Source organism: Rhinolophus sinicus, chromosome 2 (genome assembly GCF_057876585.1).
Source record: "Rhinolophus sinicus isolate RSI-liver-muscle chromosome 2, RSI-T2T, whole genome shotgun sequence".
NCBI lineage: Eukaryota > Metazoa > Chordata > Mammalia > Chiroptera > Rhinolophidae > Rhinolophus > Rhinolophus sinicus.
In genome coordinates this window covers 64,992,406-65,064,494 of record NC_142502.1, presented here as the reverse complement: position 1 = coordinate 65,064,494, position 72,089 = coordinate 64,992,406, and the positions used below count along the sequence as shown (strand labels likewise).

The following is a 72,089-nucleotide window of genomic DNA, read 5'->3' as shown; positions in this document are numbered from 1 at the left end:
GTACCTCAATAAATGTTTACTGAATTGAGTATCAACCTTCATTCATGCTGATTCTGCGTGGAACAATTTAATCTGTTCACTCTATTAAAAGCCATTAAAAGTTGAACCTAATAAATAACTCTCCAAATACTGTCTATCACATCCAATAGTAAAGAATTTGGATTTCTGATTCCACAAAACTTCTATATTTGATGTCACTATTTTCATAAGCATTGTTAATGACCGTGTTTGGGTGTATTTCTTTAAAAGATGTGTAACCATTTCCATACTGAGATGTCCAAATCATTGAGCAGAAGAAACTTAATTTCATTAACATTGATCTTATTTTTAAAAATAACTAAGGTGGTCCAATAAATTTTGAAGTCAAAGCTGAAGCAATCTTAGGTTGTATACTAATGTTAGCAAAGATGACAGGACATTCAGATACAAATCCATTTTGGAAGCAGCAGCCAAACATTTTTTAACTCATTGGTTTTCTACTTTGAAAACCCCGTCTCCATTTTGATGTTATATAGCAGGGAGCAGAGTGATAAGTAAAGTAGTAGACAGACTTGGTGAGATCTAATGAGTATGTCACCTTTCCTAGGGATTCTCAACTGGAGTCAGGGGCAGGGGTGGGAGGTGATGAGGGAGTGTCTTATCAGATTGATCTGTGGAGTTTGTTTGTTTTTCCCATGATATACCTGCTGGACCCCAGGAAAATAATACCATAGAACACATAAGGGAAATGCCTAATGGTGTGTGTATCTCCATCTCCATGTTTGAGAACTACCTGTGTTTAGAATCTAAGTTATCCTACGTAATATTTTAAGTACACTCCATATTTTAAAGACTCAAAGAAAAATTGATAGGCAAATGAATACCCCTTTATAATGAAGAGACAATGTTCTCAGATATAATAGTTTCATACTATATACAGTATACGTAGTATAATGGAAGCTTTTTCTCCTGATTCACTCTACCAAATAGTCTATAAAACTTGATAATCATTTTTTTGTGTCTAATGACATCCATACTTCTTTTATAGAAATCCCATTGGCCAGTGTATGCTCTGCTCACACGGTGCTAATTATGTACCAGGCACTGTTCTAACTGCTTTACATTTATGAGATGATTTAACCTCACAACATCTCTATGAAGTAAGTACTATTATTACCCTCTTTTTACAGATAAAGAAAGTGAGGCTCAGAGGAGTTACGGAACTTGCCCAAGGTTTCAGAGAAAGAAAGTATAAGAACCTGAACATGCACTTAACAAATTTAGCACAAAGTTTCTTTCATAAAAATGTGATACAAAAACCAAGTTATTTTTTTTCCTGTACCTATAGAACCAAAAGAACTATCTGAGAATGTCAGATGAAAAGGGTAATATTTCAAGTCATTTTCAAGACAAGAAAAGAAGTCAAAGCTCAGGATAATTTATGTGCTATGGTGGACAGTTTGAGTTTGCCCAGAAGCTGTCTATATGCTTGGCATGTGATTTTCTTGCTAACTTCTTGTTAGCATTTTTTATTGTTGTCCATAGTCCAAGAGCCATTAACATGATTGCAGATATATGTTAGGATTTTCAGAGATGAACCACTCTATTTCCATTCAATTGGATAATAGCTTCCACACACCAGATAAACCTCTGTCTCACAACAGTTTTATGTGAGCAGAAAGAGTCAGGGTAGAGCTGATTAAGAACAATTGCAGTATATTCAAACACCATCAAGATATGATATATATCTATATATGTATGTATATATACATATATATCTATATCTATACACATAGATATAGATATACATATTTAGATACATACATACATACATACATACATACATTTTTAACTAACTATAATCACTACTATTGCTATTGTTATATGGTCTTGCTTCCTTCTTTCCTCATCCAGTGTAAACATGAAATGCTTGACACCCATCAGGTTGACTGAAAAAGGAAGAATAGGATTGATCATACAAAATCACTCACCTTCATAAGTGTGGACCTATTGTATTGAAGAATCAATTTTGGAAGATAATAGTACAAAAATTAACATAATAGGTAACAAGTATAAACAGTGCCTGGTAAACAGCCTGTAATGCTGAATTTCTGTATCAGTCAAAACTTATAGTCAAGATGAAAAAGCTATAAAGAAAAAACATTTGTGGATCTCAGCCAATGTTGGATCACGAGGGAGGGAGGGAGGGCAAGTACTCTTTAGATGAGACAAAAGTAATGGAAAAGTATTTCTAACTCAACAATGTTTTGGGAGAGTTGAACTTAGGAAACAGATTTCTGATGGACTAGCATTTGGGTTAGCCAAACAATCAACAAGAGGTAATCTGGGGAGGCCATTTCGTCCTTCATTCTGTTGGAGGCAAAACCGTGTTGATGTATAAATGTGCCTCCTGGTTTCCAATTGTTGTTCTCACACTGCAATGAGGCGTGAAGCCTGGGAAACCACAGATATTTGGATCTAAGAAAGTATTTTATTTCCCCTCTCCAGCGCTGGAGAGTGGAAAATACACAAGGGCACTTTATCTTTGCCTTTTGAGTTCTCGTAGACCTATAACCCTCTTCCTCTGAGTTTCAAGCTCATTAACTTAATCTGTACATAATTCTATTATCAAAAATGGCTCTCTGGCACACATACCCCAGGCCAGAAGAAAGATGGGTGGATTTCTTCCCTCCTCACAGGCCACACACCTTACCTTCTAGTTTTCAGTTGCCAGAAACAGACTGTCTTAAAGCAGAGCAACAAAAATCTCTGCCTAGTTATTTAGCCTCTGTATGCTTTGTTCGAGGATGTTTCTCACTAAAAAAGTGAAAAATGGTCCTCACTTTGTCCCCCCACCACACACACACACACACACACACACACACACACACACACACACATTCTTTTTTTCCTGAAATCTCTATATCATCTTAATTCCCTCAGGACAAAGTCAATCCCAATCTCTTCTATAGGGGAATAAAAAGACAGAGCAATGAATTCAGGGCTTTCCAGCATGGTTTTTACTTTCCAGATTCCTTAGTGACCTCCCTCCACAACTTTTTTCCCAGCTGTACTTGGAAGCTGTAACAGATCCAGAGACCATTTTAGAACCTCATTTGTATTGTCCTGACACTTAAGAATCCAGTTTCTGTTACAGGGATGTCATCGAAGTTGGTGGGCTCAAAACATGACCTACTTTTTAAAACCCATCTGTTAGGAGCCTATAGATTTCCTTGGTTTGTTTGTTTCTGACTGTCCACAGAAATGGCAAAAGCACTGTTCTCACTTTCCAAGCCCACCCCCCAAATAGCAGTCAACTGAATGCTCAGTACGAAGGAGCTAAATGCCTTCCTAATATGCAGCAGGGCAAAAACAAAACAAAACAAAAAGCAGCGATTTTCCTTAATATGGAGGGAGGGCAGGAAGTAGATTCTGCTTAGTTTATGCACATTCAGGCTATTTCCCATCAAAAACTTACTCCAGACCAAAGAACAGCATTATAAAGTAGAATACAAGATCTACCAGTTAGCTTGCCAAGCTTTCACCACTGCGGGATTATGGTTCCCTCTAACAAGGAGGTTCCTAATGTCATGCAGCCAAAAAAGGGGAATTGGGGGACTGCAATTGAAGTTAATGAACACTATAACATAAGCCACTATTGCCCTGGAGAGTAGCCCTTCAATGTGTCCTCTCCACTGATTTTCCTCTAGTTCGATGGCTAAACGTGTGCATGCACACACACACATATGCACGCGTGCACACACACATGCATACCTACACACATGTACATGTGTGCACACATGTACACTCACATGCACACACATGCATACACACATGCATACCTACACACATGCACGTGTATGCACACACAGGTACACTCACATGCACACCCACACATATGCATGCACACACACACACACACACACACACACATGCACACACACATGGTGAAACCTCTAAGTTCCCCAAAATTGTCAACTTATTCCTGGATTGGAATAAAACTAGAAGTAAGGAGGGTAAAAGGAAGGAAGGAGGAAGGGTTGGGGAGAGAAGAGGGAGAAAGAGGGAAAGCAGGAAAGAAAAACAGGACATTCATATATACTGAATGTTCAGCTAAATTGTTAATCTCTACTAAAAGTCAGATTCCAGATTCCATTAACATTCAATTTCACATCAAGTGGACCACAACCCAGTTTTACTTACTGATTCAGTAGTTCACTGTAATATGGTTCAGGATCTTATTTTAGAGTTTTTTTATTAAAGCCCAGTGCCTCACATTCCTGCCTCCAATCCTCAATGATATAAAGAATCTTCCTTCCTTACCACTGAGCCCACAAGTCACTTTACTCTTACCACTCTCATGCTGAAACCTGTCAGTGGTTCCACCTGGCCCCCTAGAAAACGTCCAGAGTTCATGGTCTGATATACAAGGTCCTCTGTATCTGGCTCAAATCTTCAATTTTCAACGTATCTTCACTGTACCTTGATTTTGATGCTCACAAAATGATTCCTCCACCTCTAGGATTATTCTATATTTTAAGTGAGAAGAAGAAGAAAGTGGAATGGGATACAAAGTAAAGGGTGGTACCTGAACCAGTAAAGCAAAAGCTTTTCTAAAAATCCCTAAAGTGCACATCAATTTATATCTTATTGGCCTGAAGTGTTCACATTGTCACCAAACTGCAAGGGAATCTGGGAAGGCAAATAACTCCCCCAAAGAAAATTGAGGTTCTGACAGTGAGGAAGAAAGAAGGAATGGTTATTGGGTAGACAACTTGCAGTGTTCCCCAATATGACCAAAACCAATAGTGTAAACAAGTTACAGTATATTTTGATAACAGAAACTAGACAAATCTGTCAATGGTGCAGGGCTAAGCTCTGCCTAGTAGCCTATGAAGGATTCTGTTATAACAAGTCAACTCTACACCAGTGGGATATAAAATATCCCAAATTATTACATCCAGACGTAAATATCTTTTATAATCTTTTTGCTCTCCTTTCTGAGTCCTGAGGCCATATTATAAATTGCTAAGAAACAGAATGTGATATACCAAATGGGTTAAGTTACCAGAACATTGACAATTCAACTATTCTAATTAAAAGAAACTTAGTTTGGATAAAAATGAGTTATCAGAATTACCCAGCATTTTAGCAAGTGGCTTGAGTCTAATCACATTAAGGGGACTGATATTTTTGTGTTGAGTCAACAAAAATAACATAACAGCATCAGTCTGAAGGGACTAAAATAAACCAGTTTCTACATGAAAATTTGCATTAAAATGGAAAATAAATACAAGCATGGCATTTAAAAAAAAATTATCCACAATCATTTTCAAATAGGTCAACTCTAGGGGAGAGGCTGGGTGGGGGCAATTGTCTTTGTGACCCAGCCTGCAGCCTCTAGTGAGTCACATTCTCTAGGAACTCTGGCAAACAATGCTGAATTGTTGCCAGGAGAAAGAAATGGAGTTTTTGCATAATCACAATGAACTACGTGGAAGTGTTCCTTAAAAGAAGTAAGGAGAAGCCTCTCCTGGGCTTGGCACCAGCAGAGAAACTTCCAGTGCTTTTCCACTCTGTCACCAGGGCCTACTGATTTGGGCAGGTCTTGCTTCTTGGTATTCTTATTTTTAGCTTCTGTACTACCTTCTCTTTAAAATGTAAGCTCCCAGAGATCTGTGGGGTTTTGTTTGTTTGTTTGTTTGTTTGTTTTAATTTTAGCAGGCTTCTAATCCAACACCAAAGATAAGTGTTCTATGCCCAAATGTGACAAAACCTAGGCATAGTCCAGGGATTTAGCCTTCTAAGCTGCGGTTTGCAACTGACTTGCCACGTGGGCTTCAAGCAATTCATCTCTATCCTTCCATTATCTCTGAAGTGGGAATAATAGCAGCCATCCTCACTTACCGTACTGTTTCCTTTACCACTAAATATTTATTAAGCATCCACATGCATGACACAAAGTTGGAGCTGGGCAAGCTAAGCCAGACAGACACTGTTCCTGGCTTTAGAGTTTTCATGATGCAAAAGACAGGCATAATCTGGGTACATAAGTACAGGGTAATAAGAGTGTGCAGGTACGTGTGTGTGCGTGTGTGTGCGTGCGTGTGCGTGTGTGTGCATGTGTGTGCTGAAGAACAAAATCTGGAACCATATCCCATTTGACATATTTCTAACTACATGTGCTTGCCTTGATTTTAGGTTGTCTTTGACCATTAATAAGTGGAAATACATTTGAATTGCAAAAACATTGGATTTCACACTACTACAGCATAACTAGATTCTGCCATCTTTTCTATTTACACAAAGTGGCATTCACTAGCATGTGCCTAGAGGTATTCACATAGTGGATACCCCAAAGAAGAATAAGGAGCAATCAAACATTCACAGCACCACCGAGATTCTCATGTGTTGGTGTTAGCTAAGTGCATAATACCACTAGGGCATTATGCATTATGGTAGAAGTTAATGTGAGATTGAAGTATGATTTTTTTTTCTGCTAAGAAAACACTTTCTCTTGGCAGAAGAGGGCATAGAATGGAAGTTACTGCATTAATATGTCTCCAGCTATGAAGCTCCAGCCCTTCCCATTAACCTTGTGCCAACCTGTATTATTAAGAGACAGTCAATTATGTGAGATACATTATAAATTTTTTTAAGCAAGCAATAGTTGGAAGTTCTCATCTGGGCCCTAGCTGCGTTTTCCTTGTTTGCTTAATCTAGGCTTTCGGTCTTCCTGAAAGATGAAAGGCTACCATTTTAGCCTCAATGCCTCATAATATGTGTGTTAAACTCACCACTGCCTCATTATTTATTAATGTCAAGTTATTATACTTCAGCAGAGGATGGGGGCCGAAGCCGCAATGGTGACAGATGTTCCAACAGATCAGCTTATATAATGAGAAGTTGGGCCAAATCTGTCGAAAGGGCTGTTTTTAAAAAAAACACACTGACTTCAAAGAAATGAGTTGTGGCATCTGTAACATCTACGGAGCAGTGCCAGTGGAGGCGAGTGGGTCTGCAGCCTAGCGGCGCAAGTCATGCGATTATTGGAGCTTGCAGCTCATGACTGGAACAACATCTGGGCTGCAGCGAACCGGCCAGGACATTTTAAAAGAGCTCCTGCGGTGCCTCAAACTTTGATTTTACAGAGCTGTGGGGGAAAGAAACAGACTGCATTCAAGAGCTCATGTGTTTTGGCTCACACATTTGGTCCTCGGTCACTGCGGAGGGCCCCACTCAGCTGGGGAATCTGAGGGACACTCTTGGACAGTCGTTCTCTATCCACTCTGCTAGCTCAGTGGGTTTGTGTTGGGGTCTGGGCAGGTAATCCCTGAAAAGGGTATGGAATAAGAAATACCTCTTGCCAATCCATGAAAATTACACTTATTCTTTCTCAGCAAGAAATTCTCAAGGGGTGCATTTTTGCAAGAACTTGACACCTAGCAGTTGTTTTTGGACAGTGTGTGAGTTGGAAACTAAATAGTGTAGTGTGTGTGTGCATGTGTGTGTGTGTGTGTATGTGTGTGTAGTGAGGGAGTGAGGAGATTGTGTCCTACAACTGAAAATTAAGAATATCCATTCCAAGTGTTACAGTGTCCAGTACCTATTCCCAGTATCACAATGTTCAAACAACCTTTTTCCCCTACCCCCTTTCTAGAATATTCATTTATTCAACAAATACACAGGGTGCAAAAAAAAAAAAAAGTGTATACACATTTTAAGAAAGGAAAAAACTGTATTAAAATTACACTGATGGTAACCACTTTGAGCACCTCTTATAATTGCAATAGTCAAACATAACTTGTATTCATCTTTCGTTATCGGTATATATTGAATATTAAAATTTTAATAGTTTTTTTCCTTTCTTAAAATGTGTATACGTGTACATTTTTTGGCACCCTCTGTATTATTATGAAACTACCATGTGTGTGACATAGAGAGTCCTGAACAAAGAGAAGACGTGGGACTGACTTGCAGCCTTGCAGCCCCCCAGTTCCATGAGCTTCACTTGCTGCTAAGATGCTTTGGAAAGCACTGACAAGGTGCTTTAGAAACCCTGACGTTCACTAACACAGCGCAGTTGGCGGGACAACAGGGGTGATGAAGAGCCTGGTTTCTGGAGCCAGAACCCTTGGGTGCCAATCCTGACTTTGCCACTTACAGATTGTGTGACCTTGGGCACATTATTTAATCTCTCTTTGAGACTCAGTGTCCACATCTATAAGATGGGGATGATACTAATAGTATAGGTGATAACCTGTTACAGAGCTTTGTTGTTAGGAGCAAATGTGTTCATATATATGATGCATTCACAATTTTACTTGGCACATAGAAAGCATTTTATAAATATGTGTTCCTTTAAAACACAACCCTCCCCCCCACACACACACACACACACATAAATGTGAAAGGCATTATTTCAGAACTAAAGTTGTCAGGTGTGAAAACCAAACTTTCCCCCTCATTTCTGCATCCTTCTCTTTTTAGCCCTCACTTGGCCAAACTCTGTCCTGTACTTCCTGATTCCCTTGTTTTTCCAACTTTTGTGTGTATCTTTTAATCAATGTAAGCTTCCTTTCCCAACTTTTCATGCCTTTACAAAGTTTGGAAAGTTTCCACTCCCCAAACAGAAGCAGGAGCAGAACCCAAAGGGCACGTGTACGTGTAAATTAGAAAAGGAAAAGGAAGCCCGGAGCCCGGAGAGAAGCAGTAGACAGAGGAAGGCACTTGGGCTGAGGAAGCTGAAGTTTAAGACTCTCACTTACAGACGCCTCCAGACATTTCGCAACCTGATAAAGTGGGCTGTGGGTGGATCAGACCCGGTAGGAGTCCTGGCTCGAGCATTCGCTAGCTGTGCGACTTTGGTAAATCATTTAATCTTGCTTAGCGTCAGTTTCCTCATCTGTAAGATAAAGGTAATACTATTACCTCCCTCCTAGAGCAGTTACATAGATTGTATTATATCAAGTAGGTAACAGGCTTAATAGAGTATCTGAAAAATAATAAGTGCATAATAAAGAGCAGTTGTGATGATTACCACTCACTGTCCTGTTTCCTAACAGAACCCTCATCCCTGGAGTTCTCTCCCCCTCATACTCCCCAAAGCCCACATTGGCACAGGTGTGACAGCCCTTAGGCGATCACCTCACAACTTCAGATAAGTGTTAGGAAAGAGTTCTAGGAAAGGAATGGACTGCATGAAGAGGGAAGAGAAAGGGAAACCTTCCAGGCCTCTGCCTTTCTTCATTTTAAGCCACAGGTGCTTAACAGTGCCTGAAAAAGTAGACTCCTCGTTGCTTGATGGAAAGGAAGTGGGCTAAGGAAAGACCCCAGGCTGTTTACTCAGAGACTTACATTACCTATAATAGAATCAACATGAAGACCAAATTTCAAAGGACTGAAGAAAAAAAGGATTGTTTCCAAAAGGTCAATGACTACAGTTCTTTGTAACTGAAAACAAAACAAAAAACCAAAAAACAAGCCAGATATGCCAACACAGCAGGAGGAATTAAAGAATAACTTTAACAGGAGCATAATCTTCATGAGCTATCACATTTGTTCCAGTCTCTAAAAGTGACACTCACCCCAGTAGAGCAGTTCAGGTTCACATGCTTCAAGAATTTACAGAATAATCCCAATGTGGAAGCCCATAAATGAGTCACTCTGGGAACAGCACATTTTTCTTTTCTTCCTATAAATTCAGTAACAGCAGAAAGAAAGCATGGTTTCTAGAAGCCATAGTGATAATCCTCCTTATCCAACCTATTTTCACTTCAGAAGGAAAGATGGTGTCAGGGCCCAGAAGACTCTTCTTGAAGTTTATGATGGATCAGCTAAACAAACAAGAAGTTCAGCTTCCACTTTGATAGCTCCTTTTTCTCCCTTATCTCATGCCAACTCAACTTTACTTTTTATTGGGTTTCCATTCTCTCAACGTTCTTCGTAGAGACTCAGTTCCTGTAAGTGTTACAGCTGGTGGTAGTTTAGTACTTTGTACATCACCAATTAACTCGCTGTATCACACAGGCCAGGCACATTTCCATGAAAAGTTGCTATCTTGTCCTTACGCCTAGAAACCTTGGCTTGGTACTCTCTTGGAAAGCCTGGATTGTATCTAAAACCATGTGGCAGAAAGAGAAGCCAAAGATGGGCCATCCTGGGAAGACTCAGGCTAGAAACAATGTTCTAGTGTCCCAGCAATAGGGCACCAGCCACATGGAACAACCCTGCTGGCCAGCCCACAAGTTTCCACATTTGTCTGAGCACTTTCACTTGTTTCCACAACACTTGTCCCACCCTGTCCACTCCGCTTCTATTATAGTGACTAATAAATCCAAAATCCAATTTTAACTATGTCTTCTTTCCAAAATACATACAACTCTAGTGTGCCAGGTATACCTAATGCTTATTGTAAACCAATAAACATTTTCACGGAACATGAAAGCAATTCCGCTTTGGAATGGTATCCACTAGACACTGGTGGCTATTGAGCCTTTTAAATGTGGCTAATGTAACTATAGGACTAGATTCTTAATTTTACACAATCTTAATTCATTGAAGTTTAAATTTTAAAACAAGCAATGTAAAATATGTTTTCATTAAACACAACTTTATTGTTTTGGAAAGAGTACACTGAAATTTTGAAAATCTAGCATCCAAATTGAGATGTGCTATTAGTGTAAAATAAACACTAGAGTTCAGAGATTTAGTTCCCCCAAAACCATAAAATCTCCCACTAATTATTTTTATATTAATTACATGTTGAAATGATAATATTTAGGATATATTGGGTTTAAATAGAATATTTTATTAAAATTAATTTCACCTGTTTCTTTTTTGAATGTGGCCACTAGAGAATTAAAAGTACATATGTGGCTCATTTTATACTTCTATTGGGTAGCAATACTCTAGCATAGGAATTATAAAGAGAGCAGAAAGAGCAGTTTCTACACTGTAATGGAAGCGGGGAAAGATAGAGGGAGGCGAATTAGAAAATACCAAGTTATCCCATCTAACTATATGAAAGAAAACAATTTTATCTGAGACTAAGTCACTGGCTCATTGTAGGGTTGATTTTCCATTCCATGGTCCTAATCAAAACCTCACACTGGCCACTTCTGGGTGATGACATTGCTCTGTGTGACAGCTGACTACTCAATGCCTGGACATGACACACCCTTCTCCCTTTATCAAAGTGCTTTAAATGGTGTAATAAACACAGTAATGGCATTAAATGCTCCCCTACATGGTATCTGTGTGGAGCTTAAATCAGATGGAAGGATTATAGGCAAAGTTTGTGTCACAACTATTCTTTAAAGTGAAACGTAGATCAAAGTTCATCACTACCAAATACACAACTTGAGAACAAACTCAAGTGCTGCTATTAATCATGGTTTCTGGAGATTTGATGACACAGATTGAACTGCTGTAAAGGATACTGCTGTGCATCACATTCTTGCAACTGTCATCAACGCTGCTGCCAAGTGCTCACGGAGCAGAAAGAAAAGCTGTTCAGCTTTTACTGTAGGTGGCCCGTCTCACTGAGTGTAGTCAAAAATCTGGGCAAGAAGTTTATGTTCGTGACAACCCCTCAAAGGTACCGGCAAATCCTCTGCTTTCTTAGGAGGGGAGAAAAATCTTGGAGAGATTGAGAGGCAAAGTAGAGGCAGAGGCTAGGGGGACAAGTAAATTAAGATCAGATAACACATATCATTTCATTTCCATTTAACTTTCAACCAGATATGACTTTCCATAAACATTCTATAACATATTTTAAGTAATTGATAATCTATCATAGTTCAAAGATCTGAGGCTGTGTGACTTTTTTGCCACATTTTTAACATCTTCCAAACAGAAATGTATCTTACAGTGGATGACACCTTGCAGTCGCTGCAGGCCAGGCAGCCTCAATGGTGAGGTCATTGTTGCATGCATGCTGTGTGCTCATTCAGTCATGCCAGTTCTATTTTAATCACTTAGTGCTTTGCACTGTCGGTACAACAAGGTTGAGTTTAACCGCAAAATAAGATGCCTTTAGGAAGATTACATCAGGCTACAACACTGAAAGGCTATTGTGCACATAAAAAGGCTCAGAGAGAGAAAGGTGGAACATAAATCTGACATGAGTGAAGTCATCATTGGAAGAATGATATCCAGTCCACCTTTTCTTACAAAGGAACGACCAAGTGCTTTATGGGACCAAACAAGTAAAAGGAGCCGCCTTAGAGTTTGTTGGAGACACATGTGAAAGGATAGCCTATTGCGTGCCAAACAACGCAATGGGAGGCAGAAGAAACTGCTAAGGGAGAGCCTGGTGTGACTGACTCATGTCTTGCACAGGATTATGGATAAGGCCTTGTATCAAGTTTAATTAGCATCATGGTTTCTTCCTCAGTGGTTCAAGAAATCTTCGATTCCAAAAAATTCAATATGTAAGTGAATATAACAACAAAGAGTATTAAAGAGCTTGTGCCCTCAGTTTATTTTTGGGCCCCAGTGATACACTCCTAAGAGACTTCCTTGTCACTGATAAATAATAAATTGCCCCCTGCTCTCTCTTCTAATGTAGGGGCTGGTTGGATAAAATTTATGTACTTCCTTTTTTAAATTATTATTTTAAAATATGAATCACTTGGGTTTTTATAGGTGAGCAACACTGAATTACAAAAACAATGAAATTTCCTTGTGCTCTATTGCCTATAAATAAAGTAAAACAGTCTTCCCTTTTTGCTTACTTAAGGTCTAATAGAAATGACCATAGAGATTTACTAAATAATGTTGACAAGAGATTGCCAGGAGAATTGAGTGCTTGCTAATTAGATGACAGATGAGACTCAAATACATACATACCAGTTGCATTTGTGTATTAGGCTTATTTGTATATCATGCTTATGGGTTTTTGTTTTTGTTTTTGTTTTTTTGTTTTTTTAATTGGGGAATGTTGGGGAACAGTGTGTTTTTCCAGGGCCTATCAGCTCCAAATTAAGTCATTGTCCTTCAATCTAGTTGTGGAGGGCACCGCTCAGCTCCACGTCCAGTCGCTGTTTTCAATCTTTAGTTGTCAGCGGTGCAGCCCACCATCCCACACGGGAATTGAACCGGCAACCTTGTTGTTGAGAACTCGCACTCTAACCAACTGAGCCATCCGGCCATCCCCTCAAGCTGATGTTTTTAATGCCATTCTCTGGCCGTTGCACAAGAAACATCCCCAAGCCTTTCTTAGTAGAGCAGTATCACAGATACACTTGGCTTGCAGAAATGAGGAACTTGAGAAACCAGTGCAACTCATGTTAAGTGAGGGGCAGAAGTACAGTGTGTCCAGTACACAAGTGTAAGTGCTTACGTTTTAAACATAAAACTTAACCTTGAGACCAAGGAACACCCTTCCTTCAATCACATTCTTCCTAGTATACGCGCATGCTCTCATGGCACTACTGATGCCCTTCTCATGAAGAACACTTACACTGTGGTGATTTGACATTTGAGTTATTTGGTCAATGTCTGTTTCCTCTGCCAGATCATCCACTCTATGTGTACAAGGCAGTTCTATGTTTTATTCACAGTATTTCCAATGTCTTGAATGATGCCTGATTCATAAATGATCTTCAATAAATATTTGTTAAAGATTGAAAGAATAAATGGACAAATGATTATGAAATTTATTTTCTGAAAGCTATGAAGATTATTTTTAGTCTTTCTAGAATTAGTACAGTGCTATGAACATACTAGCATTATGCTTTTTACATTTTTCTTATTTTGGTAAAATGTACATAACAGAACATTTACCAGTTTAACCATTTTTAAAGAGTACAGTTTTATAGGACTAAATATATTCACGTTGTTGTACAACTAGCATCACCATACATCTCCAGAACAACTTCATCTTCCCAAACTGAAACTCTGTTCCCATTAAACACTAATTCCCCATTCCTTCATCCCCCAGCCCCTGGCAACCACCACTCTGTCTCTCTGAATTTGACTACCCTAGGTACCTCATATAAGTGGAATCATACAAGATTTGTCCTTTTATAACTGGCTTGTTTTATTTAGCACATTTTTTTTCAAGGCTCATCCATATTGCAGCATGTACCATAATTTTATTCCTGTTTAAGGTTGAATAATATCCCATTGTATGTATAGACCACATTTTCTTTATCTACTCATTCATAGATGGACACTGGGCTTACTTTTACCTTTTAGCTACTGTGAAAAATGCTTCTGTGAACATGGGTATACAAATATTTGCTCAAGTCCCTGCTTTCAATTCTTTTGGAGACATATATATATATATATATATATATATATATATATATATGCACACAAATATATATATATATCCAAAAGTATTGAAAGTAGGGACTTGAACAAATATTTATATACATATAAATATTTATATACATAAAATGGTATGGTGGTTCCTTAAAAAATTAAAAATAGATTACCACATGGTCCAGCAATATATATATATTTTTTCCACAGTGGCTGCACCATTGCCACCTGCAAGCACAAGGGTTGCAATCTTTCCACATCCTTTTCTGACTTGTTTTTAAATGATATCCACCCTACTGGGTCTGAAGTGGCATCTCATTCTGATGCTGATTTGCATTTCCCTAATGACTATTAATGTTGAGCATCTTTTCATGTAGTTATTGGTCATTTGTACATCTTCTTTGGAGAAATATCTCTTCATGACCTTTTCCCAGTTTTTAATTGAGTTGTTTTTTAATTTTTTTGTTGTTGCTGTTGAGGTGTGGGAGTTTTTTATATATTCTGGATAGTAATCCTTATCAGATATATGATTTGCAAATATTTTCTCCCATTCTATGTGTTTCCTTTTCACTCTGTTGATAGTGTCCTTTAATGCAGTTTTTAATTTTGATGAAGTCCAATTTATTTTTCCTTTTGTTGCCTAGCATTATGTTTTGTAACACAGCAATTACTGTAACAGCAATTCTGGGATCAGATGGACTTGAGTTCAAATCTTGATTTTGCTCTTGTCCAGTGGGGTGGTCCTGGGTAGGTCAGTCCTTTTGCTTCAATTTACTGATTTATAAAGTTGTACTAAATAATCCTTGTTTGTATTTTGGAAATTAAAACATGTAAGTGAACTTTGGGATCACACCTCATGTTAAAAGAATATTCAACAATGACATCAACAATCATGAGATTTAAATTTCAGGCTGGTAGGATTTTCCTTGAGCCAACACAGCTACTAGATCAGTGAACTTTGGCATGAGGTAAACTTTTCCTTTAAGAAAGAATGATATCATTCTTCTCCTCTTGATCTGCAATTTCTCAGCACAGTTGCTCCCCGTTTTAAGAGGCATAGGAAAAATAATTCTCTCAAAAGAAGACCTGACTATTAGAAATAATTTCCCATAGCATTTTGACATTTTGTACACATGTCTCCAGGTGGGATCATAAGAGGGAAAGCTGACAGTTTCATTTCTCCCCTTCTAATGCCTAATGGTAACTCTGTTAAATCAATTAAACAAGGAGACCATCAGACTGACATGGCGGTAATGCCGCAGTGGTTTACATAAGCAAACCAAAATCTACGCCTATAAATGTTTCAAGGTTATGAAATCAAAATGCTAAGGACAACCAATTATAAACAGCCAGCTAGGCTTTAAGCTATTAGCCGATTAATAATTTCCTTACTTTGCTTCTGCCTTTTCTCTAAAAAAGCCTGTCCCCAAGCTCCTGTTCTTAAAAGTGCTTCTAACCACTTCTGGTTTGGTGCTGCCTGATTAGAATCATTTTTGGCTCAAATGCACTGATATGCGGTATATAAACCATAAACAACAAAAGAACAAGACAAACAAATGAGAAACAGAAACTCATAGACACAGACAATAGTTTAGTGGTTACCAGAGGGTAAGGGGGGTGGGGGGTGGGAGATGAGGGTAAGGGGGATCAAATATATGGTGATGGAAGGAGAACTGACTCTGGGTGGTGAACACACAATGGGATTTATAGGTGATGTAATACAGAATTGTGCACCTGAAACCTATGTAATTTTACTAACAATTGTCACCCCAATAAATTAAAAAAATAAATAACAACAACAACAAAAATACTTAATATGCCTCAGTTTACCTTTTAACAACTCTTAATATAACCAAGACTTTGCCACTGGTTTTGCCAGAGCTCTGAATCCTTCAGCTACCCATTCATGGTAGGGAACTGTTCATGGGAAACAGGTGGCAAGAAGGGAAGTTGTGTTGAAGGATATGTTTTGGCGCTTGGTCCTGCCAACCAATTGCTTTCCCGGATAGGAGCTTTGTGTTTTAGTTATACAAAATCAGCAAGGAGCACCTTCTTTCTCCTTTCCTCTTCCTTCCCTTCTCTCACCCTCCTCTCCTAGTCAAGATTTTTTCCCAGTCATTACTATTGCCCCAATCTCTTTCCTTCCATGCTGTTGACACCATTTAGGCATCAGAAGGCCTAGGCTGAGCCCCAGCTTATCAAACGATGGCTGGGTGATTGTGGGCAAGTCCTTAACTTCTGTGAGCTCTGGTTTCCTCATTTATAAACTGAGTACCAAGGCATCTTGCAGGATTGTGGTAAAGACTAAATAAAATAATATATTTGAATATGTGGTATGTACTACAAAATGTTGCACAAACTCGTTTTTTTTTTGTTTTAATACCTCATATGAGGAAAATTCTGCATTAATTTTTCCCCATCTTTCCCTGGGAAGAATTATCTTCTTAATTCATTTAATGAGGGTAAGGCAAGAGAAAGGATCACATTCACCAATAAGTGATTATCTAAGCTTTAGTCTAGTTTGACAAGGAAATAGGATGAGGTGACACCAGACAATCATTTATCCTGTAGTTCAACAGCGGGTACTGCAGAGAGTGATGAGTAGGTTAAAGAGAAAGGGGTCAGGATGCCAGAGTCACCTCAGCCAGGAAGGTAGCCCTGATACTGTAAACAGTCTTCCCTGCTTCAGAATTAATAACTGGGCTTCCCAAAACAAACCTTGTCAAAGGGAATTGCAATGTGTAAGCTCCCTAAAAAGGACTCTTTTGGCCTCTGCTTGATAGAAGGGAAATCACCTGAGGCCTGGGTCATCACTGGATGATTGTGTGACAAGACCAACCTTCTGGAGGACAGAAAAATTGCATAGGTGTTCAATAAATGTATACATCGTAAGTGAGTTGCTTGGAAGAGTCACACAGCATTAGTCAGTGTTCAGTGACCACAGAGTCACCACCTACTAATAATAACCCTCCAGAAGCATCATCCACACCATGGGTGAACTGCACATTGAAGAAGCCATTGTCCCCATTACCTGTTATCCATAGTTCTCTAAGGACACACACTACTTTCTGCTTTGCAGAGCTTTCAGCTCTTTGCAGAGCTTCACTGTTCAACATGGTCGCCACATATGGCTTTTAAATTTAAACTTGAAATAATATTAACTAAAATTAAAAATTCAGTCCCGCAATCACACTAGCCTCATTTGAAATGCTCAATAGCCACATGTGGCTGCTATATTAGTGTAGACAGAGAATATTTACATTGTTACAGAAAAATCTATTGGACTATTGGAGAATTCTCTTCTAGAATCCTCATCCCTCACTTTCACCAGCCTTACCTGGCCTTTATCAAATAGTCTCAATTCAGGGCTTTCTTTGATCCTTTTCCTCTCCCCGTATAACTTTCATCACATCCTCCAATTTCCCACAGCTCATGGTATTATCTCTATTTTAACATTTTCTACATTGTGTCATGACTATGTGTTTGCACATGTGACCCTCTGATGAGACTCTGAGTGTCCCCAAAAGAAGAATTTTTTTCTTGCTCGTCACCACATCTCCAGCAACATGTGCCATGTGGGAAGTGCTTAACAAAGGCTAAATGCAAGGATGTATGAATGATTGCACTTCATGTAAATAAGCAAACACATGTGCTAGGAGCTTAGGGTGTCATTAACACCCTTCCCCCTGGGGTTCTGACAGATACACACACACACACACACACACACACACACACACACACACACACACAAACACATACAGAAAACAGAGAAAGAAAAAAGAAAAAAAAAACAGGAATAAAATACCATTTTATCAACCTGGGCAGATATCTGGTACCCCTAAAGCAGAGCTTTGGTAAAATAAATAAATAAATAAATAAATAAATAAATAAATAAAATGCTCTATGAACTCCGTGGGGCCTCCTGCTTTATACGTGCTCCTTTCCCCCCATCTATGCCTATTTCATCTCTAACCTCCTAGGTGGATCTTACCACTAGAATCTGAAGAATAACCAAGTGAAAGTACTTTCCTGTATTCCAGAGAAAAAGGAATGAACAGGTAGAGAGATGGAGCCTGTGTGCCCTAATATGCGGTACCTCACTCATCTAAGCTGCTCACCCCTAAGATGGCACCAGCTACTAGGTCAACAGCCATCCTTCTGTTTTTTCTCATAGCAAAGAAGGTTTTCTCCAAATTGTCATGGGTCTCCACCAAAAGGAAAAACATTTTTTTTTTCCTAACAGTGTACCCCTAATTCATGGGAGGTGGAGAGATCTCTAAGTCCTCTCCTGTCATTTTTTAAAAATATTATGAAATAATCACTTTTATAGGTAAAATATTAATTGCAATATCATCTTTCTTATACAGATGTACACCTAATAACCTAGAAGCAACCATGTTAGTACCTAATACAGCAATCTGTTTAGAGCCATAACTCCCGGGATATAGTATGCCCAATTCCTGAGAAGCCTGCAATTCTCTATCACCCTGCCTTACTGAAATCAACAAAATATCTGGGACTAGCAGGATGTCCAAGGATGTAGAAGGCCTCACTTTCCTCTTGTGATTTCTAGATTAGACTCTAGGGTGTGCCTGCAACAGAGTCAATTCCTGAAATTACAGCATGGCCTGCTGAAGCTCCCTAGATTGAATGATCTCCAAGTTGCACGTAATACATTCTTCCCTTAGGAGTACTTCCCCTTTGAATTCACATAACATCCTAATAACTTCAGAATATATTCAAAATAAAATACCTACAGTTTGGGGAGAAACATCTTGTTTGGGTGTCTATCGCAATCTTCTGTTCATAAGACTCAGCTCGGGGGCAGGGTGGGTAGAGGGAAGGCAGGAGAGAAGGCAGGAGGGAGGGAGGGAGAGAGAGAGAAAAGAGAGAGAGAGAGAGAGAGAGAGAGAGAGAGAGAGAGAGAGAGAGAGAGGAGAAAGAGAGAGAGATCCTTGAAAAAACTAAGAATGTAAGTTTGAAGGACATTCAGGCCTGAGGGAAAAACATGAAGAAGCACACGAAAGCCTGAAAATGTTTGATGTCGTTGGTTGATCCTATCACTGATTTTGCTAAATATCTTGTCTGGAGCTTGTAGGTGGGTCAAAATTGTTACCTCTGAAGGTCATTTGCTTCTCCACACACAACTCTCCTACTTGATCTCTCAGGATCTTCTAGCTCTAAATTTTTATATCTCTGTCTCCCCATCTTCCTAGTATCCTCAATGTAAAACTGAATAGACAACAGACATTTAAACATATACAATTTCTAGCTCGTCTCTTCTCCACACACCAAGGTCATCAAATTCAGAAAAACAAAACGAGCAGAAGCTACAAGGAACTGCCATGATGTTCATTCATGCTGAGCCAAGCTTCCCTGAGGCAAGGGACTACTGGAACTTTGTAACATTCCCTGACAGAAGTGCCTCTCTTTATTATTGCTGAGTGAGAGCTGTTATTTTGTTTGGAAAACATATGGTTCAACTAATTTTCCCTTGAAATGCATTTAGGCAAATTAAGAAAAAGGAATCAGCAAATCTCTGCAATCCATTTCACCAAATACCTTAAAAAAAAAAAAAATGTGCATGAGTTTTCCAAAACCCTAAACAAGCAAGGTTTTCCCTTCCTGCTATTAATAGAGAAATATCTTATTACAGTTCTATAAACAGAGCCAAATTGAAAAAATTGCATTTAAGTGATGTTAAGGTTTCCAAAGAAAACCACAAAACAAACTCCGAGTTAAGGCGATAATGCATCCCTGTTGTACCTTGGCACAGGAGCAAGCATTTTGCAGTGACCATCTGGGATGTGTAACATTGTAATAAGGGCGAGGGCACCAACTCACAGAGAAACCAAGAGCCAACACTTTTTTTCCCTGCCAACTGTGATATATTATAGTATGAAGGTTTTTTTTCCCCCCAGGAAACCAGGATTTCAACTTTTACAAGGCATTTGAAGACACCAAAAGTTTTTTTCATTGCTATACCCCAAATCTCCAAAATAATGCCAAGCAAGTAGTAGATGCTCAATAAATATTTACTGATTGAATAAATATTGAAAGTGCCAATCTTTTTCTATGGTAATAAAAATTTCATAATGTTTTAAGATCTTTTTACCTTCCTTTTAAGACACTGAAAAAATGTACAATTATTTACCCACAAACAACATTTCAGGTGTGTTGGGAGAAGGTAATTTATCAAGTACTATTAAACGTATACACCTGAAAATCACATTTAAAATGCACTACTTCTACTAAGAATCTGAAAAGGTAAATTCAAAAAGTCCATCAAAATGTCTTGCCCTCACACCAAAAGCACAAGCAATAAAAGAAATAAACTGGATCTCTTCAAAATTATAAACTTGTCACGAAAAAGACATCATCAATAAATTAAGACAGCCCATTAAATGGGGGAAATGATTTGCAATTCATTTATCTGATGAGATTTGTATCTACAATATATAAAGAACTCTTACACCACAATAATTAAAAGACAACCCACTTAAAAATGGGTGAAGGATCTGAATAGATATTTCTCTAAAGGAGACATACAAGTGGCCAATAAAACACAGGAAAAGATGCTCTACATCATCAGGAAAATAATATCGTCAGTGAGATGCAAATCAAAATCACAATGAAATAGCACTTCACACCCATGAGGAGAGCTATAATCAAAAAGACTGACAATAACAACCGTTAGTAAGGATATGGAGAAATCAGAACCCTCACACATTGCTGGTAAGAAGGTAGAATGGTGCAACCACTTTGGAAAACAGTCTGGAATTTCCACAACACTTTACAACGGGACCCAGCAATTTCATTCCTATATACCCGAGAGAAATGAAAACATTTGTCCACAGAAAAACTTGTACACCAATGATTTTAGCAGCATTATTCAAAACAGCCAAAAATTCGAAACAACCCAAATGTTCATCAACTGATGAATGGATCAATAAAATGTGTAATATACCTACAATGGAATATTACTCAGCAATAAAAAGAAACTAAATACTGATACACGTGACAATGTGAATTAAAAACATTATGGGGGAAGATGGTAGATTAGGTAAATGCTGTGCCTGCTGCATCCCAGGATGACACCAAAACTACAAATAAACTGTAGAATAATCAACCTCAGGAATCATCTGACTAGAACCCCTATAACTAAGGATATAACAAGGAGGCCACATCGAGACTGGGGGGAGGGGTGGAGATGCAGGACAGGCTGACCTCAAACCCACAGGTAGTAGTTGAACACTAGGAAGGACACCTCAATGGCAGGTCACCCAGGGAATGGAGGGGTCCCAGTCCCAGCCCCATGTTGGGCTCCACAGCCCGGGGATCCAGTGCCGGGGAGGGGTGTTCCCACAACATCTAGCAGTGAAAATCAGCAAGGACTCTGTCTCCCCATCCCAGCAAGATGGAGGGCAACAAGAAACCCAAGTGTCCTCTTAAAGAGCCCAAACACAAACTCGCTCACTTGCAAACACTCACCTGGGCTCTGGTGGAGGAGCAGCAACTCGAAAGGAGCCAGAGACATAGGGAAAGACTAAGTTGTGTAGCTTCAGGGCAAGGTGGGGGGGACAGCTGCCATTATCCCTGTGTGGAACCTGACTCATGTGTAGCCTACTGGAGAGCACCATCTTTTCTATGTTGAACGCTCCCACGAGGGGCCAAATCTGAGATTGCATTGGTCTGGTAAAATCTGCGCAGGCTTACCACCTTAGTGATGTCCTGGGTCCCTGCCCACACAGCTAGTAGTGCATCGCCCTGAACACTCTTGACTACTGAGCACCAGCCCCACCCACAAGCTGCAAAAACCCTTTACAGCAGCAGCGGAAAGGCTGCAGCAGTCCAGGAAAATTTTGGTGTTGGTCAATAGCCTAAAACCTGCACTGCAGTCTCTCCTGGGAGGCTCAGGGGACTTATCAATCTGACGTAAGTGATGGCTGCCTGCAATGTTCTCAGGGAGTTTTTGTGAAGTGGTTATAGGCCAGGCACTGGCACAAGAACTGAATCTGCATTAACTGTTTAAAAACCACCAGCCATGTTTCATGACTTCCTGGAACCCCACACTACCCAGCTAGTGCTGCATCATCACCAAGGACACTCTCAACACAGGGTCAACCAGCCCAATTCGCACACCTAAGGAGGCTCTTTCAAGAGCTGAGTCCCTTATGGGCAGCCAGCAGGTGACAATAGGCCTAGAGGGACCCTGGGCATTTTGCTAAGCTGCCTGAGGCCCAATACTGGTGGCACCCAGCCTCAGTTCACAGCAAGGCCACCCCACATGCCTCCAGGTCCAACACAGGCAGCAGCCAACCACATATAGCTTTGTCGCTCCTACCGGGTAGCTGTGGGCCAGTCACAGGCAAGGCTGAAATTGGCCTTCACAGGAGGCCCTCCCAAGAGACACTAGAAACAATACACCAAGAGGCCAGCTTCAGACCATGTCAGACCAGAGCACTACTTGGTGAGCCCCCAAAGTGGAACACCCAAAATGGGTGTCTCAACAGGTACAAGAGCCCGAGGGGGTGAATCCTACTCTGAGGGGTCAACCCACACACAGCACCTCATACACTGTGGTCATAGCCAGTCCTCACAGTCAGCCTGGAGACAATCCCACTGCTGATGTGCCAAAAACAATCAAGGCTCAACTACAACAGAAGAACACACACAACACACTCAAGGGACACTCCTGGAGCACACACACAGGATCAGGGAGACTCTACCATTGGACCACACAGGACACATACTACAAAACCCTAAAGGCCAGCCAGCAAAGACTGAGAGACATACGTGATTTACCTAATACATAGAAGAAAACACAGAGAGGCAGCCAGAATGAGAAAACAATGAAACATGTCTCAAATAAAAGAACAGGAGAAACCTCCAGAAAACAAACTAAATGAAATGGAGGCAACCAACCCACCAAAGACAGAGTTTAAAACACCGATTATAAGAATGTTTAAGGAACTTAGTGAGCACTTCAACAAAGAGATAGTAAGCATAAAGAAGGACATAGAAACCATAAGAAGAATCAATCAGAAATAAAGAAGACATAACTGAAATGAAGAATACACTAGAAGGAATCAATAGCAGACTTGATGAAGTAGAGGATCAAATCAGCAATTTAGAAGACAACGTAGCAGAAAACACCCAACTGGAACAACAAAAGAAAAGATAGTTTAAGGGACTTGCGGGGCAACAGCAAGTGTAACAAAATTTTCCTCATAGGAGTACCAGAAGAAGAAGAGAAGGAGCAAGGGATAGAGAACCTATATGAAGAAATAATGACTGAAAATTTTCCTAACCTGTTGAAGGAAATAGACATACAAGCCCAGAAAGAGGAGAGAGTTCCAAACAAGATGAACCCAAACAGGCCCACACCACGACACATCATAAATACCATGATTAAAAGTTAAAGACAGAGAGAGAATCCAAGAGAGAATCCTGAAAGCAGCAAGAGAAAGGCAACTAGTAACTTACAAGGGAGCTTCCATAAGACTATGAGTGGATTTCTCAACAGAAGTTTTGCAGTCCATAATGGTGGCAGGAAATATTTAAAGAAATGAAAAATCAAGGGCCTTCAACCAAGACTATTCTACCCAGCAAGGCTATCATTTAAAATTGAAGGTGAGATAAAGAGTTTTCCAGACAAGAAAAAGCTAAAGGAATTCATTACCACCAAGCCAGTAAGTATTATAAGAAATGTTAAAAGGACTTCTTTAAACAAAAGAGAAGAGAAAATAAAGATAAAAAATATGAATAATAATATGGCAATAACTATGTTCCTATCAATAATCATTTTAAATGTAAATGAATTAAATGCTACAGTCAAAAGACATAGGGTTGCTAAATGGATAAGAAAACAAGACCCATGCATATTGCTGCCTACAAGAGACCACCTTCTCAGGCCACATACAAGAATAAACTCAAAATGGATTAAAGACTTAAATGTAAGACCCAAAAACTACTAGAAGAAAATATAGGAAGTAAGCTCTCAGACATTACTCTTAGTATTTTTACTGATTTATCTCCTCAGGCAAGGGAATCAAAAGAAAAAAATAAACAAATGGGACTATATCAAATTAAAAAGTTTTTCCACAGCAAAGGAAACCATCAACAAAGCGAAAACAGAGCCTACTGGAAGGGAGAATGTATTTGCCAATGACATATCTGATTAGGGCTTAATATCCAAAATTTATAAAAAAGTCATACAACTCAACACCAAAAAAACAGACGATTGGATAAATAAACTGTTTTACATTTATACAATGGAGTAGTACTCTGCCATAAAAAAGAAATCTTACCATTTGCAACAACATTGATGGACCTAGAGAAAATTATGCTAAGTGAAATAAGTCAGACTGAGAAAGACAAACACCATATGATCTCACTTATATGTGGAATCTAAAGAACAGAATAAACTAACAAACAGAGCAGAAATAGACTTAGATATAGAAAACATGGTGGTTGCTAGATGGGAGTGGGGATGGGTGAGAATGGTGAAGGGATTAGGAAGTACAAATTGGTAGTCACGAGGATGTGAAATACATACATATATATATATATATATATATATATATATATATATATATATATATATGCTATATGGTCATGGTATGTAAAGTACAGCTTAGGGAATATAGTCACTGGTATTGGAATAGCTACATATGGTGTCAGATGGGTAGTAGATTTGTTGGAGTTATAACTTTGTGAGGGTGTAAATGTCTCATCATTATGTTGCTTTGTATACCTGAAACTAATAAAAAAAAAAATTATGAGAAGTGAAAGAAGCCAGGCACAAAGGACCACATATTATATGATTCCATTTACGTGATATGTCCAGAGCAGGCAAATCTATAGACAGAAAGTAGATTAGTGATTGCCTAGGACTTTGGGGTAAAGAAGGGCTGGAGAAAAAAATGTGAGGTGACTGTTAATGGAGATTTTTGCAGGGAGATAAAAATGTTCAAGAATTGATTATGGAATAGTTGCACAACTCTGAATATACTGAAAACCATCGAATTGTTCACTATAAATACCATTAGGTGAATTGTATGGTTTGTGCATTACATCTCAATAAAGCTATTATTTAGAAAAATTTCTTTGCCTTATTATTACATTATTCTACTAATATGATTAATAGAACGTATAACATGGACATAGGATGTGTTGATCCAGTTTTATATAAACTTAATGAATTGCATGGTAATTAACTGTTTCATATTATTGTTTCTGAGTCTTACCATGAATAAAACCCTTCAAAATGACAAAATCAAGTGTTTTCTCAGTGAGGATTTAAATGTATTTACAATGGACTTGGAATGATCTCTAGAGAATTTACCAGATGCCATACTTATTCCAGAGTAAAATAATTTTCTGCCATGCAATTAGGAGCACCATAGAAAGGAAATTTTATTAACATCTTTTTTTTCTTCAAAATAGGTTATTAAATTCAGCTTCCTTTAAATACTGAAGTATGTCCTACATGTTATAACTAAGGAAAGCACAATTCCATTTAAAAGCTAAATTCTATGTAGTCCAATAAATTTAAAATAATACTGGAGGTATCATGTTATTTGTAAAGACATATATTTTTTTTCCAAAATATATATTTTTATAAAATTATTTTCCTACTATTAAGCTGAATACTATTTATATACTAAGATCAGGTGAAGTTGAAACAGAAAGGAATAGTAAAGATTCTCATCCAAGCCACTCTTTTCACATATTAAAAAAAACAAAAAACAAAACAAACAAAAAAACCCAAGACCTACCTAAAGTGGCTAAGGTTTTGTCCAAAATCATGATTGGGAAATCCATAGTTTGAAACCAAGTTCTCTAATTCCCAAGAAAATTATCTCACCATACCAAAATTCCAAAAAGAAAATTCATTATTTGAAAATCTAACAGCATGTAGATGAACACTAAGTTTATATGTCTGTTAGATGTTTTTATACCTGGATATATATTATTTGTTCATTTCCACCACTGATAATGTTTTTAGACTTTGATCTCCTAGAGGGCTATAATCACGTATGTTTACTTAACTGTTCACATATTCAATCTTAGTCTCAAAGTATCTGAGAACCTCTTATAAAGAATGATGGTCAACAAGATTAAAGCACAATGTAGTAATAATTTAATATAATTATTTAATTTCCAATGACAGGCTTAAGAAAACCTCCAGGTAGATAAGTCAATAAATTCCCCCATTGAGGAAACCCAGCATAGTTACACTTCAAAATAAAGGATTCTTTCAAACTTGTCTAATTAGAAAAAGCATTGGCGTAGCATCTACCAACTCTACCATGACTCCTGAAAAAGCTCATGAAATGATTATTTTTAATGGCCAGGTTTAGAGTCCTCTTCTTGCACCTTCTTCACCCTCTCTATTCAAATCTTCCCAGAATTGCTCTATTCCAAAAATTACTCTTTTCTCCTAATAAAAACTCCAGCTGTCTCCATCTATTTATCTATTTCATACTAAGGTGTGAGTTGCTGAAAGGTTTAAATCTGGTGAGTGATGTCTGGAGAATTCACATTTTAAAAGTAAGGTTCCTTTTGCACTCAAAATTTCACTAATTAATGTAAAGAGTATGATCCTTTGCTACATCAGCAACACTGTGCCCCAACCTCCCCTGGGGGCCACCAAAGTCTCCTGACCCCCTACATTCCAGAAATAGGGGTCAGCAACTGGGTGCCCTGCTTGTGAAAAGCTGTTGACCTCTGGGAGGGAGCTTGTATGGAAGCAAGTGTTAATTTTCAAAATGTGACTGGTTGTGATAGCAGCAACCTCATCTCATCGCAATGTCCCTTGGAATGTTTTCTCATCAAGGGGTCTAGAAGTGATCTGTCATCACTGGTGTGGTACAAGCAGCTCATTCTTGTATCCTCGCCCTTCTCCCCTGGACCTGAAACAAAACATACCACTCTGCCCTCCTCTTCTCACAGTTGAATTTTCATGTGTTGAACATTTGTCAGGGCTTCACCTTCAATGACATGGTCAAGGCACCAAGAAATTATATTTAACACATGAAAAATGAATACCAGGCCTATTTCTCCATGCCTTATAATCAAAAGCTGTAAAATTTGTGTTTGGGCTATGCATATGTGTGTTTATTCTTGGAACAACATTTATAGACACTTTAAATGATTACCCTCCAATGTCATAAAAGGTTTAGTAACACACTTTAATATATAATATCTTAAGCACTTTTTTAATAAAATACAGATATATAATTATTATTATCAATGCATGTATGTCATTTAATATAATGATAAAAGCCTAGTCTTTGTAGTGACATGGTGATTAATATTTACAGTAAAACCTAAAGGAAACAGCATTTGCACAATATTGCTAAGTAAAAAAAAAAAAAGATTAATAAAAATTCTACTTGTATTGTGGTGTTATCTCAAATCACCAATAGCAAAAAGGAAAATGCTCTCCTTATTAAAACATATGGGTATAGATGATTACTTCCATGTTTTCTGAAGATGGGAAACTCTCTTGTTCTCCTTGAATTATACCAAGCACTAAGGTTGGGATGTACTCTGAGGACTTTTCCCAAATCACTGTCAAGCTATTGATACCACACACAAATATCTTATATAGGTCTATCTATTGGAAATATATCATGTCCCTTCATGCTAATCTTAAATTTAAAACTCAAAACTAATTTGATGAGCTGTTACAGAATGCATGAGGAAACTTACCAATATCTATAACAGAATCACATCCTGTGCAAACACTGTTCAAATAGTAATCCCCAGAAATATCTTAACAGCTGTGATGTTTTAAAGTAAAGAAGTAAATCAAGAACTACACCCTTTCCCCACCTAAACTAGGGATGAGTTAGAGCAACTCTGTGTAGCTCTGAAAGGCAATCACACACTGCTTTAGTTTGGCAAATATATGCAATGTACTGAGTCAGTGGGCAGACAGGTTGTAGTTTTTCAGCACACACATTGGTAACACTCTTCACCATGCATTCTTAGCCTTTCCTAGTCATCTCATAACGTGCCAGCAAGGCTACTTGTTTTGCAATCTTAAAGCATGTATTCATGATTTTAGGGACTTTAAAAAAAAAATTAATGCTGTTTTCATTGTTCCAGTTTTGAGGTTAAAAATGCTGTTGAGGTTAAAAGTTTTATTGCTCCTTTATCATAATTAGTATCTTCCTCCTGAGTCCTCCAAGAGGGCCTGCCTTTATAATAATAGGCTTTGGCCTTTGCACTACCACCCCCAAAAGACAGATTGCTAGAGATAACCCCCTGAAATTCCTCACAGCGTTATTTAACACCATAAAGGCCTAGAATCTATCTGTTTTGGGAAAGACTCAGAGGGACAAGGTTAAGGAGGGAAGAGGTTTCAATTTGTAGGGGTTATGAGACATAAATAAGTATCATAAATGCCTTTTTCCTTACTTATAGACCTTGGGTCCAGAATCTCAAAGCAAGATGGAAAAAAATACCCTGAATGAAAAACCACACTATAAAAACCTAAGGGATAGCTGACAATATTATTCCTCTTGATTCAAAAGATAAACATTTCTCACTGGAATCAAAGAATTTGAGGTGGATTTATTTTCTTTTTGCCATTCGATTCATATTATATATTCCTTCCCTAGTGTAAATTGGAATTTAAAAATGTTTATAGAACATTCTCTAATGGTCTACTTCACAAACAAAATAAATGAACTAAATAAAATGAACAAAAAATCCAAAATACTGGAAATTTATTTTCTGCAGATGAAAAAAACCTCTTATATGCCCAATGGAAAGTGAAAAAATTAAAAAAAAAAAATCACAAGCCTCTCCTCCACCTTTCTTAAGAAAGTAATTATTATGGATTTTTACAGAACCAAGGTCATCTAATAGCTGTGATAAATGAGAGCAAGCAGGAAAACAAAAGCTAATCCTTTATGATTATAAATACCTCACAACTAATACTAAGACTTCAACTGGCTTTTGCATTTTAGGTTCTCACACTGTGCCCAAGAATAACAGAAATCACAAGACTCTGTGCTGGTTACTGCTGGTTATCAACACTCAAGTATGAAACCGTATAGAGCATTTTTCTGATAATTTGTTGTAAGTCTTAGTCTGGTTAGTATTACTGCCCAGTTTTAAGTTTGCTGTTTGGTGTTTAAAAGAGTCTGAGAACTTTAGTTAAACGTATTATATTTATGGCAATACTCTGTGCAACTGGATGAACTAGGGGCAAAAAAAACAGGGAGGATGTGGCTTTGTAGGCTTCAAAACTCCACATGCTATATACAGTATACATATGTACCATAGATAATTACAATCTCACCATGAGAAAGGCAAAAAACTCAGTGAGCCTTCATTTTCTATTATTTGTACATTTTACAAGTTACTGAGAGTTTCTTTTCATATTGCTTTCAAAAGAAAAACGAAGAAAGAAAATACATTAGCTCGATTTGAATGTCGTTTAACTTAAAGGCTTCATCAGACCATATGTGCAGACACTTGAGATGATGACAGAGTTAAGCTTCCTAGGGTCCTAGAGTCAAAGAAACTCTGCTGACCCCCACTGCTAAGCAGGTGCACTCCTTCCACAGGGGGCAACATCTGCCGATCGGTCATGGTCCCACTCGGTGAGGACCCCAAGAAACTTCCTTGGGAAGAAACAATTTTCTCAGGACTGGCAGCCAGTTTGGGGGATGTGGAGAAGTTATATCCATACAAGGCACAGGGGCTGTGTAACCTGAACGTATTATAGGAACCCTGATGGGTCTGGTTAGCAGCAAAAGCGTTGCTGGAGGGTGAAGGCATGATGTACTGGAGCTGGGGAGACATCCCCGAAATCTGCATGGACAGGCTGGTCTGTGGGCAGCTGAAGGTGTCCCCGTCAGCGCTGCCCATGGACATGTTCACCGAGGCACTGCTGCTCACGCCCACATAGGAGGGAGTCCTTGGTGGGGCGAACGTCTCGCTGGTCTGGTTGGTGAGCCTATTGTAGGTCTCGGCCAAAGATGTGCTGTATCGGTTGAGGGTGAGGCCGGACCGGGCACAGGCGGAGTAGTCAGCCGGGGCCAGACTACACAGCTGGCTGGTGTTGGGCCCCAGATGAAAGGCAGGAGAGGAGCAAGGGGAACCAGACAGGAGATGAGGGTGGGTGGCTGGAACGCCATTCCCAGAACCTTGGAGTAAGCTGGAGGAACTTGTATTTCCTACAAAAGAAGGCGAAATGTAAAGAGCAACGACTCCACAGCCATCATTCCCTTTCAATTTTGTAAACAGGAGCTAGACACTGCTTGTTACAAGGGTTGCTACAAAGATGAAAAGGAGATGGTTTCAGCTCTCAAACAATTATAATTTAATTGAATTCAGATGAATATTCCAAACAGCGATCATCTCAATATTTTCAAGGCAAATTATGTCCCCAGGGAATGATGTATTTTTTTAAGTGCAGAAATATTAGGATACAACTACACAAACTTTTCACATTTTTCTCTGTTAGCTTTGTCAAAGTTTTCTCACTTACTATAATAAATATTTTACATACTGACTTTCCCTGCAACTTTATAAAATATAAATTTCATCTTACTCTGTATCTTGTTCCATAAGTATAACCATCACCTCTCTTCTACCCACCTTTCACCTTTGCTTTCAGCAGAGCTTGCTCTGAATCAATATGTTTTCTTGCAAGATAACAGAAGGAACTCAAAGGTAAGACCTGAACTGGTCAAAGGCACATCCCACCTCACACGTGTCTGCAGCTGCCCACTGAAAGCTTGTGTGTGTCAATGACTACTATGCAGGGCTTGGCTATTACAATAGGCAATATTCTAGCACTTCAGAAATTTCATTTCCAACCAGAAACCAGGTTGGTGAATCACATGCTAACACAAGAGCAGATGACCAGCAAACAAACAGTCCTGTGAAACAGAAAGGCTGGTTAACCCTGTGTCCAATCAATAACTGCGATGGTGCCTGACTCCCCTCTCTGGATTTGCTGGCAGATTAATGTCTGCAAACTTGACAGAACTGAGGAGGAGAGGAGAATTCCAATGGGCTGGACAGGTTGTAAAACCTTCATTGCTCTAGCGACAGTGTTTTATATAGCTTCTCAAAATAATCTAAAAGCCTAATCCAACCAATGATAATTATCTAAAACCCAGCACGCTAAATTCTCACTGGGGAGCTGGGCAGGATCAGGTGTAAATAGCCTGAGAGCGGGAGTGGGCTGAGAGTCCTGGCTACACCAAGCAGAGAAGGAAGCGTCATCCCTTTCCATGAAGCTCCGTCTGAGGAAACGCCAGCCATGGGCTTGGGGTAAATGCTCAGAGGTGGGTAAACCCAGGGAAATTTGCCCAAGTGTGCCTGACCTTCTCATCATAAATCCAACAGGAGAACCCTGACTAGAGGCAATTTTGCTAAAGGAAGAGAAGAAAGAAGCTGGCAAGAAAGAGGGAACTAGAACGGGCATTGGCAATTTCTCTGAGGTGCACCTGACACCAGAGCCCACTAGTCTACCTCTAATTTTAATAAGAGATTTCCAGGTGAGGTAATGGTCATGAAATACATAAACAGCCTAAAACATTGCAGACTTAACCTAAGGCCGTGACAGACATTTTTCCTAGTCCAGTTCCATACCACACAGAAAAGAGACGGATCCTGGTATAGGAGGAGGTCGATGATGAGGTTGCCATTGTAGATGTAAAGAGTGACTTGCACATATTTCAGTGACTGAGCTTCCAGGCAGGAACTGGCTGTGTATATGACCCAAAGACTCTGTGATTTACCTTGCTTGGGAATTCCAGGAATATCTTCAAAGGTGAGAGTCCGTAGTGAAGGTCTCCAGAATGCATATGACTCCACAAGGGCTTCCAAGCCCATTCTAAATGGAAGGATCAGGATGGGGGGGGGGGGTGGACAAAAGAAGCTTCGTTAGGAGCATTGGAGCTTTCCTCAGTAATAAGCAGCTCAGAAAACACTGGTGGTGTTGACAGTGCCCCCCGCATTGGCCAGTTAGGAGTTTGGCACTGGCAGAAAGAAATGCTTCAGAGATGGGCTACCATTCTGTAACCAGGAGCACAGGAGGATGGAAACCACCCAAGAAGTCCTCTTAACATTCTCAGAAAATTAAGCCGAACTTGGAGGATAAAAATCTGTCCCCTCGGGCTAAGAAGCTGAAATGAAGAGCCGGCCATCTTAGCTGATGTGAGTCCAAGGCTCTGCTGTGATCTGGAACCCATCCTCTCTCCCTCTTACGTTACTTCTCCCTCTGGTGAGGAAGCTTCTGCCACAAAAGCATGCCACCTCTTTTCTGCCCATCATTCGGTGCCTTGGCAACCATCTTAGAAGAGCACTCATCCAAAGAAAACTGATTTCTCTCTTGGGGACATGATCTCCAGGGTGACCAAGGTGGGCTCCCTCCAGCAACAGGGGATCTCAGAGGCAGCACTGGTCTCTCAGTCCAGTGTGCAGGACGACGGCAGGAACATGAGGGCAGTAAGCTATATGGAGCTAACATTAGCATCAAACATTGTTTTAAAGTCCCTGCATACACTTAATGGATTGATGTTTAAAGAGGCAGGATAAATTGCTTATGGACTATTTACATGATACATGCATATTTTAAACAAGGTCACCTATTCTAAATACATATATAAACATATGTATCCTCTACCATAAGTGATTCAAAGTCATCCACTCCTCACATCAGGTAACTAAGGGCTGTCTGTTCTGGAAATGAGGCCCTTCACTCAACTAATCCATTCTCAAGACCTCACCATACTTCCCGCTACCACTTCAGCCATAAACAACCTGAAACATATAGCTCCATTGTAGGAAATGGCTGCTTCCTGAGAGTCAAACAATATTCAGGTATCTCTTGTGATTGTCAGATACTGTTTTATTTAACATAGATAATCTGTATTTAATGCAGGTATTAAAGATAGGGTCTATCCTCAATAGCTTAGACTCAAAAGTGCTACCTCCTCTGGATTCCCTGCATCCCTAAGTCATGAACTATGAACTAAGAATAGAGGGAACAAAACCCCCCTCCCCTGATTGAGTCACACCACCTATACAACATGCTGAAGGCTCTCTAAACACCAGTGGTAAGTGATGTGTGTGGATAAAACCATCTCACATGACCTGTTGTTCCGTCCTAAGGTTTTATACACTGAATTTCCTTCCTTAGAGTGTTCAGAGTACAGACTCCATTTTTTGTGGGCTTCTGTCATGAATCCATAAGGAGCATAACCACCCCGTCTCCGTGATAAGAAGAGACAGCTGTTTGCGGATGGATGATGTGATGCATGCAAAGCATCCTCCTGAGTCCACACTTGGACCTGACTCATTTCTGAAGTCACCGGTTGAGAGGGGTGCTGCTCTGGAAGCAATTCAAAGAGCCATCACCAGCCCCACACAGGTGCTAGTAGGGGGCTGCCAAAGGGGAGGGCAGGACACAGAGTGGAACTGCACGTGCCTTACCTGGGCCTTACTGAGACTGAAGGACAGAATCTGGCTTCAGATGTAACCAGTGTGCCACAGAGAGAGGACGATTTAGTGGTAAGGAAACTGAATTGAGGGTCAGGAGAACTGAACTGTGACTGCAACTCACTAAAACTCACTATGTGATGTTTTAACCTCCCTGGACTTCAGTTTTCCACAAAGTGAGGATTAGAATACAAAAGCCAAAAGCTCGGAATCCTCTCCTAGCTCTAAAGTTGTTTGCGATTAATTTTTCCCAAACCAGACATCATATCTGTGGCTGACCACAAGCCAAATCCAAGATCACTCTACTCAGTAATATTTTATGTATATTTAAGAATTAATTTGTGTGTGTGGGGCGGGGCGGAGTTTGGTAGCCCAGTCTGTCCCCAAACTCCACATAGCCTGCAGGTTGCATTTAATATGCGACTAATGAATACTGGGTGCTGTTTCGTTGATTATGCTATATTTAGCTTATACTAATACTAAATCTGTATGACTCTCTAGAAACAAGCTTTTTTAAATGCTAAAGAATGTCAGGACACAGTTTAATATAAAACTGCTTCTTTATTATCACATAGATGAGTTTTAGTAATCACAGCTTTAAATATTAAAGACACCAAAGTGGTAAAGAAGTGGTCTCAAGGGAAACTTACTAAGAGGTAATTAATGAGCAGCCACTGGATTTAAAAATGTATTAACTGCAGAGATAAGCATTACTTGCTTTAGCAGTGTAAAATTTAGTACGCTTCCAATGCAAATCCATAGGCTAAACTCTTGGGGAGAAGTCATTGATCACGCCAAACACAGAACCCTAAGCTCTAAAGAGATGCGCTGAGGGTGGCATATCTACAAGTGATCTGATTTGGAGTGATCGACATTTTTCTTCAGGCTGCTGTTTCACACTGCAAGTTCCAAAAAGGATTTCAGATATTTTGCAGGAAACAGTTATAAAATATTTATTAGCTGAATCTGGACTTTTTTTTAAAAGCCTTCATTTTCTCCAGTAATGGAGACTTTTCCCGTCTAGTTAAAGAAAAGATAAAAGGCACCTCCTGCAGGAGTGTAGCCAAGGCGATAATTTATACAAGATGCCTTTGAACAATTTCCACATTTTATCACCACCCTAATTTATGCTATCAAATGGCCAAGTTTATTTAGTAAAATGGTTATGTTTTTCCTGAAGTATTTAAAGAGAAGAAATTTTTGTACCTTCCTGAGTAAAAAATTTTATAGGGTCAAACCTAAGGCCTAACTGAAGAATGAAACTATTCTCAGCACATAAATTCTCTTTCACGTAGCAAATGTCTTGCAGGAGAGCTTTTAAGGGCTAAAGCTACTGATTTCTATAAAATAGGCTGTAGAACCATAAATAGCTAGGAAGGGATAATTTTTAATTAAAGCAAATTGTTTTATAAAGTTTAAAAAATCACAAGTCCATGTTCATTTCTTGTCCTGTTTGATTTGTTTATTTCATGTGTGAGGAAAAATAAAAATAGCATTTGTATTAAAAAGCAATGACAACCACACAACAGAACCAGGGGTAGAAAAAAAATATACTGAATTTTTTCTCATGGGCTTTCTTCTCAACTAATATATAAAAAATATCAGGCCTCCCCCAAGCCCAAAACACCAATGTACCCTCCAAGTCTTATATATAATTTAGGCTCTTTTTTATGGAAAATAGTACATAAATTAGAAATCTTTAAAGCTGACTAAATTCTTTCTTCTCCAGATAAGTGTCTTTTGTATTTATCAATGGAAAATGTTAAAATCAGATGTTTTTAAATTGGGAATATTGATTTACAGACATTTAGCATTCCAAATGAGCACTGGAAAGCTTATACATGAGAAGTAGAAAAAATAATTTCAATAAGAAAAAAGTGAAACTATTTCATTTCACCAACAAGAAAGCTACATATAGGCTTAACGTGTTTTTCCTGTACTAAGATACCATTTATACATTTGAAGCAAAATTAAAACTTTAAGTTTTAGAAAAATTTAAAAAGTGTTAAAACGTAATTCAATATTTTCTATATATCCAATAGAAACTAAAAGTTTTAGAGTCAGGAAAAAAACAGTAGTAAAGCACTATGGATGCCATGCCTATATACTCTTGAAACAGTCAAAGGGAAGGACAATATTCACATTAAACCCAACATTTTGACCTCATGATACCAAACAAGAAACTTAGTAGTTCACTATCACCAATACCACTGATTTTTTTTTCACTGACCAAATTTTAAAAAACCAAATGCCTTTTCATTATGCTGACATATCTAGAATGCTTTCTGAAAACCTGTCATATGGGTCTTACCATCTCACTACCATTTGTAGGTTTATTCACTATTATTATCTACCCAAAATATGCCTTTAAAATATTTTTAAATTTATTGCTTCAAAAATAAAAGAACGCTGTACAGGCAGTGTGATCTGTCAACAGCAGTGAGGTCTTTGCTAGAGGGATCCTATGGGAGAGCTTAAACATAGTTCCTGGCTGTATACTCTCCAAGCCTCAGTGCTATCCTCCCAGAGTTTCAGTGAGTTTTAATAAATGTACTCTCTGCTGAGAAAAAAACAAAACAAAACAAAACAAAACAAAAACACAACAAACTGTGAAATTAATGCAAAACTCTTAAATGGATAAATACTATTCTGTTAAAACCAAAAACACAAGAAGATTCCACCAAAATATTTGTCAAGGTAGAAAAAGAGTCCTTCCAAAGGCTCCCTTCAGTCACCTCACCAGGGACCATCTCAGTTACTAAATTATTCAACTTTCAGAAACTCCTCTGAAAAGCAAAGTTACCCAGGAGCTAATGTAACGTAACAATAGCCAAGCAAAGTTTTTCTCCACACTGAAACAGACATCTAAAATGACAGAATAATTTCAATACAGCAGCCAACAGGGTAGGAATACGTACAAATCTTCCTATAGAGGGAAGACTTTCAGAGGGGAGCCCTGTTATTGATCTACCTGCACTAAGTTACAGGCTACTCTCAAAGTACTTTAGTTGCATTTTAGTCCTCACATTGCATAGTGTTTAAACAATATCATTGCATAGGAAGATGAAATCAAGTCTCTGCAAGCACTTGAGTGTATTCTGAGAAAAGATCTCTGCTTACACCTGTCTGGCCCAATTAATCAGCAGAAAGAACTGAAAATCTACTTGACTGTTTCTTTCTACAATTTTAAATGAAATTGTCCCTAAAATAAGATAATTGGGGATTTCAACTTCTTATAGACAAGGCCTATCGATACCAAGTTTTCAAGGAGTATCAGAATCATTTCTGGAGTAGAGTAATAAAAACTTTCTCAAATATTTCTTTTTAAAAATAAAATGCTTTTAAAAACATTTAAGTCAAAGCCTTACCCTGAAAAAGCATCTGGAGAACGTTAGTCTGTTATTACTCTCTGCTACTATCAACAGTTATTTTAGAAAACGTTGCACCAAACTATATTGGAATAGAATCATATCAATAAATTCAAAAGCTCTTGGCACACAGGCTAGGGTGATCTGCTTTTTGATAAAAGTAATAGAGTAGAATTCATTATTGTAGCTCTCCCACTTAGTACAACCATAAAACACGACACACAGAAAAAATAAACAAGTGTATGGCTGTCAGCAGAGCCAAGACAAATCTGGAAACTAAAGAACATCAGCTCTCTTGGCAATGGGGAGTAGTTTCATATTCTCGTTGGAAATCTGAGGGAACCAGAGACCCTGTCATATTCCGAAGATAGAATCAGTAGATAGTTGGACATCACTAAGCAAATTCTAAACCAAGAGCAGATGCAGAGAGAATACTGAAGCCCCAGCACCCGTAATGGCAGGCTTCTTCAAGGCTCCTTCAAAGGTGGCTGCTGCACTGTACACCCCGAGAACTTCCATTTTCACCCCAGCATTACACATCGAAGTTCACCTGAAGAATGGGCAGGTCACAACACTACATCTAAAAATGAGTTACAGCCAAGGCTCAACAGTTTTAGCAAATTTAAATCCTCATCAAAAGTGATTTCAAAACCACGTCAGTAAATTCAACTGTTTACTTTGTAATGGAAAATTCACAATAAAAAAATCAAATATGTTTATCACAGCCAGAATGTTCTTCACTAAGACTTACCTGTTACGCCCAGAGTCTCGGAAGCCTTTGGCAAATGGATTCCTATCTATCTTCAGACGAGTAATCTGCAGAGTAGGAAAAAAAAATCGTATCAAATTTTATTCTAATAAGGTTATTAAAAACTGGAAGAACTACAACTAATTCCAAAATTAAGTGTCAAAGGATTCTATTGTGTTCTTCTCTCATTGCCCAGATAATTTATTATCTCAGCAGCAAAGCTAGAAGAAAATTTCAAATATCATCGAGGCATTCATATGCTATAAAAAAGACATTCCCCCACCCCTACTTAAGCTCTGTAAATAAATAAATTTAGTTTTGCTCTTAATATCCCTAGAAAAGATTCTGAATAGTCTGTTGAATACTTGCCCTTTGTTTGACAATATCTCTGTACTAAAGTTCTCCTTAACTCTGTCACATGGTTTAATACTGTCTCTCTTGCAATAGTGGTGATGGGAAACAGCTAATATCCAACTTCTACTTAACAGTCATTTATATCCTTGAACGTTGTTAAGCTCCTATATATCCTTCCCTTCTTCAGAATCAGGTCACATACACTCCTTCACTTTTCTGCCTCTATTTTTCTTTATTTCTCCTTGAATCATCTTTATGGCAGTCAGCCAAAAGTTTTACTCTTTCCTCTTTTATCTGCGGAGTCCTGACCTCATCAGAGCAATATAGTAATGTCTAACCAGAGGTAACCACTACTCGAAAGTGCTAATGGGATTAAATATTATACATGTAATAGAAATAAATGATGTTTTAATTTTAATTACAGTTCTAATTTGTTTGTTTTTTAATTAAAGTTTATTAGGGTGACAATTTTTAGTAAAGTTACCTAAATTTCAGGTATATAATTTTGTATTACATCCTCTATAAATCACATTGTGTGTTCATCATCCAGAGTCAGTTCTCCTTCCATCACCATATATTTGATCCACTAGCTTTTGGCTTACTAAGACCCTAAGATTTTGGGGGAAAATTTTTATAAATGGTCTAGTTGTCTGCATTAAAAACAATTTTTTTTAGTTATATCATCTTGAAATTAACACTAATAAACAATATTCTATCTATTTCTTACGAGATCTCTACTTTGCCCAGAGGAATTTACAAGCCTATTTTCTTTTCTTTTTTTATTAAATTAATACGGGTGACATTGGTTAATAAGATTATATAAGTTTTAAGTGTACAATTCTATAATACACCATCTGTACATTACATTATGTTTTCATCACCCAGAGTCAGTTCTCCTTCCATCACCATACATTTGACTCCCTTTACCCTCTTCATCCTCCCTCTATCGCTATTTCTCCTCTGGTAACCACCATACTGCTATCTGTGTCTATCAGTTTTTGTTTGTTTGTTTGCTCGTCTGTTTCTTTCTGTTTTATATGCCCATATGAGTGCAATCGTATGGTTCTACCGGCTATTTTCTAAGAAGTATATCATGCTTTGTTTCCTACGTTCGTTAGCTTAGTGGAATCTAGAAAGTTAATTAACATACTTCTGACTACACCATTTTGGCTAAGGACAAACAAACACTGTTGGATAACACGAAGGCAAAGAAAGGCATCTCTGGGGGGCAACCAGATGGCTCAGTTGATTAGAGTGCGAGCTCTCAACAACAAGGTTGCCGGTTCAATTCCCGCATAGGATGGTGGGCTGCACCCCCTGCAACTAAAGATTGAAAACAGTGACTGGACTTGGAGCTGAGCTGCACCCTCCACAACTAGATTGAAGGACGATGACTTGGAGCTGGTGGGCCCTGGAGAGGCACACTGTTCCCCAATATTCCCCAATAAAATTTAAAACAATAAACTAAAAAGAAAGGCCTCTTTGGAAAGTCATCTGCAATCCCTGTATATTGTCTTATGTGTGCTCTCAGCCATCCTCCAATCAGCCAGGTAACACCTGAGATACATATGTTCTATATGATATGGTCCTAATATGTGAATAAAACTACATCATAAATGACATAATGTAAAGGTTTGCTAATTGATTCACCATGTCTGTCACTCTCTCATTGAAGGAATTCTTTATTATTCATTATAGCTCAATGCTCTGTTCATTTAAGTAATGTTTAAATAATGTTAAATAATTTAAATGTTTGTTTAAAATAGTATGTTTAAAAAGAGTACAGATTTATACAATGGTGCCTTGTATAAATAGCTATAGCACATCACTATTATCATTATTTTTATTACTGACATCACTCCTATTGAATGTATACCATGTATGCTATACTAAGAGCTTGATGTATATTATTGCATTTAATTCTCATAGCAACTTATACGTAACTATTGTCCCAATTTTATGTTTTCTTTTAAACCGAGACTTAAGTTTCCTATGATCATGAAGTTACTTAGTGGTAGAACTAGGCTGGGACCCCAGGTTTTAGAGCCCATGCTGTTTGTTAACCACCAAGTTCCTCAAAATAGTAGCTGGGAAGTCAAAAAATGAACATGACTGCATTTTATCATTACCAGTTTCCCTTCTTCTAATTTTTCCACACTCTTAATCAATTTGTCAACATTTGTTAATTGGTGTTAGTCACCGACATGTATTGAAAACCCACTGCATCTCATGTATTACATCACAGATGCTGGGAGAAAATACATATTTGCACAGTTAATTTTTGTATGTTGAGAGAGAGAGAGAGAGAGAGAGGATAAATTGGGTTTGTTTAAAAGGTACTAAATGACTACTCTTTTCTACTCATGCATTATATTTTTCCTAAAAAACAAAAAAATTTATTTTCTGCCCCAAACATATTTTAAGAATATCTTCCTAATTACATCCAGCCCTTCGAAAGATTAATTTCCTGTTGCGTTCTAAAAGCCGGCATAAAAGCGTGACAAGTGAGTGTGAGAGAACAAGACAGCTTCAGCTGTGGGCCTGGCATCTCCACACAGAGGAGAGTGAGCGAGCCGCTCCACCCTAAGGGGGGACACACGGGACGGGATCCACGTCTCCGAAGAAGCTTGAAAACAACAGAAACCACAACTGAGAGATTATAGAGCCTTAAAGTTTTAACTGAGATGTATATAAATTTAAAGATAAGTGGAGACCTAAAATAATTCTGCTGACCACTGAACTTTTTAAAAAAATGTACCACAGACCACATCAGTCTCAACTACTTCCCTATTTCTTATGAAAACTGGCCAGATTTGCATGGATTAAGTAATTGTCTAATTTCGTTTATCCACCTACTTGACACAACCTTAGAGAAATACATATGCTTTCCTACACAGAAAAAAAAATAGTTCACTTATCAAATTATTTCTAATTTTATGAGAGGGTTACTCCACAATTGCTGATCTCTCAAACTATAAGCCTGTACATTACCCTCTATCACAATTAAACCCTCTCAAGATAGAAACAGCCCTTTTTGTATATATCCCCAAATGACTATAAAGGATAAATGCTTCTGAAATATTTCTCATAACACATAAACTACAGTTTTAAAATAAAGTGAGCTACCAAAGCCCATGCTCTCTGATAAAATTCACTTTTCATATTCTAAAGGTATATTTCCTGGGCAATACACGTGCTTTCTAATTTTAATTATGACATCACGATTCAGTATCTCAAAATAGAAAGTAAACCTACACTGCGAGCCATAAGACACATTCTTGTCTAACGAAATCCTCCCTAGAATAGCGTTACTTGGGGAATCGTGGATAAAGACCTGTTCTTACAGTTCTTGGACATCATACATGGCAAATGCATTATGACAAGTCATAATGTTTAGATACAATGGAAAGGATAGCTAGCTTTCTATTTACATCTGAAAAGTCTAGAAAGATACCAATTCTGAGAAGAATACCTGCTGGTTCTGATAGGCGGTGACAGTCGTGAAAACAGTTTCTGGAAAAGAGAATGCCTTCACTCCTTCCCCAGATGGCACAGGCTTGATGGGAGAAAGATCATCTCCACAATCTTTTCGGATGACATGGACGCGCGGTTGGTATTTGTGCATAGAATGAAGAATGATCTATGTCAAGGAAAGAACAGTGAAACTTATCAGGAACGTCTGCTCAATCTCAACACCATGACTAAATATTTAATAGTAAAATGAATCCCAGTTGAAAATGAAAAACTCCAAAGATGCAGAAATGCCAGTTTAACAAAGTATATCAAAATTGGAGAGGGAAGGCTAGAAAGTTACTTGTAAGATACACATAAAAATACAAAAGGAAAAAGAAAATCATTATTTTGGTGGAACCCTGTGCACAACCATGTGAACTTAACATCAAATTTTCTGATTCTGAAAATACAAAAATAAATTCATAAGCATTTTATTTATAATGAGCCGAATGGAATACAGGGTGTTAAAACTGAAAGTGAGATTGAAATGATTATTTAAATTCCACTACACCCATACCTTAAAAAATAAGTACTTGCACATCAAGGTTTTCTTCACACAACATTCTTCCTCTGTTTATAACTGCAACATGTCTAATCAAGGTCAAAGGGAATTTTAAGGCTACCCCAGGATCTGCCTTGTTTGTGGCTCATGAAGTCTCTGATTTGTCTGGAGAGTGTAGAGTCCATGCCTCCACCACAACAAGGCTTCCAAAACTCAGACGCCTGGGATGGAAAAGCTGGCACTCTCAGACTCTGCTAGGGGAAATCTGACAATAGGGTTGAATTATCTCCTACCCAATGATTGCACTTCTGAGAATTTGTTCAAAGGAAATAGTCCAAATCCAGAAAAGCATTTCATGTACAAAGATGTGTAGCATACCATTCCTAACTGGAAAAACTACAAACCACTTACATGAGTAGACTGGTTAGGTAAATGAAAGTCCACACAATGGGATACAGTATTATTCATCCATTACTAATGCTGTTTAGAACACTTTTAACCACATGATGGAATGCTTTTTTTTATATATCTTACATGATAAAAAAGGATCCAAGTTGTTTGTAAACTTATCACAACTACATAAAAATAGTAAAAAGGACCCGTACAAAGATATGAACAGTGATCATCTCTAGATGATGGGATTATAGGTGAACTTTTTCTTCTTCATGTTTTATGCTTTCAAGGTTGAGGAGCTAGGGTAAAGAAATAACCTCATCCAATGGGATTTTCTATTTGCTGCTAGGAGTCTGTATTCAAGTATTCATTAATGAGTTTAGTTAGCAAGCCTCACTCTTTCCTAAGCTATATGATTTGAATGCAGGTTTTGGAGTGTTATCAGTTTGGAGGGAAAATGCTTAAAGAAAAGTCTTGGAAAAAAACAGTGGTTGACCTGCCTCATGTTTTTCAGGATGCGGGCAGTTTAATAAGTCAAACTCAGAATCTTGGTCAGCCCAAACACAAATAACCCTCTATCTGGAGACTGTATTGCTGCCACAAGAGGATGTCTTTACTCTCTGGTAATAACCAGCACAGTGGTTAGTTTTGTTTTGTATTTTTACCCTAAAATTTCCTATCAGTAGAGAAAATGCCTGGATAGCAGGTCTAGTGATGGTGCCCACCAAACATGCTTGAAAAGGAGGTAGCATAAGTATGAGGCAAGGAGAAGAGGGGTCGATAGCCCTCATCATCAGCTGGGGACACACACACAAATCTGCAACCTCTGGAAAAGTCTCGTTCCAGATCTAAAAAAGGACAGAATTTCAGTAACCCATTAGTGGCTCACAAAACTAATTTACAGGGTTGCTACCAGAAATATTTTAAATAAATAAAATTATAAAATAAAGTACAGAATAGTGTGCTGCTTGTAGTAACAATAAGTATTATCTTGCAAAACATTGTTTTCTGTGTGTGTGTGCATACGCACACACACTAGGTTATAACACAAAATATGTCTGGCTGTGAGAGTCAGTAAAAAGTGTGAAAAACACTGAAGGAAGATCTAATTCTAATGATTCTAATGATCAGCAAATTCCAGAGCAGAAGAAAAATTGGAGAAAGCTACTTCACGTTACACAAATAGAAAGTGCATAGCCAATTTTAGAAGACTAGAATGAACTGACTTGGAATGAAGGAAACAAAAACTGATTTGGGTTTCTGTTTACTAGCCAATGAAAAGGAGTTTCTTTTGTGCTCTCAAGTAAATTTCTCCATACAGCTATGTACATTTTTATTTTATTTATTTGTTTCTATCCTCACCGAATTTCCAAAATGACTTAAGGTGAGGTCTATTGTGGTAGGGTACAGAAATAGCTGATATATGCCTATGTTTGCACATTAAAGGATAACTGCCAGTAGTAATCTGAAGATTATTCAAGTAAAATAATATTTCAGTACCATCTGTAGGAATTTAGTATATTTCTGGAAATTGTTAGGAAACGCTAAACAAGTCATCTTTGTAACATAGCATTATTTGCTTTTTAATGAATTATCAAACTTATAATGACAAGTGGTCAATAATATTTTGCTTAATTAATAGAACAATTAGAACAAGGAGAACCACTGGACTTATAAACAAGGAGACCACAATGATAATACCCATCACTGAAACTCAAATAATCCTATGATCTGCATATTGTATGCTTTCTATTCTGTTTAGATGGAGGATTGTTTTGTTTTTGACCTTACCTAGTAGCACTGATATCACATGGGCCTATGTCCCTAACTACAGAGTATAGGTTTGCAGATAAATACATGTTTTTTCGAGACACTAGGCTCAAGTCAAAAAAAGCATGATATTACTTATTTCCAACCCGATGGGCCTAAAAATGCCTGTAGTGTGACAGACATACCAGCTGTGCCTTATAAAACAGATCAATAGGGAAACACTACCTGCTGACTGGAAATTTTCTAGATGACCTATGTGGTAGTGTTGGAACAAGTCAAGCAAAGGACCAAGGAGGAGCAGAGAACAAAAACTTGGCTGCCAGCATTTCCGTTGATACCAAGTACTGACACACATGGTAGGAATCAAGGCAGTCACAGCAGGTCACAAGCTCTACAGCAAGGCCGCCTTGGTTTTGTTGCAGGCGTGATGCTGTATATAAAGCACTCCTTACAATTATGTACTTTCAAGTTCATCAGCTCATTTGATTCACTCAAAAGTCTCTGGTTCCAATATAACCTACGAGAAAGCCAAGCCTCAGAGAGCCAAAGCAACGTGCCCATGAACATGAAGTGCTGAACCTCTAAGCTGTTGCATGCTCCTTCCATCAGGGAGAGTGTGGCAATTTCCCCTGTAGTATCTTGCTTCCCCACCAGATTCTCCATGAGACATGAGAAGACGATGAGGACAAACTTAGAGCTAGGGTGCCTCCATCTCAATGATTCCGCAGCAGATGGGAAAACAGACTCTTTCACAGGTCCCCTGGCTGTGGCTGCCTGGCCCTGCTTCCTTCCAAAGCACCCCAACATTGTAGGTACGAGTCTTGCTGAGGTTTACGGAGCACCTGTTAAATGTCTTCTAATTCTTCAGGGAAATAAATGCTCATCTAAATGTTTCCCTCCATACAGCAAATCCCAGGTGAACGTGATGAGAAGGAAATACCCCCACCCCCTAAGCATGCTATCCAGCTGCACATGGGTAGCCCAAGGACCAGTCCTGGTTTGTATAGGATCCAACATAGATCTGGCTAAGGATTCCCCAAGGAGCAAGTAGGGATGGATTATTAAGTCTTGATAGCATTCAGATTGACTGTGGAGTGGTGGGACATTTCCACACTAGATCCTTACCAATATTCCTCTCTAAACAATCCGTGGCATTTGAAAAGATGAAAAGTCACTTTGGGGCAACCACAATGACACATAATCTCATATCTCATGCAGTTCTAGGTCCAGTCACAGCCCTGTGAGAATCTGATTCCTGCAATCACTCTGTGTTTAATAAAAGTCTCAGGTCTACATGGAGTTCTCAAGTCATTATGTTGAACACTTACACATCTTTATCAAAGTAAAACTGTGAACTGAGAGCACAAAAAAAGTAAGAAAGCAATTTAGAATGCAAGTTAGGAAATTACTTCTCATTTGAGCCTACAATTTGATAAACTGGAGATTAGCATCACTTCCTTTACAACTGTGGTGGGGGGGAGGGCACAACATAAAAGGGCAAAGAGGTGAGTCCCTGTGGGGTCTCTGCGTGAGGAATGGGACAACTGAATTAGACAGCTCACTGGAAGCATCCCATAAGGGTGTTCCTCGGCTCTGAATCACATCAACAACAGAATAAGAAACAGATTCCTAGTCTCCAATCTAACCTCATTTGGAGTCATCAAACTGAGTAAATGAAGACAACAGTTTCTTTATGAAGCCTTCCCAATCTCGCCTGGTTGGAATAATGTGGCATCTGTACTTCTCTGGGTAGACAGTGTGATTCTCTGTGTGCGTGTCTTCTCTCTCCATCTAAGCTAGAAGATCACCGAAGGCAGAGACTATGGCTTTTAATCTTTTAATACATTTTACAAAGATGTTTGTAAAAATATGTTTTTTAAATAAATAAGAGAATTTTTTCCACCTACATTCTCCTCTAGTATTACCTGACAGATACATTTTTACCATTTGCAAAGGCAATTTCCTTGCTTCCAAAGTACACAGATATGTATCATTCTCTCCTTGTTCCCCATACACATTAATTACCTCCCTTTACTAAAGTATTACATCCTGCCACAACCTTAAAAGAAAGATTTCACGGGCAGATGACACACTTCTCTGGATTTTGCCTATTTTCTGACATGCTTTTTGTTTTTCCTAATAGTGAAATATAATGTTATTTAGTTATAAACACTGGAGTTTCAATTTGTATTCTATTCTTTTGTGTTTTAAACAAATGTTGTGTGATAATTAACTTTATGTGTCAACTTTGCTAGGCCATGGTATCTATATATTTGGTCAAACACCAGTCTGGATGTTACTATGAAAAATACTTTTTAGATAAAATTAACATTTAAATCAACAGACTTTGAGCAAAGCAGATTACCCTCCATAATGTGGGTAGGTCTTATCCACTCAGTTGAAAGTCTTAAGAAAATAAGACTAAGGTCCCTGAGGAAGAGGAAATTCTGCCTCCAAACTGTCTTCAGACTTGAGCTACAACATCAGCTCTTTCCTGGGTCTCCAGTCTGCCAATCTGCCTGGTAGATTTTGTACCTACCAGCACCCAAAATTGCATGAGTTAATTCTCTCTCTCTCTCTCTCTCTCTCTCTCTCTCTCTCTCTCTCTCTCTCTCTCTCTCTCTCTCGATTATTCTCTATCTCTAGCTCTCAATCTATCTATGTGTGTGTATGCACACACAAACACACACATCCTATTGTTTCTGTTTCTCTAGAGAATACTATTTTAAATAAAGTCTGGTGAAATTACAAAGTTAAAATCATATGAGTAGATAAATTACTAGATTTATACCTAGTATTATAGATGTTAGATATTAGACATACATCCAGAAACTTTATCTGAAAGAATGAGAATTATAAAATGACTATATTAAATTATTAAAAAGAAGTTTGTACCTCATATATGACAGTATATAGGTTTGAGATCCAATTATCTCTTTAAAAGATATATTCTCAAACTGTAGAACTCAGAAAAGTAGAGTATATTTAAGCTTTTTAAAACAAGTAACACTTGATGACATTTTTAATTTTTCTATTCCAAAAAAATAAAAGATCCCTCAATGGGCATGCTGGCGATATTTCACAGTCAGCTCCTTCAATGAGACAGAAGTAGCTAGTGTTCTTTCATTGAAATCAAGTGAAAAATAATCGGAACAACTTGACTGTTTAAATAAAGAATAAAAAGAAGAGAAATGAAGTCATGCACTAAAATATAGGGCATGAAGTTGGATTCAGAAGTGAAATCAACTATGCTACCTTTCTGATTCTGTTTTAAATCATAAAAGGCAACAAATAAACAAAAGCACTGGCAAAGTGAGATAGATGTGTCTTAAAATCTAGATACTGCATTTGAATCACAGTAAAATTTGTACTTGAATGTTTTCATTAAGGTCAGTTGCTTAAGTTATTGTCTAGTAACTTGCAAATCATATCCTGTCATCACAGTATTACCAGTTTGTGACAGTTTGCATTTTGCTTTAAAAGTTTTGCTCATAAATATGCTATCTTTCTGTCACCCTTTTGAGAAATGAACTCGTTGGTATTCATTATATGTATGATGTACTAGTGAAAAGGCATTTTAATCCTGCATCAATCAAAACTCTCTCAAATAACAGAAACCTAATAGAAATGCTAGCTCTGAATGAAAATCACCATGTATCCAGAGTTACTTATTTATAATGTAGAAATCTTGCCTAGGAACAATACTGTATAAAAATTAATAAGGTGTTAAAAATGACTATATTATCTGAATGGCTGACTTTGACTTACATATCATGTTTCAGCAGTTTTTAGACTAAAACAAGTTATTATTATAACATATTTTGACACATTAGGTGTCATTATAAAACAATTGGGAGCTTGCTGATGGAATATTATTGATAAACAATGAGCCTCAGCTGGAAAAAGAGCTGGATGCAGGCAGGACACAATAAATCATTATTCCATTTAACCCAACTCCCAAGTATTCATAGTCAAAGTATAATAATTAGCACCTTGTGGTATTTCAAACAAATGTTTTGGCTAAAACATCTGCCTGGGCTTCTTCCATTCCAACACAAATGCAGTATCTAGTTTTAATCTATTAAGTGCTTCATAGGATACTCTGGCCACAAGCATAGTCTCTGATGCAAGTATCACCTTGATCTGATACAGTTTATGCACATGTTGACCAATCAAGACAGAAAGAAATATATGATCTTAGTCAAGTTCATTTCCTTTAGTCTGGCACAATATAGAAATGGATACGCCATCCAATGGTGGCGAATTAGGAAGGTCATCTACTCACATGGCCTTGGTCATCCAGTTCATTGTTGGTGAGCTTTAACTTGTCGAAGCTGATCACTTGCCTCATCCAAGTCTCCCCAGAGGCAGGCGAGTCTGGATGAATGTACACCCGGGGTGGCACAGGGGAGTCAGCATTTCCTGCCACCATCCATTTAGAGCTGTGGTAAACATACCTAAAAGGCAAGACAAGGCTCAGTACCTGCACTATTGCTTTCTTGGAATTTCCAATTCAGTAGATTCAGACAAAACGTGAACCTTTTCTTTCTTCTTTTTTTTTTTTAAGTCTAAAATACAGTGATTTGCTCCTTCATCCAATGCATATAAAATAAGATTTCAACAACTTTTCACAGCTCTCTGAGGCAGCAGTGACCTACTGACCACTCAAAGTAAGTGGTGTGTTAAGGGTTTAGTGAAAATACGCATGCTATCGCCACCATAAATGCAAGTATCCAAATTCTTATAAATCACACTTATTCACGTTCCTCATTCTGTCTATATTCTAACAGTTTCCATTTTTCATCTGGATAGTCAATGGACATGAAGAAACTATTAAATGGTCAAGCTCACCTTTAAGTAAATTTCAAAATTACTTGGGAGTCATACTATCTTAAAGTGCCCCACTTCCTTTAACACTTCCCATTTTAGACTGATGTATAGGCTGATGGAATAGATAGGAGAAAGTCAAGGGGAAATTTCCAAAAGTTTCAGTAACTTTTATTTTCATACGAAAAAAATTTAATCTATTATCATTTAGAGTTATTTTTATTTTTTCTTATTCTATTACACACAAATTGAGGATAAAGTATTCAGTTCAATTTTTAAAGTTTGTGTAGGCTTTTATCTCCTATATTTATCTTTCTTAACAGTTGTAAAAAAAATTCTGTAAATAGCTTTCAAATACCACTAATTCAAATATACATCAAACTTTAAAAATTATGGCATATCTAATTAATATTACTCTTCTAATTAAGAGATAAAACTTTCTGTTTATATAGGTCAAATATGTTGACTCTAAGAATAATAAATTTATATAACAGTTTCAAGTAATAAAGTCATATTTAATCCTACATTCAGATTATAATTTTAGTGTTAAAATACACCAATTCAAAAACTAGAAACTAGTATAGCAATGACTGACTTAGAAAATGAAATTACTGTATATACTTAGGTGTTTTTCTTACATTTGTAGTTTCAAATATGGTATAGAATTTAAAGCTACAATTTACAAATAATCTCAGAGAATTCTACCTGTACAGCATGCAAATTTCTTTTTAAAATAGCATGAAACATTTTCATAACATATCTGGTGTTTCAGAGATGTTATTTCAAATATGTTTAGATACTTTACTCTATTTGAGTTCAATATGCCTTCTATTCTTTAATTCCTTTCATTGGGAAAAATACATCATCACAAAATTAAGAATAATTTTAAAAAACTTCCTTAATTGGTATAGTGTAACTTCAATAAATAAGTTCCTAAGTTCAAAGGCTTTTGTGAATATTAATTTTACATTTTAACAAATTACAACCATTTTAACTTGACCAAATAACACTTTGATAACAGACATTAAGCCAAAAAAACTTTTTCTACTACTGCTGAAAAAGTTGCAAAATCAAATGTAAATCGTAGAAATGAAGAAAAACAACTGCCCTATGGATATAGTGTTATTATCAAAATAAATAGAGTAACAAGCTCTATCAAAACCTTGGAAAAGTGTGCAAATTGAATAATTCAAAAATCTACACCCACTAAGAGAATAAATGCTACCTATTACATATTCTTTGTGAAGCACTCTAAATACAAATGCTAAAAGCAAATTTCTTGGGAAGCAATATAAGCGATAGCAAACTTGTGTTTTACAATTTGATGATTTAAAATCTGGTATTTTAATATTAATAATTGAAATCGCTCTTGCTTTATGTGAAAGTAATGAGAATCGGTTAAGTAAAACAAACCACCCAAAATATACGAAAGAGATTTGGAGAAAGAAATAGGAGACAAACTTAGAAGATAAAGGAATACTTTCTAAGTTCATTAAGAATTAAATTATAGACCTCAGCACAAAACCCACATTAGACTATGGATTTTAAACCAAGTATATCTAAAGAAAAAACTTCAACGTCTTCTAGCTTCTGTTATGCAGTAGATAATTTTAGCAAAACTCCCTAATGAGTTATTGAATTAAAATGAGTAATACAATTTATACACAAAACACACATAATAAAACTGTCCTTTTTATTACCAATTTTTTAGTGTTCCATATGTGCCTGTACTAATTAACTCTGTATACTTTGACACCATAAACTTGTTTCCAAAAAGCAACTCCCTAAATTTTAAAAAGCGATAAAAATCAAATCTGATTTCATTTAAAAACTTACTAAATGTTCTAGGTGTTTATAAAAACAAACAAACAAACCAAAAAAGAAACAAAGAAGACCAAAATTTAGAGCAGCATTTTCTGGGCTTCTACTTAAAATCTTCTTTTTTTAAATGTTTGCATTTTTAACTCTGCAGGAAAATAAAAAGCCTCATCATTAAAAATTGTTGATTTGCTTACTTGCATAAGAAAAATAGCAAAGAAAGGCTGTTTTGATAATGAAGAATGTATATCTCTTCCAACTTTACTTGATGTCTACATAAATACAGTCTCTTTCAAAACCCAAATATCACAGTTTAAAAAAAATTACTGTGTTAACTATCAAAAAACAACAGTAAGGTAACAAATTCATTACCACTTTAAAGATGTCAATATCATAATGAATTATGATATTTTATTTTTCTAAATTGTAAAAATCCATCAATAATTTTCTCAAAGTAAAGGGGAAAAGCCTGCAAACAATGACAACTTTGGATGTAACCAGATAAAGGGGATTTATTTAAAGATAAAACAATCACAAAGAATATAAAACATTTCATTAAATAGGATGTCTATGTACAAGCTTTACTTACATTTCCTCTCAAAATTCTAATTGAAATATAAATCAATATAAAAGACACTTTTAGTTTGGCAACAATGAAGTATTAAAAGTTCTCAGTACTTAAAGACATTGCTGGATCTATTAAAAGCAAAACAAAAATTAAGTTTCCACATTTACTGGAAGAGAAGGCATCCTCTGGGCTATTGGATATGATGGGTGCTGGATTATGGATTTGGGGATTCTATATGCTTTTGGAAACATTATCATAGTCATCACGGATCAAATAGGCATAGCCTACAAAATCCTAGTGTTTTCTTATCCTCCTGTACCCATCCGATCACTGTACCTGTATCTTTTGTTGTCCACTGGCACAATATCCATGGCAATGTAATATTGCTGGTGAGGATCTAATCCTGAGATCTTCACTCTCATTGCTGGAAACATGCGCCTATGTATAAAGGAGGGCAGGAAAGAGGGTTTGGGTTTTGTTTTCGTTTGTGATTACATATGGAGAACGAATAAGCAAAGAAACCTCTGGAATCTGTATTTTTCACACGGACAAATTTATAGCATTCACTTTGGTAGTTTAATTCAAAGAATCAGAGCACAGGACATATCAAAACTGAGGCTGTTAAATGTAATTTGTTGTACCTTGTACTTGCGTTCTGTGTTTACTGAAATGTCAGTATAACTAAGAGCATAAAAATTTTGTACACGGAAGGAGTAAAGGCACTAAGAAAGTATTTTTTAAACAAAAATCAATAAGTATATTCACTTTAATAATAGAAACAATAAAATGTTCCAAATAGTAGAAATAGAAAATTTGAATTTCTAAAAGTGATAAAATATATTATAATGTGAAATTTTAAAAGGGTTATAAAAAACCACAAGGAGCCAATGTGCCATGCTATAACCAAACAATATGTTCTTTATTGAGACAGGACTTCCTGTCTGCAGCATGGTAAAGGTGAAGTGCAAAAGTTGCTCTAAATTTGAAAGGTATAGTAAAACTTCTTTATTGAAAGCAGAAACTAAACACAATGTATATTTACCAAATCATTCCTTCCCCCACTATAACCTGAAAAATACTTTCTATTTAACCACGCTTACTCAAAACACTGCAATTAAGACAAATGAAAATCCGAATTTCTCTTGGCTCCCCACAAATGCATATCAAAGGAGATGTAAACTAAATGCACCTATCTTTTTAAAAGAGCACATAGCAAGGAATACAACAGCAAATTATTGTATATAAAAAAACAAATAGAGCAGTTCTTTCTCTTTTTTTTAAAACTTCTATCTAATGATTTATGTCTAGGACCATTCCAGTTAATCTAATTTTTGCTAATTTAACCTTATAACACAAATTTTAGTACTGTTATTTACCAAATTTTTTTCTACAGCAATAATGCCATTAAAGACCTCATGCACAAAAAAGAAAGTCCATTATTCCTAACTAGGCATGAGAACAGTTTAATACGCTGGCTGTTTTAGTGTTATTTCAGTGCACCTGTAAGATAAAGAGTAAAGGTCTTTAACTACATCCTTTATAAGACAACTGTTGCTTTGTGTTGTTGAAGACTGAATTTGGATCATTAATAATAGCTCTGTGAAAATGCAGAAGGCAGCATATGGATTCAATAAAATATGTTTTTGTAATTTCTAATAAGTTTGGATACTTTTATGCTATCCAGGTTTTTGCCATGTGTACTCCCTGAAAGAGTTGTGTGTGCTTTTAAAGTTCCTTTTAAGGAAGATATCATTCATAGATTTCACTGCACTAAATGAACTGAAAACATTAAAACGCAAATATTTCTGTGCCTCCCTCAAATTAATATGATCTGGCCCAAAAATCCATTTATTTTACTAACTGATGGATGTGCAAATTTCACACTTTCAAAAAACGGTTATAACTTCTTACAAACTTTTGTTAGTATTCCTCAGCAAATTTAGGTTAATATGTTGTATTTCATGTAGGAAAAACGTTAACTACGTAACTGTGGATCTACAAACAGAATGGCTTTCAAAAATCAGGGTAACCATTTTTGCAGGGATTAAGCATGTATTACCGAGAAGCCCAGTAACTTTTCATCTTAGTCTAATATCAAAATAGCACAACACATCACGTTCTCACATTGTTTCTCACATTGCAAGGATAACTTTAGATAAAGAACCAACTTAGATGTCTCGAACGTGAAAAAGCAAATCATGGTTTTCTAAAAAGTAAACTTCGTTTTCAAATGGGGGTAGATTTGTTCCATAAACCAGAAACAATAACTACAGCCTAAATAAATGCCTGCACAGACGTAAATATGACCACGAATCTGTAACTACCCTGCACGCAGAGTATCAATCGCAATGGCTACCGCATTGGCGGCGACAGTGCTTTTCTTCCGAGCACCCTACAAGAGAGCGGCGGGGCTGTGCCCCTCACTGACTGCACTGCCGGATTGGTAGGCAAAGCCACTTTCAAAAGTGACCCACTACCCGGGACCTTGTCCTGTCTGTGTGAAAATGCTAACCAGAGACCCCACCGCGCTGCAGGCCCTTCTTCTTCGTAACCCACCCAAGGGGTGCGCTGAGGCCAGGGAAGGGGGCCATTCTTGCCAGATCGCCCTTTACCTGCCCGCCTTGGTGATGATCATCTCTGTGCCGATCTCATGAAAGCGCTTCCAGAGTTCAGCTCCCTGTAGATCTACCCGCGGGGCCTGCGGCGAGGGCAGCGGGGTCCCGGGCCTGGCCAGGGCGGGCGCTGGGGAACCCTTCGGTGAGCCTCCCGGGGACGCCAGTGGGGAAGCGCCCTGCAGGAAGCCGTCCTCACAGCCGCCTGGGCAGCAAAGGGTAGAAAGGGGTAACCGGTGAGAGTTCAAGAGGCGAATCCTGATGGGGAGATGGACCACGCGGGAGGGTGGCTCAGGAGAGAAAAGGACCAGGAGAAAAGGGGAAGCTTCTCTGCCATCGGGTCCTTCTAACAAACAGGTCTACGGTTAAACACCCGCACTGCCAGTCTATGGGAAGCTCAACCCTCAGGTCCCGAATCCTGGAGAGGCGTGCGGGCCGCGTATGGGACTCCCCGCCTCCGCCAGATCAAGGTCCCAAAATATGTTTCGCGCAGCCGCCGGTGTCCCGGATGTATGCCCCAGGGCAGACCCTGACACAACCCGCGCCCCCCAGAGCACAGCAAAAGTGCTTTAGTACCCGGCCCCTGGGCCCAAGCGCTAGGGCCTCCGTTCGTAATAGGCGACCGAAGCGCCTGGCTTTGGGCTTGGCCGGAGACACCCTCTAGAAAGCTTTCAGACTCCGCTCCCGCCGAACTCCCCGGCCGCCCTGGCCAAGCAGTGAAGGGCCAAAAAAAAAAAAGCGCAAAAGGCAAGCCCACGGTCGCTGTCTGTCTTGGCAGCGGGAATCAATAGCGGATGGAAAGGGAACGGTTCAGTTACCCTTCGGGAAACCACGTTTGCAAACACGCCGCCCTCTTCCTGGTTTGCCCAAACGGTTTAGGGCATTCGTTCCGGTTGGGGCGGGGGCGGGTTATACCATCGCTCCCTCCACCTCCACGCTTTTAAAAGCTAGGAAAGAAAAAAAGAGCACCCAAAGGCTGGACCCCCCAAGGGAGGCCGATGCGCAAGGCACAGCTCTGCACGGCCGAACGCAGCAAACGGCAGCGGCTGAGAGTGCGGATCGCCGACTGGGCGGCGGCAGCATGAGAAGCGAGGCTGGGAGCTGCGTTTTAACCGTCTGGAGGGTAACACGAGTTGCGCGGCGAGAGCGACTAGGGCAGCAGCGAGCTTTGAGCCCTGACACCCACGGCCAATGCGCTAGTGGTTGAGTTGCCTCGGGCGCGTAGGGACCCCGCGCTCGCGCACGCCGACAACTCGTGGAAGTTCAGGTTCTCCGCGGCGGTGCTGGATGGCAGGACCTGGCTGGCTGGGAGGGGACCCGTCGCAGAGAAGTTGGGCGGAAAGGGGCCGACTCACCCGCAGCTCCGCGGGAGCCGCAGCTCAGCTCCAGGTCTGCACAGCCTCGGGCGGGCCCGGATGACGCCCCAGCCGGCGGTGGGAGCGCAGCGCCTTCGTCTCCCTCAGGGGAGCTCTTTTCGCCGCTGCGGCTGCAGCCTCCGTCATCTACAGCCCCGGACGCCTCTTCGGCGTCCAGTTTCCGCCGCTTTTTCTGAAGCTGTTGCTGCTTTTCCGCGCCGATCAGCGCCTCCACCGAGAAGGCGTGCGCCTTAAGGCTTAGCATGCTGCACGGAGAGCCCCTCCGCTTCTCGGCCATCCCCGCCGCCCGGCGCCCACCCGCCCCTCGCTCATATACACTCACGCGGCACACGCGCACACTCGCTCTCCTTCCCCCACCAAAATTTGAACGACTCTTGGGGCTTCCCGCAGGCCGAGATCTGCCCCCTTCCCCGCCACGGGCGAAAACAAATTTGGTGTTTCCTCTTTCTCGCTTGTGTTGGGATCCGAGGAACCAGCGACGCGCCCGCCAAGTTTCCTTTCCTCGGTCTCTCGCGCGCTCAATGATGCACTCCTTCGCTCCCACCCCTTCCACCTCTTCCTGCTGTTCCAAGATCTGACTCGACTGATGCGCCAGAAAGGACTAACATGGGTAAAAAACACTCTGCGGACACAAATTAGGGATTGTAATTGAAATTTGTTGCCTTGATCTGTCAGCACTTCCAGTCAGGAGAGCGGTGGGAAGAACTTGCTCATTAGTGTCAATAAAGCGGAGGGGGTGGAGTCCGTGTCCCTGTCAATCACCGAGAAGGCTGACCAATCAGGAAGCGCCGACGCCGTGCAGCCCGCGCCCACTTCCTTACAAGGTCGCAAAAAACCTAGAGCGAAAAGCGCCGCCGTCTGGCTTGGATGTGCCAACCCTGGGCGCAGAACCGCATCTGTCTTGCTTCCAATAGCCCTGTCCAGCCCGATCTCCAGCTTTCCTCACCAGGACTTGGAACCGCTAAGGCTCCTGACTTTAAATCGAGATGATCACCAAGTTAGAATATCAAGAATCTTTTAAAAACCTTTAAGTCCCGTCCCACTCCCTATCACTTTATATTGCTACAAATCGGAACATTTTGAGGTGTGAGGAGAATTCACAGCCACTGGGCCCATCTTTTCTCATTCAAACATTTCTGTGCTCACTCTGTGCCCGGCATGACACTAGGCTTACTTATTTGTTTATGTTTTACTTGGTGGATTTTTCTTGGGGAGGGAGTGAGAATTCACGATATACTTAAATCCTTTATATTTAGGAGAACAAAATAAGCTCAGACCCTCATATGAACTGGTTAGTAAAAGTATGCCCTTTCTTGGAGCCTCCCTTTTCTTTAGAAGCATTAAGTTAATTAAAAACGTAGGTCGTGGGATTTTAATTCTGTATGTCTTTAATAATAAGGACTTAATTTTAAAACCCCTAAAAACTTCGCAAAGTGAAATAAGTTTTAAGATGCAATAAAACTTCCCATTGCTGTGTTTTTAAATATCTCTGTAATTTAACCTAATTTCATATTTGTCCTGCTTTGGACAGTTTGTCACATCTTTTTTTCCCCTCGGGCTTTTAAAAGGGACAACTTGTTTATTTAAAGCAATTTTTTAAAAAGAACAACGCTTTAAAAAATAATGATGAACGTATATCCATACAGTTGTTTGTAATCTCAACTCTACTTTTGGTCAGGATTAACAAAAAACGGGTTGTTGTACATGAGCAAATCTCTTGTGGAATAAAATTCATGATGCATATTACTCTTAAATCTTTGGTATAAAATAGACGACAAAGGATTATTTTTCTTCTCCCTCGCTCAATTCAACCTCCACAATTGTTGGCTGCCCTATAATCTCTAACTTCTCTCTAAGCTTTCAGTAGAGCGATTCAGCGAGTAGCTTCGCCACTGCAAACATTTTTCCAAAGCTCGGGGAACGGGTGGTTCCTCCAAGGCGACCGTAAGAGTGGGAACCTGAGCCGGCAGTGCCCACAGCGGTCACGCACTCGCCGCCGGGTGGGGTCCGACAGCCTCAGGGTCAAAAATAACTCCCTAACACCCTTGGGGAAGAGGCCCTTTTAAAAGCTTGAGAAACCAATTCAACCAGGAGGAGTTGTTTTGCATTTGTTTAACAAAAAAATAAAAAGGCTTTGCAAACTGTTGGGACTCCGCGGGCCTCCAAGCTCCGCGGAGCCCCAGGCCGGTAGTGCAGCCTAAAAAGTAAGCGCAAACCAGGTTTCTGAAACCTAGCCGAGGACCAGCACCCGCCTAAGAGAGCGAAAAGGACTGGAGGGCTTGGGCCGGCAATTGGAGTGCGATAAGGCGGGCGGGGGCCGGCGCAGACGATGCAGGAGGCTGCGCCGGGAGCGCTGCGAGGCTAAGGCGCCTGAAGCCCACATCAGCAGCCTCCGAGGACGCAGGGCCCTCCTCTAGGTCCAAGCTCTCGGTGACCCAAAGTTGGAGAGACCCATGGCTCCTCTGGGCCGGCCTTGAGACCTCGGAAACTTTGAGGCGCTGAGGCCCACGGGTTGAGTCGCCCCGGCCCTTAGGCCTACTCGGACCCCGCGGCAGGGGAAGGAAGAGCGGCTCGTTGGCAGAAACCGGAGTCCGCCAGGGACTAACGCGGTTTCCAGAAGCGAAGCCTGCTTTGTGGACGGGTTCTTGTCCATTTGTCCTCCCTGTGACTCAACTGATTTAGAAGGGACTACACGAGACTGCCGGGCGCTCCCAGGCTCACACAGCCCCAAAGCCTCCTCTGTGCCTCCACCACTTCTTTCGCCTTTACCCGGGACAGCGAGGGGCTCAGACCCGGGAAGGCGCGGACGTCCGAGGACTTGCGTCCAGATAGACTACAAGTTGGAAACCTGGGCCTCACAGACATTCGCGATGTCATATGGAACATGTCTCTTAGAAATAATCCGGGTGTACACTGGGTGCTGAGGGGCGGGGCGAAGGCGCTGTTCCCCTTAGTCAAGGTCCAGGCTGGACTTTGGGAACCAGAGTGATGGAGTCGCAACGCCGCTCACCGCCTCAGGCTGGCGTTGAATCGGGTTTAGGCTCCGGGGCCAGCAGGACCAGCTGCCCTCGACCCCGCGAAGCAGCGGGTCACAGACCTCACCGCACCCTGACCTTCGGTCCTGAAGAGAGGGGAGCCGAACCTCTCCCTAGCGCGTGAGGGAAGGAAGGCCGGAGTTGGCAGGCAGGCGGAGTCTTGGCCTTTGGAGGGGTGGCAAACAAGTTTTCTCAAAAACGTGGCACGTGCATGCAGGGGCTGAGCCAGGGCCTTGCACTTTGCCAGTCAAGAGAGCAAAGGAAACAGGGACAGGGCGCGAATTGGCAGGAGAAAAGCTCGGCGCGTGCGCGCGTGTGCACGTGTCCGTATGTGCACCTGGCTGTGGACGCGCGTGTGTGTGCACCTGCGCGCATGTAAACATGGGTGGGTGTGTATGTACCGAAGAGCGTGTGCCTCCCATCACTTTAGAAGAGAAAAGGTCTTTCCCCAGTATGAGCTATGTTAAGGAAACGATTAAAATTGAATTAAACTGTCAGGCCCCTGGCAAGACTAGCCGAACTCCGTTGCAAATAAAAGTCACCCAGGGAAGAACATTATCAAAGTGGGTCTGTCTCAGGGACTGAGGGTTGCGGGGGGGGGGGGGGGGGGGGGGCTTTCGTGTCCTGCTCTGGGAGAATGGTACCGAGTGGAATTCGTGTCCAGCCAGATAGCAAAACTAACTGAGGCGGAGGGTGTGTGTGTGGGGGGGGGGGGGGGGGCGGCGAGTTTTTAAAAAGCGTATCCGGTTCCTCTTCCTTATTTTTCTTGGTGCAGTTTAAAATTGGGCAGTCGTGAAGGATTCTGTTTTAAAGTGCATTCTGTCAGCTCCCGCTGTGCTTTCTAGCCTACAGACTATTTACACTATATACATACATATATTTAGGGAGGACTTGCTATTTCATCTTACTTGACATATTTCATCTTACTTGAGATAAGCTACTTGCATTTTATTTAGAAACATTGTTTATTTCTAAATTTAAAAATCATATGCGTCAGGATTGCATTCTCTAGAGAGGCTTTTTTCTCTTTTATATTTGACAATCTCTGTAAGAGTTTCTAACCCTTACGTTTGATTTCCCAAACTGAGGACCTGACACAAGGATGTAAGCCCTAGCACACAGCGGGGTTTTTCTGTTCTTGGACCCTGAAACTCGAGGCACATCAGGTTATCCCAAAATTTCCACACAGGCACGATCCGGACTTCCTTCTCACTCATAAAAAAAAAGATGCTTATTGTTAGCTAAAAAATGACCGCGGTGAGAAATACGGAAATAGAAGGGAGAGTGGGGGTGAGCAAGTACCCAATTCAAGCACTACGAGGGGTACTTGTTTGGCACCGTTACTTTGTAATTTAATCTGGGAAGGAGCCCTATCCTAATTCGTGTAGAAGATTTCCGAAGCTGCCCTGAATCACTGGGCAGAGTCCCACACGGGGCTGGGGCTGCTTCTCTCCTCCCTTCCCTACCCTTTCCCACTCTTTTCTTTCCACATACTCTTCTCGCCTCTCCCTCTGATCTGGGTTAATAAAAAACAATAAGTTATAAGCTATGTAAATGTACAAAGGCTACGGGAGTAAATAGGGCAGCCAACGGATGGACGGCTGCGCTTTCGCTGGCCTCCTCCCTGCCAGATTTCAGGCTGCAGCTGCAAACATAGGCCCCGTGGAGAAAGCTAACCCGAATCGCAGTTCCTCGCTGCTCGCTTTTGCTGCGCATTTGCGCGCACAGACAGCACCTCCCCACGTGCTGGTGACTGTTTACTATCCTTCTCTTCCAACGACCAGACTCTTCCTGATTCCTGTCAGCTACGACCAAGTCCTGCTACAAAAGAACTCTCGCGACCCACGGAAGAGCCCTTCGCGGCTCCCAAGAGCCCCAACTCAGTTCCGGTCGGGAGAGATTATGTTCTAGTGTTGTTTTTCAATTACTGTTCATTTTTTTACTGGGGCTTAGGGGAGGTGCGAGGTTTGGGGAAAGCCAAAGGAGAGTGTACTCTGAGGGTAAACTTCCTTTCACATCTCTTTTCCTCCCACCTTCAAGTTCTCCAGCGGGGAAGAGAAAGGAAGGGAGAGAAGGGATCTCTGATCTGGTGGAGGGGCGGTGAAGTAAAGAACCAGTGATGTGTCCAGAAGAAAACTCGCTCGGCTGAGCGAATGAGCTTCCCCACTCGTCCAATTTCCAGCAGTATTTGCTCTGCCTCCAGACAGTACTGCCATTATTTTTCACCCTGTGCGTGAAAATCCACAGCCTTCACTTCCTCATGCATTGACCCAGACTCCCCCCACACCCCTACAGTTAGGAGTTAGTAACAGAAATGTCCAAGAAGGCAACACTTGTCTCAATCACTAATACCTGATCCAACTATAAGATGTCTTAAAGGACATAATGAAATTAACACCAGATGTAAAAGAATACCCAAAGATGGGTAGGTAGACATTGCTGATACTAATATTGCAACAGATAGATTTGGACGTAAATCAAACTGAGACAACGAATGGGGAAATTAAATAATATTCTCCAAACAGTTAATAAGCATTCCAATAGTTTATGCTACATAATGTGATGTTTAAATTGATATGTAAAATATGTGGCTTCATATTCTTTGAATTAAATATTTAATGCTATTTTCCCTTATAAACAAATATTATCTTGAGTCTACAGGTTTAATAAAATGAATTGAAAATGGAACTAAGTGCCCTGTTTAGACTCCGTTTAAGAATCACTAGGTATGATGTTTAGCTTTTTATGAAAATCATTACACCCTCTAATTGGCTGTAAATTGGGACCTGTTCTCGTATTTCACATCTGTAGATACCAACAGTTCTTAAACAGTGGAAATTCTGTGCACATTTATAAAATCTGCTGAAAGTATAAACAATGAAGAATGTGGCTGGAATTTATTCATATTTTTGTACTGACAGATGAGGCATTTCAGTTTCAACTGAATGAAAGAACTTTTAACAGATTAATTTAAAGCTAGCACTGGAACTGCACAAAAAGAAGTGAGCTATTGAAAAATAGTATTAGCATTGGGAATGAACCCTGAATTTAAACATGTGAGAAAAAAAAGTTGACAACAAACTATGACTTTTCTATATGACTTTTGGTTTTGTTTTGTTTTCACTTTTAATTGTGAAAACTCTCCCATCCTTTACTAAGTGTATCATAAACAATTAAGATAGATGAAAAATGGAAGGGCTTGGGGTTCCCCCCCTTTTTATATAAAATAAAACTTTGTCTCAAATAAGAATCTTACTGGACTATACTTCCAACCTGAGTTTTCAGGAAGAACCAAACAAGAATCTTTGAGCAAAAGAATAAAGTACAGTGATAACAAGAGGAACTTTACCAAAACATTTAGACATTTTGCTTGTAAAGAATCCTCAGCATACACAATACTGCATTTCTGAATTACTGCATTTCCAAATTCAGTCTCACGAAGAAAGGGGAAGGAAAAAAGTTATCTCAGTCTATGCATAATTGGTGATGTAAATTTAGAATAACTAGCATTTCTAGAAAGACTTGTGCTTTTTTTCATGTTAACCTTTAATCTTTGGTGCAGGTTCCTTCTCAAATTACATAAAATGTACTTTAAGAAGCACTCACTACCTGCTACAGATGTCCAAGAAAAACTGAATTATGGAAGTCGGAAACATATGGCAGTTGCCTATTGCACAAGGAAGGTACATATGAAAGTTATAAATTTCTTTATTTAAGTCAGCACTGTAAACGCATTTTATAGGGTTCACAGTATGTATTACATCTGTAGATTTAATTTTTGAAATATACATTTTTTGGAGATATTTGTGGTTTGGGATTCTAAGAGAAAGAACTCATCTTTATGTGTTACAAATAAAGACAAACACAACAACAAATAAAAATAAATATGTGGAGAGGCAAACATTTTTCTTTTAATTTCCCATCTGGTTGTACTGAAAAGGACATCAGACCATCTATTGGCAAAATATTACTCACAACACAGGAGTTGCCCGTCAGCAGAGAGTGCTGCATTTATTGAGTTCCTGCTCAGAAGAAGTAGAGAGATGTCAACTTGAGCGGAGCGAGCTAGGGGCTGATATAAAAATCACCACACTAAGAATTGGACCACGCAACTGTCAAAATTTCAACAATTCAGTTTGCTCTTGAGAAAAATTTCCCACTACTTTTTGATCTTTTCCCCATTAAATTCGATTTAATTGTATTTCATTTAACATCCTTGAAATCACATGCTTGATTGCAATCATGATTTAATATTATATATTGAGTATTATCAATGGATACTAAGTACTATCAAATATCAGGGTATCTTCCCTTAAAACCTTCAAGATTATTTAAAAATAATCCCTCCAATTCTCTACCTGAAGCCCCCTATGGTATCTTTAAGTTTAATTTTAATTTGTGGACTTTAAGAGTCACAGCTGTCTTGTTCCAGTTTATTTGGAGAAATGTTAGAATCAAGTTATGTGAATGGTCTTGGTCAAAAAGGAGTTTAAGCAAATATATAATTGTTTAAATACCCTAAGCTTGGGGCAGGTGCCTACAGGTAAGGTCGCTGTGGGTTCACGGCAAGAAAACCATCCTCAGATTTCCATTATAGAAGCCTAGGGAAACTCGAGAGGCTGATCTCAGCTTTGTTGCGCCACAATAAAATTTACTTGGGGGGAGGGGGGAGGAATGGTAATGCAAAATAATAGCAGATGCGTCTTTCCAGGCAGAAGTTTTATTTGGTTGTGTTTGGAGTCCCACTTTGTGATCACTTGGTGAGTAGTCGCCAGTGTGGGTTTTCTCCTATCCAGTTCCTGCCTTAGTAGTCCTGGCCAAGCTTTTGACCGCTGGGTCTATGTGGTGCTGCAGGAAATCGAGCTTTCATTACTGGGGGATTCCAAATGGGTGCTGGAGAGGAATCCCTGAGGCAAGAAAAGACTATCAGATTGTTTTCTATCTATTCACATAAATTTGTAAACAGGAAAAGTGCCAGGGAAATTTCCGACTTCCTTCTTCTCCGTGTTTTAGGTCGTTTCCTGATCTCCCACCCCGACCTGCCCAAGCCGTTCTGCGCCCCCCCTTCCTCGCTAACATTTATAATTCTAGCTTTTCAAGGGTGACCTCCAAAATAGCATTTATTATTCATTATTGTTTAATAACAAAAAGAGCAATAACAGTAAAAATATATAAATAAGTCAGTCCAGTTTCCAGAGGCGCCCTAGAATCCTTGGGGCGGTTCCGGCTGGTAAAACATTCAGGAATTCTAGGTCTTGATGTGGTTCCATTCCACGCCTAAAATTAAAATTGAGTCTGGATCTCTGAAGCTCGTTTTGCTTTGGTCAATATCTGTGTTTTCTTTCATTTTGTCTCCGTTCCCTTCTGGGTTTGGTGCCTTTTCTTTTTTTCATTGCCGAAGACAATCTGATTTACAGTTTGACTGAGAGTTGCATTTCTGTTTAGAAGGTGAAACGTCCAAGTCAGTTAGCCAAATTATTCCCCGACGGCTCCAATATTGCGCCAGAATCCCAGAGTCAGTTATTTTTACGTCTGACTGTATTTCAAATGTGCAGGGTGATAAATAAAACCCGCCTCAAGCTGCAAACTATCTTAGTGTGATGAGGAACAATTGACAGAAATTAACCTAGCCAAAGCGCTGGGGTTCTCGCGAGCGGCTGGAGCATAAATCAAGGTTGCGGCGGCTTCGGGAAGCAGAGCGCTTGGAGCCCCGCGCCCGCGGCAGCCGCGACTTTCAGCAGCCCCTGGGCTCGCCTGGCCCGAGTGAGTGGGGCTCGGCCGTGGGGATCCGAGCGGCGATCGGACTAGGTCCCCGGGTTCAGAGTCATCCAGGAAGGGTCCTGTAGGGGGGAAAAGTCATGGCCACGCCTAAGAGACCCCCTAATTAATCATCGAAAATTCTCCTGTGGGGTGTGCAAGGGAAATCAAAGAGAACCGGGGAGGCAAATTTGGGGTGGAGGGTGTTGAGCATGGAGTAACAACCCCCGACTCTCTCTGAATACAAGAGGAATTTCTCAAATTGCTCAGGTCACTTGAAAGGGAGATTCGTCCCCGCCATTAACAATTAAACCGTTTTTACGGGAAATCAAGGAAGGCGCCCTGGGAAGCTCTCTGAGGCGGCGCTGTTGCTGCTCGGAGTTGGAGCCTGCCTGCATATTCACTTCCCAGTGCGCACGCCCCAAATTGGAACCTGGCTCCTGCCGAGCCCGCACTCCCTACCAGGGAGCGACTGGCTTGCACGGCGCCCCCGGGATGTGTGGGTCAGGCAGGGCAGGGAAAAGGGGGGGTGGGCGTCCCAACCAGGCGGGCGGCTTTGTCACTTGTTAGAAAGACGAAATCAAAGAACCTGCACCGCGGGCAGCAGCGGCGGTGGCGCACGACAACCGGCGATCGGACTCGCGCTCAGCGGCCACCCGGAATAGGGGCCGAGGAGTCGCGGGTTTTTGTTGATAAGTGCAAAGAACAGCCGTCTCGGTGCTAAGTGCACAGTAAGTGCGAAGAATAAATACATCACCTCCCGGGGCGGCTGTCTTGAAAAGGCCTCTCAGCCCCCTGTGGTTCAGAGCTCGCTGAGAGTTATTGATCAGTGTACGCGCCCGAGCTGCAACTGTGCCTTCCCTCACCCTCGAAAGGCACGAAGTCGGGCCACCCAGCGCCACTCGCACAGTAGGGTGTCTGGCTCCTGGGAGGGGAAGTAATAATAAAAGAATCATCAAAACCCTCAGAAACATCTCAGACCCATAGACTGCAACCGCAGAGCAAACCGTGTCCCCGGCATCGCCCCATCCGGCTGTGACAGCCCTGGAGGCGATCGTGACCTCAGATACAGCGTGCGAGACGTGTGTGCATGTGTTTGCGTGCTTGTGTGTGTGTGAGTGCGTAGTTGTGTGGATGCGCCTTAGGTTGTCAATCTCGGTTACCGCCTGAGAGCCTGGAGGGAATGGAATGCGGGAGAGAAGGCTATTATTGTCTTCTACATATTTGAATTAAGAATTTCTTTTTAAAATAGGTTAAAGAGCAAAGTGAGTGAAAACCTAAGGCCCCAGGCGGGGAGCTCTAGTTCCCAGGGGGGACAGGAGCGCAGGCGCCGTTTTACTGCTGGCAGCCGGGGGGAGTTGGGCGACCGCAGCTGAGGTCCCGCGGCCGCGTCCCAGGAGCTTGGGCCTCTTTGTGGCTCCTAGGCTCCTCGGCGCACGCCCCCTCCAGCGCTGGCTCGGCGGTCCTGGGCCCTAGCTCACCTCCGCAGCAGCGGAGTCCACCGTTTCCTCCTGCTTGTGCGTAAACCCGAATCCACTCCGGCCTGCGTCCTGGCCCGCGGCCCACTCCGCTCTAAAGGATTCAGGGACGGAGGGAGGAGGACGGAGCTAGCTCAGGACACCATTCCGCATGGGTTTGTTTTGTGACCCTGACCACGTCCCGGCCTTAACCTCCTCAGCATTACATCGGGGATAATAATCCTTGCCGAGCTCGCCCGCTGGGTGGTAGTGGCATAATATATTCCGGTTGGGGGGGAAGAGGACAGTTAGCAGAGACCGTCCAGATTTGGGGGTGGAAGTTGGGAATAATTAAGGCCTCGGTCAAGGGTGCTCATGGACGGTTAGGATCCGCGGAGCCCGCCATGCTTCGGACGGGTGGGAACCGCAGGGACGCCGGCCGAGTACACATGACGTTTTGGGGGATCGTTGGTGGCACTGCCCCAGTCCGGCCTAAGGCGAAGCAGCCTCTCCAGGTACCTCGGGCAGGCTCCGCTGCGGCCCGCGGCTCTGTGCTCGGTTCTGCGCCTATCCCTCCATTTCGCATCAGGCAGCAACTCTGGGAGACTCCAGAACCCAGGGCGAGAGCAGGAGCTAAGCGCCCACGGAACCCAGGCTGAAAGGGATGCCCCTGTAGGTTGTCCAGATATGCGGACGCGATGGAGATAAGTCTGAGTCGCACAGGAGAACCACCCCCAGAGAAGAGTCCGCAGAAAGAGTCTCTTAAGGGACAAGTCTTCCAATCCCTTATAAAACTATAAAACCATCTGGAAGAAGAAGCATCCACATGGATAGAGAGACAATTGAAAATAAAAGGTAATTAAAAGGAGAAACCTGAAAGGAATAGTGATATGCGTTTTCTTTGTGCCCAAGTGCAGGTTAACCCCAGAGTTTTAATACAAATCAACTAACTCTCAAATGAAAAAGACTTAAATTTCCCCAAGCCTTTGGCTAATTTGCGGATACTTCCCAGTCAAGTTCCCATGACCGCTGAAGATTATCATCGCCCTAGATAGTAGGTAAGGAATGAGCTTCACCCCATTTGCTCCATTTAAAATCTCAGGACACTTCACCTAAAAACTTTCTTGACTTCTCTCATTAGTGAGGTTGCCTTTGTTTTCTGTTGGTTTCGTTGTTGTTTAGAAAGGCACATTTCACAAATTTATAAGTGTGTTAACTGTTTCAGTCTGCTCCCATCTTGAATCAGACTAAACCAAAAAAAAAAAAAAAAAAATGAATGCAAAATAACCTGTATATGTGGTAGTGATCTAAGATGGTTATGGGCTCTCCGTTGCATAGTTATTTCTAAGAAGACTTTATTTTAAAAAATGAAAAACATTTTGGGGCAGTTACATTTACATTAGTACATGTTGTGGAAATAAGCTTGCAGTTAGAGAAAAATTATTAGAAACAGCTGTGATGTTAATATTTCAAAACCTGAAGTATTCAGTATGCTCAGTATCTACTTTTCATCATAATTTTTTTCTTGTGCATCCACATAATGCACTACTCCCTGTGTGTAATACAAGACACTCATTTAATAAAGCAAATGATTGTCTGTGTCAGGGAGATTTGGTCCTCTCTCCCTCTCCTAGTCCATGTGCAGCAGATCAAAGACCTGAATTACCTCTGTCTTTCCAAAGACAGCCAGATGGTGTCTTGATTTTTCTTCAGATTTCTTAGCAATAGAATTCAAAGGGCTAAAAAAAATCTGTGTGATGCTACAGATGAAAGCTCTACCTAGGTAAGTTATTTTTAAATTAATATCATGCATACCTTATTCCACTAAAGTTTTGAGGAGTTTCATGAGCATACATATAATAAATAAATATGAAAATAGTGAATAAAAGATTAGAATGAGGTAAAAAAGAAATCCCTATCCACAGCCAAGATGGGCAGAAAAAAAGAACTCTGATATGCATGTAGAGTACTAGGTAGTTATTAAATAACTTTAAATTTGTCTCTGAGCTTCCTAGCAGCAAGAGTAAAAAGCAAAACATGACCCTCATCAAGCACAAGGAGAAATCATATTAGTTCCTTATAGTAAGCAATATATTCCATAAAGTGATGAAGACGATGGTGATGATGATGATGGTGGTACTGATGATGATGATGATATAGGCAATAGCAGAAACGGTAAGTTTTACATGCTGCTCTATTTGGGAGACCAACAGCCCGGTTTCCCCCCAAACCCCAATACACTCAAATATTCTCCTTGGGATAGATTTACTTTGTTACAGTTAGACTAAAGCTGCTTCTCTTACAGAGGCAGTTTCATGTCTAGAAAGAACTTTGGAATCAGAGAAACCTGAATTCATTGCTGGCTTCTGCACTTAGGGTTATGCTGTAACTGTTGGCAAGGCACTTAATCTCTCTCTCTGAGACCCAATTTTCCTTATAAAATGGAGACAATCTATCCCATAGGCTTATAGAGAGGATATTCCAGACCCTGGCACTAAGAAACTTTTTCTACATGTTAGACTACTGCTGTTTATATTGTTTTTAACAGAACATAACTGTCAGTTTTCTTTCTCCTGTCCCATAGCTACACAGGATTCAAGGGCACTCGTACTTTTGGGCCTCAGAGCAAATGAAAATGCCAACGTTTGGACTTGAAGATTTGCCAGTATAGTTAGATGAGCAATGTCTCTGAGCTCACTTACCCTTCTTACTTGCCTGAAGTGGTTAAATTTCTGGAGACAGAAGAGGATGTTGGTAAGATGAGCTTTGCTGTGAAACAATGGGTCAGTGCCTGAAACTGCAGGTCTCTAGGTGGTTTCTGTACAGCAGCTCCACCGCTAGCCACCAATGACAGTGGCAGCTATCTGGATCACTTGATATTGAAATGAGTCAAGGCGTGAATGAATTCCGTGTGTGTGTGTGTGTGTGTGTGTGTGTGTGTGTATCTGAGTATTATTTTGGAAGGGTTCAGGAGTGCTATGGTTTTGGAGGTCACTACAGAACTTTCTCATACATTTTGAAGATTTGGGGCAGGAGCTAAATACAAAGTGACACTTCCCTCGCCCTGCCTCTCGTTGTGTAGAGCTTTTAAACTGAGTACTTGCTAAGAACACAGCAATTGTTCTAGGTTTTATAGAGACAAGTTGTCTATCTTGGCTCTACCACCTAATACTATCTAGACAATTGGCCTCCTAGGAGTCTTCTCTTTTTGTCCCTCTTCCTTCTTCTCTCTTTCACCTGCTCAGTTCCCACTAAACTCTCACCCTTTTCTTCCTGACCGATCATGTGGGTTAATAATGAATTAAATATCAGTCAAGTGTATCTATGTCTCTATGTTATATTTTCCAAGGTTATTTGTATCTTGGAAAAGTACGGAAATGTATACGTGCATGTTTGAGCTGTTCTACCAGATTGTAAGCTTTCCAAAGTCATAAACTTCATGATGTACACATTGATTGACAGAATTTAGAATAGCAGATAATTTGTTTCAGTTTGAGGCAGTCCCATGACTGCCAAGAAGCAGCGTGACATAGCAGTATGGGCAAAGACTTGGAATCAGAAGACAGGGGCACAAGGCTTTGCTGGCTCTGCCGCTGGCTCCGTGACCCTGTGTAATCACCTAGCATCATTAGCTTCTACCTGAAGTATTTAGATGAGATGATCCCAATGGTGCCAACATTTTATGATCTTATCCTAAATCCACTTTCCAGTTGAGGGTAATCTCATCCTCTTCCAAATTGGCCCTCATAGCATTCTGTTTCTCCCTCTTTTAGGCAAGTAACACATCCTACGTTACAGTCATACTATTGGAAATTATTTTTTATCGTCTGTATTAGATCACAGGCCCCATGAATGCAGGAATAATGTCTATATCAGTGTGACCAAAAGACCGAGCTTAGGGTTCGGCACCATTGTGCTCAATAAATAGTTTTGAGTGAATGAAATCTGACCCTCTATTCATAATATCTATTAATTTGGTGTAAAAAGAGGACAGGCTAACACTCTGCCATTGTGTGGCAGAGGCCGCTGAGCTTTTAGGGGATGGATGCACCTCAGCCTCCTTCTCTGTCAAGTCCTGCTGTCTTGTCTCCATGCCAGCCAGGATGCACCCATGCATGCTTGGCTTGTGATTTTTGGGGTACAGGCCAGAACAAATATCCAGCTCCTTTCCTTGCTTAGCAATTCACAGAATACAGCAGAAGGGAAGCAGGCTTTATGATGGCTTTTGTGGTGGAATTTTCCCCACCTAAGGAGGGGCAATACTGGGTATTGAGCAATGTGGTGTGCAGCCAGCAATGGGGTCGACCTGATCCTGGGAAAGGAGTTCAGAGAGGCCTGCTAATTCCCGTGGCATGGTTTTCTTGGATATGTTTGCAAACTGCCTGAAGCTTTTCAAGGAAAATGGAGGTGAAAAGAAGGAATAAGAAGACAGCTATATTTTATTAAAATGTATGCATCTGAATTCGTCTCCCAGCTTTAATGGCTTTCAGAATAAGGCTGCAGGCAGAATCCATAGGCTATTTTCTAGAACCATTATGGTGAAAGAAGGATACAGGAATCTCACAAAAAGGCATCTCTTTGCTTCCTCTACCAGTTGAGTCATTGGGCTGCAGCCCTGCCCTCCCTCAGTCCTCTATGCTCACCTTAAACTGGAGCTCCTCCAAGCAGCTCTTCACTATGGCCCACCCAGAACCTCAGCCTGGACCAGCTGATGTATCATCCCTGTACTTCCTCCCTGCAAGACTGGTGCTTCTAGAGCTTCTGCTACTATTGCTGGCTGCCACCAAATTACTTGACTGGCATGTTGCTTTGGTTACTGATACTATCTCCATGGTCACTTAAACTTCCCGCTGCTGGGCCTGCACACATGCTTGGGTCTTGCATGTTGGAGACCCTGCTTCCAAGTTTGCTGTGGAAAGGGAAGAGAGAATGTATGGGGAGAGCACATTGGTTCTTAAGTACCTCAGCCTGGATGTGACACTTGTGATTTCTGTTCACATTCTATTGACCAGAAATCAATCCCAAAAAAGCCCCACATACTTGCAGAGGAATCTGGAAAATGTAATATTTCTTTTTGTCCTAGGAAAACGGAAATAAAAAAATTTGATAATAACCTAGCCCTCTGTCACAAGTTTTGAAAGGAAACGCCTCTCGTTTTTGTACAAGGGAACGTCCAAAGCTAGCATACCCCAGACTCAAAGGAAAGAAAAAAAACAGAACCCACTGTTTAATCAGGTATAAAAACTAAGATGAGTACTATAGGCTGATATTTGGTTTTTGCTCTTATGGAGCTGGGTCAAGGACAAAGTTTTCTTTGAGGTCACGGAGAATTACATTCCGTGGAATTGAAACAAGGTGTTTGGAAGAGATGAGGAAGTGAAGAGCCAAAGGATATCCACTTATTGTGGAAACAGCTATACCGGTGTTAAAATCTCAAAATCCATCTATTACGGATTTCCATAGTGTTTTTATTACCAGAGTCATTTCCAGTGACTTGAAACTTGGGAAGCTTTAGCCAACAAGCTATAGTGATATTCCAAAATCCAGGAATTAATCATGTCTTTTCTGGCCTTTTACTTTTAGTCTTAATACATGCTCTCAGCACTCTCCCTTCCTTCTCCATCTTTGTTAGCACTTTATTTGTATCTTTAATGATTTAACAGATGTCAACCTTTGTTATGGGTTTGACAGAGGCTGACATTGCTTGAATATCTTTGCCCAGGTCTGGTACGTTTATGAGGGGATAACAGACCACTGATGTCATTTTCATGTGCTTTGATGGAAGTTTTAGTGTCCCAACTCCCCTGTGGAAGAGGTTTTACACTTCTAAAGTGGTTGCAGTCTTCTTGTTAAGTTCCTTCCCCAACACTCGCTTGCATTTTACCTTCTCACTGAACAGTATATTGTAATACCATTTAGGATAGTTGTTTCAACACCAGTACAGTCAGATTTTCCAGATGAGAAGTATAGTTAAGAGAAGAAAACTCAAAATCTTAAGTTTCTAGGAGAGATGATGGACATTGCTCATGGATCTGTATTTTTAGTCTTCAAAGAGACTAGGAAAACCTTTGTGTTGTCTGTCCTTAGAACAGTTTCGTATATTGTTTAAAGTAGTCTGACATATTTTTCTCATTCCTGAACTTGTGTGTGAATAGGTCTTAGAAGTCCTTCCAGAGTCTTAGAAACTGCATGATTGGTTAATGTTCACTGGCCACATTCAAAGCACCCAAGTAAGGCTCTAGCCAGAGAGAAACTAAATGTGGAT

General features: G+C 40.0%; 1 protein-coding gene across 1 annotated transcript; it reads right to left on the bottom strand.

Moving 5' to 3' along the window:
* Positions 1 to 26,372: 26,372 nt before the first annotated feature.
* TBX18 (T-box transcription factor 18) lies at positions 26,373 to 56,275 on the bottom strand. The gene is made up of 8 exons (XM_019716372.3): positions 55,555 to 56,275; positions 54,200 to 54,404; positions 51,924 to 52,025; positions 48,660 to 48,831; positions 41,669 to 41,836; positions 37,846 to 37,910; positions 32,025 to 32,119; positions 26,373 to 30,449 (listed from the first exon to the last, which is right to left on the bottom strand). Exons 1-8 carry the CDS (start codon positions 55,850 to 55,852, stop codon positions 29,725 to 29,727), a joined length of 1,830 nt encoding a protein of 609 aa, XP_019571931.1. The 5' UTR covers positions 55,853 to 56,275; the 3' UTR covers positions 26,373 to 29,724.
* Between the last annotated feature and the right edge of the window lie 15,814 nt (positions 56,276 to 72,089).

What these genes read in the sequence shown, in the direction of transcription:
- TBX18 (XM_019716372.3), bottom strand. Translation starts at nt 55,852, where the DNA reads ATGGCCGAGAAGCGGAGGGGCTCTCCGTGCAGCATGCTAAGCCTTAAG. An exon ending in ATCATCACCAAGGCGGGCAG is followed by an intron (nt 52,026 to 54,199) that starts GTAAAGGGCGAT and finishes CTTTATACATAG; the next exon opens with GCGCATGTTTCCAGCAATGA. An exon ending in GTGGACAACAAAAGATACAG is followed by an intron (nt 48,832 to 51,923) that starts GTACAGTGATCG and finishes CTTGCCTTTTAG; the next exon opens with GTATGTTTACCACAGCTCTA.